At 57.1% G+C, this 70,281-nt stretch overlaps 1 protein-coding gene across 2 annotated transcripts; it reads left to right on the top strand.

Annotated features, from left to right (window-relative positions):
* Positions 1–15,178: 15,178 nt before the first annotated feature.
* CHST3 (carbohydrate sulfotransferase 3) lies at positions 15,179–52,709 on the top strand. 2 transcript variants are annotated; one of them, XM_084904957.1, is made up of 4 exons: positions 15,179–15,672; positions 43,995–44,132; positions 45,506–45,730; positions 46,904–52,709. In XM_084904957.1, exons 3-4 carry the CDS (start codon positions 45,552–45,554, stop codon positions 48,204–48,206), a joined length of 1,482 nt encoding a protein of 493 aa, XP_084761083.1. In that variant the 5' UTR covers positions 15,179–15,672; positions 43,995–44,132; positions 45,506–45,551; the 3' UTR covers positions 48,207–52,709. The 2 variants fall into 2 exon arrangements, with proteins under 2 accessions (XP_084761083.1, XP_084761084.1); XM_084904958.1 differs by lacking the exon at positions 15,179–15,672 and adding an exon at positions 19,390–19,718.
* The last annotated feature ends 17,572 nt before the right edge of the window (positions 52,710–70,281 follow it).

Raw genomic sequence — 70,281 nt, 5'->3', positions numbered from 1 at the left:
ATAAAGAAGAATGAAACACTCATACACACTCTAATGTGATGAACCTCAAAAAACGATGCTAAGTGAAAGAAGTCAGTGCCGGAGGTCACATACTGTATGTCTGCATTAAATGAAATATCCAGGATAGGCAAACCCATAGAAAACAGATCAGTAGTTGTCAGGGGCTGGGAGAGGGAGGCCTTATATAGGTCAGAGATCAAGTCCCCTTCGGGTCCCCACATCCATGAACACTTCCGAGTCCCGATAGTGTTTCTTATCTGAGCTGTGACATCACTTCGTCCCCCCGGTCGTGCCTCTGCTAAAGCACTGAAGCCACCCCCGGTGTGGCCTGAGGACCGGAGAACACCTGCCGCCTCCTCTGTTCTCCTCACACCACACTCCTATGAATGCAACCACACACCCCCTCCCCTGCAAGCCACAGCACGCCGCGACCGATCCGATATGACGCCAGTTCAAACCCTTAACCCTCTTCTTCTCCTGTTCTCAGTCATACCGCGTCTCTCCGTCCTGCAGCTCTGTGCTAACTCTGTGGGGACTGTGGACCAGCGGCAGTCACCTGGCTGGGCCTGGTCCCGTGAGGAGCAGACAGCCTGGCTCTGGACTGGATCTCACCCCCACACGTGTGGTCTTGGGCACATCACGGACCCTCTCCGGGCTGGTCAAACAGCCACCCAGCTAGGGGATCAGGTTAGAATCTGGCTCAGCCTCTCACGTGCTGTGTGACTTTGGGCAAACGACTTTCATCGTTCCGTGCCTCAGTTTCCCCACCTGTAAAACAGATTATCGCAGTGCTCACAAGGAAGTACTGGGTGTAAGCCCAGCACCACAGGGACCTGGGTTCCAGTCCCATCCCTGGCTGAGCGATTTGGAACAACCTTGGGTAAACTGAGTCACCCCTCAGAGACAAATGACCGCCGAGGAGCGTGCATTCATTCAACAAGCTCTTCTTGGGAGCCCCTCTGCCCGGGCCCGAGCGGGTGTGCCCAGGGCCGGCCGGGCCCTGTCTTCAGGTTTCCAGTCAGACAGTGAATCTGGGCGCCTTCACGAGCAGGTGCTCATACTGCCCCCTTGTGGCCCCAGAAGGCTCAGACACCAAACCTGAGGACCCAGCATTAGCAGGGGCTGCCAGGCCCCGCCCCCGGCTGTGACCTGCTCGCTGCTGCGGCTGAGTCCGGGGCAGGTGGACATGTGCAGCCGCCCCGCTGGGGGCTGGGGGGCGGGGGACGACCCATCGCATCCTATGAGCTCAGGAGGGAGACGCTTTCCCAGCCGCGGTCAGGGAAGGCGTGGTTTGGAAGGAGGACCGTTGCTGGCTCTGAAGACGGAGGGAGAGGCGTGAGCCGAGGAACGGGGTGGCCCCTCGAAGCTGGAAGCGGCCTCTCCCCGGGGCCTCGGAGGGAACGCAGCTCTGTGGACACTGGGATCTGGGCCCCGGGCCCGGGCCGTGCCGGACGCCTGGCTTACAGACCTGCAGGCGGACACGGTGCTGGGGGAGGCCGCGGGCGGGTGGTGGCTGGCATGGCAGCGTCAGAACTGAACGCGGGGGAAGGCAGAGCCCCGAGGCCCCCTCCTGGGTGAGGGCCCTTTCCACACGCCGGTCTCCTCACCACACCGAACATGCAGGGCTGCTACTGCGTCTGTGCTGACCCACCCAAAGGCCCTGCTCCCCCTCCAACTGAGTCCTTCACATCCCGCCGCCCCACCCCCACCCCATCCCCCGGCTCTGCTCACACACATGCCCCCGCTCTGCTCACACACATGCCCCGGCTCTGCTCACACACATGCCCCGGCTCTGCTCACACACATGCCCCCGGCTCTGCTCACACACATCCCCCCGCTCTGCTCACACACATCCCCCCGCTCTGCTCACACACATGCCCCCGCTCTGCTCACACACATGCCCCCGCTCTGCTCACACACATCCCCCCGCTCTGCTCACACACATGCCCCGGCTCTGCTCACACACATCCCCTGGCTCTGCTCACACACATCCCCCCGCTCTGCTCACACACATGCCCCGGCTCTGCTCACACACATGCCCCCGCTCTGCTCACACACATCCCCCCGCTCTGCTCACACACATGCCCCGGCTCTGCTCACACACATGCCCCGGCTCTGCTCACACACATGCCCCGGCTCTGCTCACACACATCCCCCGGCTCTGCTCACACACATCCCCCGGCTCTGCTCACACACATCCCCCGGCTCTGCTCACACACATGCCCCGGCTCTGCTCACACACATCCCCCCGCTCTGCTCACACACATGCCCCCGCTCTGCTCACACACATGCCCCGGCTCTGCTCACACACATGCCCCGGCTCTGCTCACACACATCCCCCGGCTCTGCTCACACACATCCCCCGGCTCTGCTCACACACATCCCCCGGCTCTGCTCACACACATGCCCCGGCTCTGCTCACACACATCCCCCCGCTCTGCTCACACACATGCCCCGGCTCTGCTCACACACATGCCCCCGGCTCTGCTCACACACATCCCCCCGCTCTGCTCACACACATGCCCCCGCTCTGCTCACACACATGCCCCCGCTCTGCTCACACACATCCCCCCGCTCTGCTCACACACATGCCCCGGCTCTGCTCACACACATCCCCCGGCTCTGCTCACACACATGCCCCGGCTCTGCTCACACACATCCCCCCGCTCTGCTCACACACATGCCCCGGCTCTGCTCACACACATCCCCCCGCTCTGCTCACACACATGCCCCGGCTCTGCTCACACACATCCCCCCGCTCTGCTCACACACATGCCCCGGCTCTGCTCACACACATGCCCCGGCTCTGCTCACACACATCCCCCGGCTCTGCTCACACACATCCCCCGGTTCTGCTCACACACATGCCCCGGCTCTGCTCACACACATGCCCCCGCTCTGCTCACACACATCCCCTGGCTCTGCTCACACACATCCCCCCGCTCTGCTCACACACATGCCCCCGCTCTGCTCACACACATGCCCCCGCTCTGCTCACACACATGCCCCGGCTCTGCTCACACACATGCCCCGGCTCTGCTCACACACATGCCCCGGCTCTGCTCACACACATGCCCCCGGCTCTGCTCACACACATCCCCCCGCTCTGCTCACACACATGCCTCCACTCCAAGCCACTGAGCGCGACCGACAGGAGGCCCTTCTTCCCACACAGCCCCCTGGCCCACCCGGTCCCCCCGCACACAGCCCCCTGGCCCACACGGTCCCCCCGCACACAGCCCCCTGGCCCACCCGGTCCCCCGCACACAGCCCCCTGGCCCACACGGTCCCCCCACACACAGCCCCCCGGTCCACCCGGTCCCCCGCACACAGCCCCCTGGCCCACACGGTCCCCCACACACAGCCCCCTGGCCCACCCGGTCCCCCGCACACAGCCCCCTGGCCCACACGGTCCCCCCGCACACAGCCCCTGGCCCACCCGGTCCCCCGCACACAGCCCCCTCGTCCACCCGGTTCCCCCACACACAGCCCCCTGGCCCACACGGTCCCCCACACACAGCCCCCTGGTCCACCCGGTCCCCACACACAGCCCCCTGGCCCACACGGTCCCCCCACACACAGCCCCCCGGTCCACCCGGTCCCCCGCACACAGCCCCCTGGCCCACACGGTCCCCCCGCACACAGCTCTCTGACCCACCTGGGTGCCGGGATGGATGGAGGGGCGGTGTGAGCCATCTCTGCTCTGTGGCTCCGGGTCCGCTGGGCAGTGCCGGTGGAGCCAGCATCAGGAGTGAGGCGCGGGCCTCACCGGCCACGGAGGGCCGCTGGGATGGTTCCTCCTCTGCTGACCGGAGCGTGTCCGTGAGGAGGGCGACGAGGCGCACCTGCTGGCTGGTCGCCGGGCCAGGGGGCGCAGCTGGTGCCTCTGTGGCGGGCCTCCCCCAGTTCTGGCTCCTGGTGGCGTCTGCAGGAGACAAGCCCCTGCTGCCCTCGGCAGCGACCTCAGCAATGCGCCTCGGATCGGCGGTCCCTCCTTCCCCATCAGCCTGCTCCCCTTCCGCCAGCAAACTCCCGCACCTGGTGCTCGTCTGGGCCCTGCTCTCAGAGGAGCCCGAACGCCGAGTGGCTCCAGGTGGGAGCGCGAGGAAGGCCCACGAAGGGCGTCGGGACACAGAGCACTGCCGTGCCTGGCAAGGCTGGAGGACTGCCGCGGGCTAAGCCAGACCAGAGAGGCGGGAGGGGCGACTTACAAACAGCACAGACCTCTTCCTCACCGTTTGGAGGCGGGCGGGTCCCAGGTCAGCCCATGGGCAGTTCGGTGTCCGGTGAGAGCCTGATTCCCGGCTCACAGACACCGTTTTCTCACTGTGTCCTCAAACAGTGGGCGGGGCAGAGCAGCTCTCCGGGGTCATTTATATATACACTTATTTTTTAATCGATTCCAGAGGGAAGGAGGGAGAAGGAAAGATAGAAACGTCAATGAGAGAGAGCTATCCGGGCATGTGCCTGACCAGGAATCGAACCAGCGGCAACCTCCTGGTGCTTGGGGCAACCCTCAACCCACAGCCACGCTGGTCAGGCTCCGGGGTCTCTTTTATAAGGACACCAATCCCGTTCACAAGGTCCCCACCCTGGGGACCTGATTACCTCCCAAACGCCTTACCTCTAAGGACCATCGCCTTGGGAATGATTTCAACACTTGAATTTGCGGGGACACAAACATTCAGTCTACTGCCCCTGCTCAGCCCCCAGTTCCTGATGTTCCCTCCACAGAAGCTTAGACAGCCTCGCCTGCCCTCATCCCTTGCAGCTGGGACGCCAGTGACACGGGTATAAACAGTTGTCTGCTGAGAACTCCTGGGACGATCTCCTCTCCTCGTCGTCCACTTTTCTCCTCCTGGAACTCGGACTGCATTGAAATCCGCAGAACACCGTACTCACCAACTATGGAGGACACGCTCCCTCCAAAAACCCCGGGAATGCCGATCCAGCATCGTATGTTAGGCCACAAAACAGGTCTCAACAGATGTAAAAGGACTGAAACACCACGATGCAATGGCATCACTTCAATTCTATTAGAAATCAGTAGCATTAGGACGTCCAAAAAAATGCCTGAATCTCTTAAAATTAAACAACACTTCTAAGTATCCTAGGAGTCGAGGAAGAAATCACCAGGGAAATTAGAAAATATTTTAGGTGAATGATAATGAAAGCACAGCAAACTAAGATGTGTGGGAGACAGGTGGCAACAACGCTATGAATGTCCTTCAGTAAAAACAAACAAACAAACAAACAAACAAACAAATCAGATGTTGTTGTTTTCTGTTCTAGGGTTTCCAAGTGCTTCCTCTTCCTCTCCTCCTCAGAGCGTGGCCCATACACACGCAGGTCAGGAGTCTGAGAGTCTGAAGGGGGGTTCAGGCAGATTTTGGGGCCCCCTTCCGTGGTTCCCACCTTGCTGAGTTCCTCTCTCGATACCTGGCTGCTAGACCAGCCCCGATTCCGACCTCTGACCCTGAAGCCCGAGGCTGCTGCTTTGAGTTTGTCTGGAACACCAGGGCCAGGATGCCCTGGGGGGGTGGGGAGCTGGAGCACCAGGGCCCCACCCAGGAGGACCTTCCCTCCGGAGTCCTCTCCCCTCCGTCTTCCTCCTGCTCCAGGGAGCTCTCCAGCGCCTGCAAACAGCTGTTTTTATGTTTCACCCCGACACGATTGTTCCCGGCAAATGTGTTCACCGAGAACAGTGACTCTGCTGTGCGTGGAGCCTGGCACCGGTCCATGTGACCCGTGTGCCGTGTGCACCCAGTTTCACACCATCCACAGTTTCACATCACACCTTTCCCGTCAGCAGTGACATGAGTGTCTTCCCGTGTTAATGTTGGTAGATCTACACTGTTCTTTCCAAGAGCGATGTAGTTTTCCTCACCACGTTCAGTGCACGAACAGGGCTGTATAAAATCCTGGTGCGGACATCTGTGCGTGTCCCCAGCTCTCTCTCGGGACAGATTCCGAGCAATGGAATTGTTGGGCCCAACACATGCCTCCGTGCCCCTCCCCCCCTTTATGTTTTGCATCTTCTGAGCCTCTCGATGGCGAGCAAAAGCAAAGATAAAAGTCTCCCACCACCTGTGCCCCAGCCACCCCGTTCCCCTTTCTGGAGGCAGCTAGTGGGATCAATGTCTAGGGAATTCTTCTGGGGCAGCCGTGCCTCTGTGCAAAGAGACGGGGCTCCTCGCCCGCCCACCTGTCACCAAACGGTAGCCTCCTGTGCACACTGCTCTGCTAGTCCAGCACATTTCAAAAGCCAGGATCCCTGGCCCAGCTGGTGTGGCTCAGTGGTTGGACGTTGACCTATGAACCAGGAGGTCACAGTTAGATTCTCAGTCAGGGCACATGCCCGGGTTGCGGGCTCGATCCTCAGTAGGGGCCATGCAGGAGGCAGCCAATCAATGGTACTCCCTCATCATTGATGTTTCTCACTCTCCCTCTTCCTTCCTCTCTGAAATCAATAAAAAAATATATATATAAAATATAAAATAAACAAAAGCCAGAGCTCCTAAGAAAAACAAAACAACTCCCTACACGCTCCATACACAGGGCTCAGTCAATTGTCCCAAGGTTTTTTGGTTTATTTTCTAAATCAGTCCCCGAAGATGGGACAACAGTGAAACAGCTAGCCTTGGCATTGAACACCCTCTTCTCGCCGACACTGTCCTGGGCCAGCGGTTCTCCGCCCGCTCGGCAGTAGTGACCGAGGGCCGGCCTCCGGCTGACTCAGGGCGGAGGGTGGCTTCCCGGCAGCTGCTCGTCCGCAGAGCCCTGAGCAGAAGAAAGCTCGGCCCTGCCAAGGCCACGTCGGTAGCCACCCCGGTTTCCCAAGGGAAGGTGCTCTCCTCACCTCCGGGCGTTAGCCATGACTATTTTTATCACCCAGTCACCAGCCAGCCTGGCGGCCCGTAATTTGGGAGGCTGGCCACCGCGGCCTGTCATTCCCGGTAGACAGACCTCGGGTGGCCTCTTCCACTTGCCCTTTGGTGACGCTCTGTGGCCAGAAGTCTCCCCTGCAAATTAGGGCCAGGATGCCGGGCGGTTTGGGGGAGGGGGGCGTCACAGCTGGGGCCTCCTGATTCCCCGTGCCCGGCTCATCTCGGAAGAACACGTTGGGACCGGCCGCCTTGGAAGAACATGTGTCCTCCGAGGAGCCGGGCTGGTGCTGAGCGAGGGGCTGGCCTGCAGGCGAGGCGGGAGGAGCGGCAGCAGGGCGGGTCTCAGGTGCGGGCCTCTGTGGTAAAGCATCTCCTGTCCCCTCGCCTGGCTCGCGGTCCCCTGCAGACGGGCCGGCTTCCTTGGCCATCGGTGACCAGGTTTCGGGCTCTCCTGCCTCCAGGAAGACGCGAGGGCCCCTGTGTGCTGCCACGTCATTTTGCTGGAACCCCGCTTCCATCAGTCATGCCGCTTCTCCAGCGCCCACCAACCGCCCAGCCCCGCACGCTCGGGGAACCGGTGCTTCACTGGAAGCTGACGGAGTGCCCACGCAGGGAAAGGTGTTTGGTTTCGGCAGTTTTTCGGGCGGGTTTCCATGTACTTCGTGAGCATGAACACATCCATTTACCCCGAAACCTTAACAAAAGGAAGAGGAGGAAGCCTTCACGACGTAAGAGCAGAAACTCAGTGCCCTGACACGTCCCTGACGCTGAGTCTAGGCTGAGAAACAGGTCATTTCCCGGCGGCCCTGACTCTGGGTCGTTAGGGTTTGGTGCTGTGACTTGTTCCTCTCAGCGTCCGAGGGAGGGGGGCACGCCGCCCTCCAGGTCGCAGCTGAGGACACTGAGCTCCGAGAGGTGGCCCAGCCCGAAGGCGGCACCCTGGCCTCTGGGCGGCCCTGCCCGCCCTGCGTGTCTCCTCTGGAACACTCATGCTCGCCCGCCTCACCACCGCCCGGCCAGCACCCCCTTCCTCCCCCCCCAGGGGAGGGTGTCAGCTTCCCCCCTCTCCCCAGCACCCAGCTCAGGCTGGACATGCAATGGGGACTTGGCAAATATTTTTCGAATAAGTGAAGGAATGGATCATTGTACGTTGCAAAGCTATTTTCCAGTATACGATTATTATTTTTTCTCTCCCCCTTTTCCCTACCCTCGACTCCTCCCTAATACCTAAGCCTCCCTGGGTGGCTCTGTCCCCCACATCCTGAAAGGCTTTGGTACCCCCACCAAGGATGGAGGTGCCGAGCCACTGCCCCCAGGAGGCAGCTCAGCGTAACCCCAGCACGCAGACCCAGAGGACGTGGGTGGGCGACTCCTGTGTGGTTTTCTCATCTGTAAAGTGGGTATAATGACAGTGGTGGCGACATTAATGACGATCCCGTATCAGACACCCCGTAGACACCTGCCAGATGCCCGTGGCCTGGCTGTTATTCATGCTGCTGTCATTCATGCCGTGGTGGCAGCTCTGCTTGGACCATGCACCTGGCCTCCTGTCCGTGCCGGGTGCCTCTGAGACCGTGGGAGCGCGGGTGCCGCAGGGCCCTGCCTGGTGTCTGTTCCTGCATAGCCAAGAAGTGGGGTGAGGGGCTGTTCAGGCCCCTTGGGTAGACATTGGCCAATGGGAGGCAAGAGCTGAGAGATGAATTATTTCTCCTTTGCCCCCGCCTCCCCTACCCCGACCAACTGTCCTCTATCTCGTACCCCAGGGGACAGAGCAATTCCTTCAGCGGTGCCCAGTGGTGGCCAGTCGGGTCCGTTGTTTTGTCCCGGTGCCTGTCCCGACCAGCTGGGTTTCCACTGTAAGTCCCAGAGCGGGACTCTGTCACGAAAGGGAACTTCAGTCTACGAGTTTCAGGGGTTTATAGCGGAAGCAGAAGTGAGTTTATGGGGCCCAGATGGCTCCGGCACAGCAGCCCCCGTTGCACCGGGGCCCCTGGCACTCCCAGGCAGAACGGTTTTCCCGTCTCAGCCCGCCGTGTGCGTGAGGACTGGATGGTGACCTTGGGGTGACCTGTCTCAGGACATCAGGCGCTCGGTGTCTTCCTTCTGCCTCCTTCCACCCCGTCACTGAGGTCACAGGAGCCTTGTAACCGCCTGTGGTTGGTCCCCACCCCACGGGTTAGCTTGTCACCCAGTTTTGCTGTAGATGTTGTCTGTGGATCTTCTGATTGTCTTATCCTGGTTGCTTTGGAGTGTTTCTGGGGTGTGGGGGTGTGGGGGTGTAAGTCTGGGGGAGGGGTATAAGTCTGGCCGGGCTGTCATGACAAACACCACATTCACTTCCGCAGCGCTGGAGGCTGGAGTCCAGGATCAAGGGGCTGTCAGGGCTGGTTTCTGGTGAGACCTTTCTTTTTTTAATGCTAGTTTTCAATTACAGTTTATATTCAATGCTATCTGTATTGGTTTTAGATGTACAGCATAGCGGGTAGAAAATCATATACTTTATAAAGTGGTCCCCCAATACATCAAGTACCCACCTGGCACCATATGTATTATTACGACGTTATTTACTATATTCCCTAGGCTATGCTTTACGGCCCTGAGAGTACTTTGTAACTGACAACTTGTGCTTCTTAATCCCTTCGCCTTTCCCACCCAGCGCCCCACCTCCCCTCCCCTCTGGTGAGTTCTTTCCTCCTGGTTTGCAGACAACCACCTTCTCACTGCGAGCATGCACACACACACACACACACACAGAGAGGGGGGGAGGTGGAGGAGGAAGTTTCTCTTCCGCTTCTTCTAAAGACACCTGTCTTGCCTGGCTGCGTGGCTCAGTGGCTGAGTGTTGACCTATGAACCAGGCGGATTCTCGGTCAGAGAATCACAGGTCAGAGCACATGCCCAGGTTGTGGGCTTGATTCCCAGTGTGCGGCGTGCAGGAGGCAGCCTATCAGTGACTCTGATTCATCATTGATGTTTCTATTTCTGTCTCTCTCCCTTCCTCTTTAAAATCAATAAAAATATTAAAAATATGTTTATTTTAAAAAATAAAATAAAGACACCTGTCTTGTCAGATGAGGGCCCCACTCTGATGACCACATTTAACCTAAATTACACCCTTAAAGGCTCGATATCCAAATACAGTCACTTTGGGAATTATGGCTTCAACACATGAATTCCGTCCATAATGGGGAGTTTGGGGAGAAGCAAAAGCTACATTCTGCCATCTTCCCAACATGAGACAGGCTTGGGCGTGGTCCACAGGGGCCGGCACCCAAAGCAGGGAGCAGGGTGGGGACAGGTGGGGAGTGCTTGGGGGTGAGAGGCAGATGCTCAGCACGTGACAGAGGCCGGGAGGCTGGGCTTCTGCCCACTTCTCCCCACACCAACGCCTGGCACCTGCTGCCCTCCCGGCACACTCTGGGGCAGCAAACGGTTTCACAGTCCCTGAACACACCACCCTGCTCTGGTCCCCTCGCCCAGACCGCCTGCAATGCCTCGCTTCCCTCCCCTCTTCTCTCCACTTCAACCAAGAGTGCCTATTCGTTCTGTCCTTTGGCATTCACCTCGGCAATCCCCCACTCTAGAAAGGGTAGGTGTCTGCAGGGTCCATCTCCATGCTCCTGCAGTGAGCATGTGCACACACACTCCCATGCCCCACCTCTCTCCTCACTGCACTTACCTCACCACACTCACCTCACCTACACCGCCTCATTGCACTCACCTCACCTACACCTCCTCATTGCATTCACTTCATTACACTCACCTCACTACACCTCCTCACTGCACTCACCTCACCTACACCTCCTCACTGCATTCACTTCATTACACTCACCTCACTACATCTCCTCACTGCACTCACCTCACTGCACTCACCTCACTGCATTCACCCCACTGCACTCACCTCACTGCATTCACCTCACTGCAGTCATCTCACCTACACCTCCTCACTGCACTCACCTCACCTCACTGCATTCACCTCACTGCACTCACCTCATTGCATTCACCTCACTGCACTCACCTCATTGCACTCTCCTCACTGCACTCACATCACCTACACCTCCTCACTGCACTCACCTCACTGCATTGTACTTGTGTTGTTGTCTTTCCCCCCACCACACACACACAGACTGGGTGGTCCCTGCAGGCCAGGCCTGTGCCTCGCCCGTGGCAGATGGGATCTGCTCTCAGCTCTTCATTACGCTGTCACAGAGCCCGTTACCTGTGCCATCACCAGGCACAGTAGACGTGGCATAGACTTCTCGGCCTTACTGACTTCGGGCTTGGGCACGGGATTCGCTTTGGCCAGTGATGTCAGCAGAGGCTGTAAATGCACTTGGCTGGTGTGACTTGCCCCTTGTACTCTCCTGAGAAGACTGTGTCCCGAGGAGCCACTGGTCCAAACAGAACGCGGGGATGTGAAGAGCAGACCTCACCCCAACTCAGAGGCTGGATGCAAATCCAGCGACCCTGAGGCGACACAGCTTCCTGCTGACCTCTGGCATGTGAGTGAGGAGAAGGAACACTGGCTGCTGCGGGGGCGGGGGCGGGGGCGGGGGCGGGGGCGGGGGCTGGGAGGATGTCTGTTTTGCAGCATTGTTGACCAAGACATCATTCATCCTGTGTTCCCAAGCCCAGCACAGTCCTGGGCCAAAAAAGGTTTGTTAAGTAAATAAATGAATAAGTTCCTTGATTCAATACCTTTGTAGTCTGCTCAAGTCGCCATCCCTCCTGAGACTTCTGTTAGCTCCTCTTTCCAAAGGGGACAATCATGGTTTCTTTGGAGGGCTGTCGTGTGAGGATTCAGTGGAAGAAGGTGGGCAAAGCTCCTGGCATTCTGTGCTCAGTGACACTCTCCTTCCTCCCTCTCTTCTCTTCAAGTGAGCTCTTAGGTTAAAGTGCTCAGGAAGCTGAGAGGGGGTGGGCAGTGCGAAGGAGGAGGAGTTTGCTCACTCTCCAGCCTCTGGGCCCTTGAACTCCAACTGAGGGAACCTCTTTCTCATCCTCCTCTTCCCTCATCTTTGCCCCCAGTCACTGCCAAGTAGGTCTTCCTGGACCAGAGAAGAGGACTTGCCCCAGACCCCAAGGATTGCCCAGCAACACCCTGGCCCCCCATGCAGCTGGGCTGCCTGAAACAGGGAGCTCACACTCGCCTTGCGGAGAAGCTGTGTGCGAAGTCTGTCTCCCCTAAACCACCGCGCTGTGAGGAAGCCCAGGCCAGCCACACGGGGAGGCAGGGGACATGCTGAGGAGTGCAGCCCCTTGGACTTCTCAGGCCCATCCCACTGCCAGCGGGCACAGTGGAGTGGCCTCAGCTGATGCCACAAGGAGCCAGGAGCCCTCCAGATCCGCCCCGTCTGATTTATCAGGAGCAATGCGTTTTTGTTGTGCTAAGTCATTACTGTTTTGCTGTAGTTTGTTACGCAGCAGGTAAGTGAAACTCTCCTTCCCTATGATATATACGTCATATGATATGTATGTTAAACACTATTACTATTATTTCTACACCATGTGAGAGGAAGTGACAGAAATCACGGCCCTACACATCTCAGCGTGTCTCTGTCATAAACCAAACATCACCTTACAACACAGTACCGTTATAAAATCCAGGAAATCTAACATGGACACATTATTCATGTGGTTCCTCTTTATGTTTTGTCAATTATCTAAGTAATGTCTTTCAGAGTAATATTTTATTTTTCAGTTCCGGGATCCAGCTCAGAATTATTCATTGCATCTAGTGGTTGTATTCGTTATATGTGGCTGCATAACAAGTCACCCCAGAATGTAGTGGCTTAAAAATCACCTCACAGTTTCTGTGGGTCAGGAGTCCAGCTGTGGCTGAGCTGGCCGTGATTGTTGGCGGGACTCAGGTCACTGCAGACTGTTGGCCGGAAGCCCTCGGTGACTTGCTGGCTGTTGGCCAGAGCTCTCCCTCTCTGTTCCTTGAAACCTGGGCCTTTCCATGGGGCAACTCACAATTTGGCAACTTGCTTCACCCAATCGAGAGAGTCGAGAAGAGCCAGAGAAAGAATCCTAGCTAGTCAGAAGTCGAGTCTTTTATAACCTAAATTAGAGTCTTTCGTCATCTCGGCAGTGATGTCCCATCACCTCTGCTGTATTCTACTCATTGAAAGCAGATGCCGGGGTCCAGGCATTCTCAAGGGCAAGGGATAGCAAGGAGGTAAATGCCAGGAGAGGGGGTGTCACTGGGGACCATCTTAGAATCTGCCACAGCCTTCTTGTCTCTTCCATGTTTTTTTGTTTTTTTCTCATCTGAAACTGTTTCTTAAACCTTTGTCTCTCATGTCTGTGACATTGTCAATATTTCAGGTAAATGTCCCTCCGTTTGGATTTGTCTGATGTTTCCTCATGATTAGATCCAGGTAATGTTTGTTTTTTTTTAAAAGTGTGTTTTTATTGATTTTTAGAGAGAGAGGAAAGGAGAAAGAGATAGAGAGAGAACCATTTCTTTTGCCTTCCACACGCACCCCTCCTGGGGACCGAGCCTGCGGCCTGTGCTGTGTGTCCCGACAGGGAATGGAACCAGCAACCTTTCGGTGCTCAGGATGACGCTCAACCGCCTGGGCCACACCGGCCAGGGCAGGTGAGGTGTTTGGCACAGGAAACACCTCAGGCTCAGCACTGTGCTCTTCTCAGCACGTCACATCAGGAGGCACGTGGTGTCCATGTATCCTATTCTTAGCGGCTTCACTTTGGATTGCTCCCACATTCTTAACCGCTCTGCAATTCTGCCTCTGGTCTGGAAAGTTCTTTTAATTTTTCAAACAGGGTAAAAATAAAACGGAGACCAATTCTCCTTGGCAGAGCAATTTTGCGAAAGAAGTTGAACCTAGAAACTATTTTAGGATGAAAGTTCCCCATGTCTTGGATCAGACCCTTACCCTATACCTCTCATTTGCTCCCAGGAAATCCTGACTGTGGGCCCAAGCCTTGGCTGTGAGGCCGGCCTGCAGCTGGGAGAATGAAAACCCTCTCCCACTCCTGTTTCTTTCCATTACTCATCCCTTCGCCTAGAAAGCCCTGTCCCACCTCTACCTTCTGTTCCCTCTCTACCTGAAGAACTCCGTTCCTTTCGTAAGCTCGGGCCTGGGGCCTGCAGCTCCAGGAATAAGGCTGCAGCTATGCACGGTCCAGGGGCCAGTGGTCCCTGGGGCTGGGCAACATACCTGCTCTGAAATCCGGTCGGAAAGCGTGCAGGCTGACTCCGGGGCGGAGGCCGGCCCCCTTAGACAGGGCCTGAGGGCAGCCGGGAGATCTGGAGAGAGGGGTTCAGGGAGCTTATTTAGGAGGTGAGCTGTGGTCTGAGTTCCCACCACATCTCTGAGCCCCTATAGTGAGTCACGGACCTGTCAGTCACAGCATGGACACGCCCAGCCTGGAGCCTGAGGCCACCTGCTCTCCAGCCCACAGCCTGTGGGCCCAGATAGGGAACAGGGTCCTCTGACTTCAGCCACCACCCCCCCACACACACACACCCCCGTGAGGACCTGCCCCTGCCAAGGCTGGGGTCATGCTCAATTCTATTTGGGTTTCTCATCAATGAAAGTTGAGAATGAGGGGGAGGCAAGTACAGATGTTGAGGTTTCTGCTTTTTTTGGGTGTTCTTATTTCTCCTCTACAGGAAGTGGCTTATTGTGTCTAAATCCAATCAAACGGCAGGATCACTGGCCTTAGTGGGGGCCTGAATTATTGGCTCATGTCCTAAGTGTTGGTAAGACTCAGGAGAAAAGCCTCATCAAAGCCTGGGAGGCACGGGCATCGCCAGGGTTCAGACAAGTAGGCGGGAAGCTAGGTTTGTGTCCCAGTTCCCAGCCCTTTACCACGCTCCTGGGCCCCAGAGCCTGCGTGCCAGCTGAGCACAGGGGCCTCACCCCTCCAGCAGCCCCCAGCGGGAGGCGCCAGCTGCCCCAGGCTCTGAAGATTACTGGATGGGGGCTCCAGCCTGCCCCAAGGGGCCATTTCTCACTTCCCGGGGTCAGAGAGGGGGTGCTATGGTTTTTGGGAGCCTGGGGGGCCGTCATTGGACCCTTCTGCGCAGAGATGGTGGAGAGCCCGCGCAGCCAGAGGGGTCTCTCGGAGGAGGCAAGCCACGAGATCTCCACGCCGCCTCTCCCCCCACTCACCCAGCCACCCACCCAGCCACCCGGGCCCTGAGCTCCTCCCAGCCTCTCCGGGAGGGGGTGGGGATCCAAGCGGCCCCAAGCGAGTCCCCCGGGAGGGGCGGGCCTAGGGGCAGCGCCGCCGGAACAAAGGCCCATAGCGGGGTCCCAGAGAGCCAGGCTCCCCGGGGGCGGGGGCGGACCCCTCCCCACTCAGCTCCGCCCTCTCCCCTCCTCCTTCCACCGAGGCCCGGCCGGCGCGGCCCGCGCTGCGCCAAGTTCGCCAGCGGCTCCCAAGTTTGGGTGGGAGCTGGGTGGGGTGAGGAAGAGGAGGAGGAAGGGGGCTCCTGGGCGCCTTGGACGCGGTTCAGGAATCCGCCGCCGCCAGCCGCTCGCCCGCTCGGGCCGGCGGGGAGGACGGACGCCGGGCAGCCCCGATCCCCGTTCCCTCGGTGGGCAGCACGGCGCCCGCCTGGCGCCTCTTCCCGCCCGGCCGGCCGTGCGAGCGAACCCGCGGGGCCGGGCCGCGCCGCCCCCTCCGCTCCCCGGGGAGCTGGTTCCGCCGGGACCGGGACGAAGTTGCGAGCGGATGCTGCCGGCGGCGCCCGAGCCCAGCCCCAGCCGCGGGGAGCGGGGCCGCCGCCGGAGGAGGCTCAGCGGCCGCGGTGAGTAGGACCCCGCGTCCCGGAGCCGCCTCGGGGCCCGGGGAAGCCGCCGCCGGCCGCGCGGCCCCCCCACCCCCGGCCGGGGCGCGCGCGCCGAACTTGGGAGGAAGGAGGGGGCGCTCCCGGCCCGGGGGGAGCTCCACGCAGGCACCCGCCACCTTCGGGCTCGCTGCACGGGCTCACAGCAGCCGGGGACCCGCCGCCCATCACCCAGCCGCATCCCCGCGCACGGGCTCCGAGCGGCGCCACGCCGGCCGGGCGCGGGGCGAGGACCCTCGGGCACCATCCCGGGAGCGCGCGGCGGCTGGATCCTCGCACCCAGCCTGTCCTCCTCTTCCTGCCCCCCAGTAACGCCGCGGTCTTTGTCTGCAGCCCCCCACTGAGCAGTCCCCCCCAAAGACACGGGCCTGGGGAGGACTGTCTTGTCTTCGGGAAGTCGTGGCCGGGACTCGGAGGCCCAGGAGCGGGAGGGGAAACCAGACATCCCGGGGCGTCCGGGCGTCGGGGCGATGTGTCTGGTGTGCGCGGCCCTCCCGGAGGCGAGGCTGGGGACGGAGCGAGTGATTCACGGCTCGGACCTGGCGGCGGGGTCTGTGCGCCGGGCGGAGAGGCTGCCAGGCCGGTGCTGAGCGGGACGTCCCCGCCGGGCGGCGGCGGCGGCGGTGACAGGCCCTGCGAGGGGAGCTCTGGCCCCTCTTCCCCCCGCGGATGTGCTTCCTCGGAGGGACTTTCCTCCGGGGACGACTGACTGAGGGGATTGCAGGCCTCCGTGCGGCCGTGTAAAACCCAGCGGGGTGATGGAAGGTCCCGAGGTCCAGGAGACGCCAGGCTGATCCTGGAGCCTGCCTTCTTTTCATGGCACCTGGAGCTGTGCTGTCCCGAGGCCCCCGGGTGCTGCCAGGCCTGCCCTGGGCCAGCACGGTGCCGGGCACGTGGTGGGCACTCCAGAAGTGGCTGACAAAGAATGATAGCAGCAGTGTCTCCTGAGGGCGCACCGGGAGCCACGCCTGGGGCCTCCGCGGGCTGGGCTTGGGCTTCCTGCAGAGGAGGGTCCGCAGGGGTCCCGGGAGCCCCCCCTGCTCTGTCTGGGGCAGCGGCTCCAGCAGCTTGTTCCGTGGTGCCCTGGGGGCTGGCATTGGACTTGTTTCACCATTGGCATCTGCTCCCCTGGGGCAGCAGGAATCCTCGTTTCTGCAGCCGGCACTTCCCCCAGGGCTAGGGGGGCTGCTGGAGACGGGCCTTGCGAAGGGTCTCCCCGCAGGGCCGGGCTGCGCGGGGCAGCAGGTGGCGGGGCGGGCTCTGTCCCCACATGGAGCACTCAGAGGGTGCTCTGCCAGCTGGCATCAACGGCCCCGAAGAGCAACAACAACTCATGTTCTTGGAACTGTGATTGCAAGCGGGAATGACTGCAGGAGGGAACGGTTCTCCCTGGCAGGGGACTGGGAGTGTGCAAGGATGGGGGCCGTGTGATTGTCACTCCCCCATCCGCCCCCGTCCCTTTGTGACTGGGTTCAGTGTGCAGTTCAAGCTTCCAAACGGTCTTCGTGCTGAAATGAGCCGAATACGGGGGCAGCACCCAGGACTTTGGCCCCAGGCCAGAGGCGTGACCTGGGCTTGGCCACCCCCAATGCCAGGTGGGACGCTGCAGCCAGACCCTTCCCAGTGTCCCCCTCCCCCCTTCACGGTGTCTTCTGTGAATCAGGGGCTCTCCGTACACTTTCTCACTGCGTGCATCCTGTGAGGTTAGCGTTTATCTATCGCTCCCTTAGAGACTCGGAGGCGGAGGCTCAGGAGAGTTAAAGAGTGTAACTCGTTCAAGGTCACACACCCGGCGAGGGGCAGAGCCAGGACTGAGACACGGCAGTCTGACTCTGTCCCTCCCCCACGCCCGGCCGTTTCTAAGTCCCCACTGGCTCTCCATGGCAGCAGGGAGGCAACGGTGACCGGACCAGCACGGCCTGGGCCTCTGCCTCCGGCCTCTTTTTCCACACGCTCTGCCGGCTGGCTGCACCGCGGGCCCCGGAATCTCAGGCTGGGGCACCGGGCTGCTGGAGTGGCCCCTGTGGATCTGGAGTCAGGAAAAGGGGGGGCTTAGGAGTGATTTCAGGGAGACGCTGCGGCCATTCCAGCAAGAGGTGATCCGAAGCTTCTCTGAGACGTGGGGGCCAAGCTGCCACACGTCCCAAGCTTGGGTTTGGGGAAGCCGCCAGGGGAGCGTGCTCAGACGGATCCTGACATTCCTTTCCCTCGCGAGGACAGAAAGCCGGCCCACAGGGAGACCCGCCCTCCCGGCCACGGCCTGCCGCCACTCCCGCGGTGAATGTAAAGGGACACGTCACTGCTGTCCTTACCCCCACCCAGGGCCCGGAGCGCTGGGCTCCTCTGTGGCGTCTGAGCCGCCGCAGAGCCCGGCAGCGGGGTAGGAGGTGGGGGGTAGGAGGCTCGCCTGGTCCCCAGTTGCTGCTTTCTCACGCAGACCCCTCGCAGGGGTCTTCAAACTACGGCCCGCGGGCCACATGCGGCCCGCAGAGGAGTCTGATCCTGCCCACCAGATTTTTTGGGCAGTGAGCGCAGCCGAGGTGTTACAGTAGGAATTAGTAGTTCATATAGTCCGGCCCTCCAGCTCTCTGAGGGACCGTGATCTGGCCCCCACTTTAAAAAGTTTGAGGACCCCTGCCTCAGAGGGACAGGGGTTCCTGTCTCCACTTAAGAGACGAGGAAACGAGGCAATGGGTGTCCAAGACCCCAGAGCTCAGGAACTGCCAGCCATGCAGCCCGTAGAGGCGGCCGTGTGTTCTGTCTGGTGTATTCTGTACCCGGAGGGCTGAGCAGGATGGCCCTGCTGGGACAGGCTCCTCATTGTTCTGCCCCAAAGCCTCCGGTGCCGGTTTGCACGGTGTGGGAAAAGCTGGCACCGTAAGCCAGGAGCCCTGCCCAGGCCCTGGAAGGCCACCTGGGTGCATCCGGAGAACCTTCCCAGTGCCTGAGCCCCTCTCCCCACGCCCCTGCGGAGGGGACCTCTGTCCAGGATGGGCGCTGGAAGACGGGGTGTGGGAGAAGCTGCCCCACCCGAGGGCCAGGAACCCCGGCTCCGTCCCAGTGCCTGACACATCCAAGTACTTGGGAATGACGCCAGATAATAGGGGAAGGCCAGGGCCAGGCCATGAGCCCTCTGCTGAGGGAAATCTTAGTCAGAGGGAGCATTCAGAGAGGTCTCTGCCCTTCATGAAGTCACACAGGAGGAGCGGAGACAGCTCTCCTTTCAGTCCTTAAATAGAAAGACTTGTCCTGTCTCTTCTACGCCACTCGCCCTGCCCTGAGCGTGCGGGTGCCACAGCCGGGCTTGGGGTGGTCCCTGACTGACTGGACAGTTCTGTGCTTGAAGATGGACCCCTGTCTCCAGGGCCTCAAATCTGGTTGCTCCTGCACCCCTCCAACCCCATCCACCCCCACCCACCCACCCCCACCCCCACCCCCACCCACCCCACCCACCCCCGGTGTGAAGGGAGGGGCGGGCAGGCCAGGGAGCCCTGACCAGCAGTAACTTCATGTCTCCACGCCCCATCCCTTCCTCTCTGTGCCCCCCTCCCTGCCCTTCTCCCCACTAAGCTGGCTTGTGCTGAGGGGCTGTGGGTTTTCTGGGCCCGGGAAATGTACCACCGGGGTTCCCGAGGACTCTCTGAAAGGGATTTGGAGGAAAAGTGTGGAAAATAAACAAGCCAGTGCCCAGCTCAGCCTCTCCTGGCTGCCACGAGTAAACACCGTGGCAGAAGCCAGCCTGCAGGCCGCTTTGGCCTCCCCTGCCCGGCCTACACCTGGCTCCCTGGCCGCCTCCCCAGCTCCCTCCTTCCTGCCCCTCCCCGTCCAGCCCCTCCTCCTGCCTCTGGGAGCCTGAAAAGCCAGGGAGCACACCCACCGCCGGAGTCCGGGTGCTGGGGCGCTGGTGCTCTGTGGGCCCCGGGGCTGCGGGCGCTGGCACGCTGGAGGCCGGCGGAGGAGCCTGCGGAGAGAAGACGGGGAGCTGCGGCTCCCCCTGCTCGGTCTGAGTAAGTCTCCCCGCCGCCCGCTCAGCCAGGCCCAGGGTGCGCTCCGGGTTGGCGAGTTTGACTGTGATGATGGAGAACAGTGCGGGCTTTTTCAAGTTCTGTGAGGAAGCTTTGGGTCTCACACGTCTGTGTAGAGTCACTGGACCCAAGCTGATTCTCCTCGTGGTGTCCCTCCAAGGTGGGGCTTGCGTGTGAAGAAGCCCTCAGAACCCCCACATTGACGTTGTCGGGCTTCCCGGACTCCCTAGGACAGAGGTCCTCAAACTTTTTAAAGTGGGGGCCAGATCACGGTCCCTCAGAGAGCTGGAGGGCCGGACTATATGAACTACTAATTCCTACTGTAACACCTCGGCTGCGCTCACTGCCCAAAAAACCTGGCGGGCCGGATCAGACTCCTCTGCGGGCCGCATGTGGCCCGCGGGCCGTAGTTTGAAGACCCCTGCCCTAGGATGTCAGGGTTCTGTGCTTTTGACCCGAGTCCTAGCAGCTGAGGCCTGCCTGCGGGGGTGGTGGTGGTGTGGCTGTGGAATAGGGAGCAAATGTGTGAGAACTTCACAGTTAATTCAACTGACCCACTCCAGATCCCAGCTCCCAGCGAGCCAGGGCTCTGGGGTGGGGCAGTCCCCTGGCGGGGTGGCCCCTGAGGGCCCCGTCAGACCCAGGGGTTGGCTAGGGGCCTCCCCAGGGGTGTGCTAAGCCGAAACGGCTGGATCTGGGGAGCGGGTGCTGCTGGGAGGTGCTTGGGTGCTGCCTCTGGGTGGGAGTCCCTTTGTGCTGCTGCTGCCAGGCTGCTCAGAGGGAACTTGGGTGGCGGGGAACCCCATAGTTGCAGCCTTGGTGGGAGAGAGGCTGCACACCCACATACTCACAGGCCATCACACACATTGTCATGGGGTGAAATACATACGTTCACACTACCCCCCCCATACATACACACACACACACACACACACACACACCCACACACACACACTATTTTCTATCAACAGCCAGGCACATTACATACTGAAACAGCTTTTGTAGGCACAAGAGTACACACACACACACACACACGGAACCCTCCTAGGGGTGTCGAACTCAATCAGAGAAGGGGCCAAAATCTAAAATCCAGCCTAAATCGTGGGCCGAATGGTTTACTGAACAGTCATAAACTGACAATGTCATAAACTGACAGCGGAGTGCAGTGATGACAGCGCGGTGCGGGCCACATTGCAAGGCCTGGCGGGCTGGATTTGGCCCGCGGGCCTTGTGTTTGACACATGTGCCTCATGCCAAAGCACAAATTATGTAATGACTCGGAGCACATATGCCAAAGCCGGAGTTACATAGCTCCGGCTGCTTCGGAGCTATGTAACTTGGGTAAGTTCCTTAACCTCTCTGGGCCTAAGCTTCCTAATTGGCGGGAGGGGTATGGCAATACGTCATAGGTCCTAGGGCTACAAGTGAATTACTATCTGGGAGGAGCTCAGACCTGCGCCCGCACACAGTGAGAGGCAGGCTTCCGATGAACATTGTTTTCTTTTCTTTTCTTTTTAAATATTTTATACAGAGAGGAAGAGAGAGGGTTAGAGAGTTAGAAACATCGATGAGTGAGAATCATCGATCAGCTGCCTCTTGCACACCCCCTACTGGGGATGTGCCCACAACCAATGTACATGCCCTTGACCAGAATCGAACCCGGGACCTTTCAGTCCCCAAGCCGACACTCTATCCACTGAGCCAAACCGGTTTCGGCTGAACATTGTTTTCTGAGAAGGCTCCCAGCTGAACCGGTTACATCCCCTCCCCCCCCCCCACACACACACACTGCCCTGCGCTCCATGGCCCCGTGTGTGGGCACACCTGTGCACACATGCCCCGCGCAGGCCTGTGCCCGCGAGCCCACATGGCCACCTGAGGCATTTGGCCTGAGCTCCCCTCTTCCCGCCCTCCACGCCCCCTCCTTTCAGCCTCCGCGCCATCTGCAGGGTTCTGGAAAGTGCTAAAGTGTCTGAGCGCTATCTGGGAAATATTTTGAAAACAATATTTCCTCAGATAGCAAGGAATTTCACAACTCCGAGTGGGCAGCAGGCAGGCAGGCGGGGGAGGCAGGGTGTGGGGGGTGAGGGGTGCCCACAGCTGTGAGGGGTGCCAGCTCTCCTCCGGAGAAGCCCCGTGGCTGTGGGCTCAGACAGACACGCCCGCAGAGGCCCGGGATCGGGCCGTGGAGCCTGTGAGTCAGGCACCCCGGCCACCGTGTCAGCACCCGGTCCTGTTTCTATCCTGAGGGATCTGCCTTCCTTTCACTGCCCTCGCCCGTGCCACCTGTGCGGCTGCCTAGGGTAAGGTGACCAGACGCCCCGCTTTTAGCGGGACAGTCCCAATTTTTAACAATTTGTCCCGCGTCCCGGGACTTTTTTGAAACACCGCGGGACAAATTGTTAAAAATCGGGACCGTCCCGCCAAAAGCAGGATGTCTGGTCACCTTAGCCTAGGAGGAGGGTACACAGGAGCTGGGTGACACAGCTCACAGGCCCGGCGCCATGCTGCACCTTTGGCGGCTGTGCTCGCCACGTTCTCCCAGGAAGCTCCTGAGGGGGGCGCCGCTCTTATGGCCACTTACAGCCGGGCACGCAGAGCCACACGGGCAGGGAAAGCCGTCGCCTTCTCACGGCTGGTGAGCGCAAAGCGGGGGACGGGGAGCAGGTCTGAGCCCTGCAGCCTGGCCCCATCAGTGCCCTCCACCTGCCACGGGACCACCTGGGCCTGTCCTGCTGTGGCTGCCGCCCGGGAGGCCAGATGGTACCCAAGAACTGTTTTAGATTTTATTTCGTAGCTGTGGGCAGGGGCGTGCCACTGGTTCAGGCCAGGGCGCTCTGGGGAGGCTGGCTCCAGGGGTCCCCGTGGCCCCTGTGGGCACCACCCTTCCCCAGCTGACCTGGGCAGGGCCTTTCTCATGGCACAGCGGCCCCTGATACAAAGCCAGCTCTCTGCTGATGGCTGCTCCCCGGGGCAATGGTCTGGCCTAGGAAGTGGCATAGACAGACGGCCAACAACAGGGATTCACATGAATAAGCAGCAACCAGCAGGTCGGGGCCGTTGCAGCGAGACCCCGCCTGGAGTTAGCGCCGTGACCATTAGTCCTCAGCCTCTTCCCTCGCCAGCCCTCGCCGTGGACTCGGTATTCCAAGTCCCAGACTTCCCAGCCGCTCGTGTCCGCTCTCTGCAGCCTTCCCAGCTGCTGAGAGCTCTCTCCTTCCCCCTTTCCGCGGCCAGCTCCCTTCAGCCTCAGTCTCAGTGTGGATGTGTCCTGAGCGGGTCCGCAGCCCTCCTTACGGCCGCCTGCTGGGCCCCCTCCTCGCACTACGCTCCTGTGTGGCCGCTGCGGGTTTCCTGGCGGCCTCCCACCGGCCTGAGCTCTGCGCGGCCGGACAGTGTCCGCCTTGTTAACCTGCGGGCCGCGCCGAGCCAGCCTGGGCCCGCAGTGAGCGCGTGTACTGACTGTGGAGCCACGAGTGATGAATGCTCTCTCATCAGTGTTTCTAACTATCTCTCTCCCTCCCTCTCTGTAAAAAAATCAATAAAATATATTTTAAAGTGTTTTAAAGAAAAAAGAAAAGATATTATCCCCTTTTAAAAAATGTAGCTAGGAAAGTAAATTGAGGTCAGATCGTAGAGGTCTCTGAATGTCATACGTTCCATTTGCTAAGCACCTGCTGGCTGCCAAGTACTTGACATTCTCACCGAGCCACACACAACCTAGCAAAGCTATTAGCAATGTCTCCATTTTACAGATGAGGAAACTGAGGCTCAGAGAAGCAGAGTAACCACCCAAGGTCACTCAGCTGAGAGGAACCAGAGGCAGTAATGACACCAGGTCTGTCTGGTCTGCCCTTGGGGTGAAGCTTGGACCTGACGGAGGCCGCATGGGGATGTCCGTAAGCTGGGGTTGCAGCCAGGAGCGGTGCCCACGGGTCCCTGGGGCGGGGAAGGCAGGAGGTAGCCAGAGAGATGCTGGACAAGCCTGGAAGGCCAGGAGACGGGAGGCCCTGCGGCCACAGAACACAGCTCACCATTCAGAGCCCGGGGCAAGCCGCTGAGTCATTCTGGGAAAACATGACGTCACTGAGTCTTGCTGTCTGCTGCCCACCTGCCAGCGTGCCCTCTGTGCTTCTCCTGTGACCTCGTGCCCAAAGTTCTGCAAGGAGACCCTCACACCCCAGGTGGCAGGGCCGGGTCAGCTCCCCGGCTTCCTGTCCTGGGATCTGCTCCCCAACTTTCCCGCCCCTCCTTTCCCTTATGGGGTCCCCACCCCACCCCCACTCCTAAGCCTGGCTGTGGCGGGAGCTCCCGGAAGTTGAAATGGGCATGAAGAGCTTCCAGTAGGGCCTCCATGCCAGGCCCCCAGTGGAATTCTGGGTGCGGCAGGCAGGGCCCGGGAGACCTTGGCTGAGCTGTGGAAGCTGCGTTTCCTTTGGGAATGGTGCCTGCTCTCCTCTCAGTATCCCTTTTTAAAGGGAAAGCCTGGCGGCACTCTGAGCCCAGCGCCAGGTCCCAGTCCTCTGCCTTTCCAGAAGGCACTGCTGAGAATCTGAGAACCCTGATGTACTAAGTAAGCTTCCTCAGGCCAGGTGACTTATCTGCATTCATCCGATGGCATGGGGCAGGCCCATTTTTCAGATGCCAATGCTGAGGTCCAGAGAGGTTAGGCGACTTGTCCAAGGTCACACAGCCAGCATTCAAACCCTCAGCTGCCCAACTCCGGATGTGCCCATGCTCTTAGCCACGTCACCGTGAAGCCACCAGCTCCTCGCAGCAGGTGGAGCTTACCGAACGTGCCTGCTAGACTGTGCCGTGCAGACAGGAAGTGGAGGGCAGCTTCGTCTCCGACTGTGGTCGATAACAGAGCTCCCTGGAGAGCGTGGCTCCCTTCAGGAGGTGGCCGAGTGCTCAGCGTCTTGGCCATGCACGCCCAGCAGACATGGCCTTTTGCCGGGAGACTCTCCCCTCTGGAGGGAGCACAGGGCTCAGGGGGTGCCCTCCTGTTTTGGGCGGGTCAGACCTGAAAAAGGAGCATGAGTCAAGCAAGGGATGTGGGCTGCCACAGCTGCCGCTACAATTCCCCGCCCTCCTGCGGCCGCCCCCAGGAGGGTGTGGCCAGCTCTGCTCTGAGGGAAGGGACAGAGAGGGAGCGAGGGTTACCCCATTTTCCAGGTGAGGACTCCGAGGCTTAGAGAGGTTTTCCAGCTTGCCTGAGCTCCCTGGGCCTGAAGCGGGAGGAACTGAGACTCGAGTCTTTCTGCAGAGAGAGAGAGACAGGGGGGAGGAGTGAGCCTGCCCTCTGACCTTGAGCAGTGCAGGCTGGCTGTTCCCAGGCTTGCATTTCTGATTCATTCTGCAGTGGCCCAGTCGCTGTGTTGAAAAGCAAATGACCCTCTGGGGTGAGGGAAAAGGTCTGATTTCAGTTGGGCCGTGAATCACCATTTTTCCAAAAACACTTTTGAAGCCATAGGGGCGGGCCCTTCCTAGGCTTCCAGTGTGGGTTGGGGGGCAGGTTTCTCCTCCCTCCTCTCTTCCTCTCCCCCAGTGCCAACCCCACCCTGGTCCTGGCAGTGCCTGCCCTGGAAGGGCCTGGAAGCAGAGGCCTGCATGCTCACCCCCATGTGAAGGCTGCCTTGCTCTCAGTGGACAGGTGCCAGATGCCCAGGGCTCAGAGGGCCTGCAGCCTTCAGGCCCTCATCCCCTTTAATGCCCAGGTCCCCCGTGGTTGGCACAACTTCAGAGGCCCTCCCCAAGGCTACCTGGGAACCTCCCAGGACACCAGTCTACGGGGTGGCTCCTCTGGACACGCCCCCTCAGCCCCAGGTGCCCTCAGGGCTTCGGGGTGGCCACTCCTCGCTCTCAGGAGGGAGGGGACCCGAACCAGTGACTCCCTCCCCCTCGGACCCAGGCTGCCACCACCATGGTGGCGTCTGGAGAGTGCTGCTCCTCTCACAGAGAACGTGGGCTGGCGGCTGCAGGGGCAGTTCTGTGTCTCCCTGCCCCAAGCGCTCCTTCCTGGCCTGGCCTCTGCTCACACTCAGGTGCCCGGTCCAGTGACCTGTCCCAGATGAGAGTCTCATCTCAAAGGAACTCTGCCCCTGCTTCCACAGGGAGCAAACTGGCACTGGCTTTTGTTTTTTCAGTTTGACTCAGTTTTGTAAGATAATACATGCCCACGGAACAAAACTGGAAAGGTACACAAAGACCTATGGTGGAGTCTCTCCCCCCCAGGCCTGTCCCAGACACCCAGGTCTCACCACCAGGGCAGCCAGCATCGTCAGCTTCCTGTGTGCCCGCTGCCTCCAAACCGTGCAGGTGTGAACGGTGAAAACCACACCCATGGGCTTCCTGTCCCACCTGCAGCACAGCCGCAGGGTCCGCTCCGCGCAGGGCTTGGTGTGGCCACTGCCCGCGATCACCGCTGAGCAGATGCTGCCTCCCAGGCGGTGCCCTCGTCCCGCCCCCACCCTCAGCAGTCACCTCGGACTCCACCCCATGACAGAGAGGAGAGGACCCAGGCCCTCCCATCCCTCATGCCCTGCCATCCCAGCAGGCCCAGCAGCTTCTGAGGGTGGCATTCCCTAGGCTTCCGGTTAACTCGGCGTTCCTGGCTGCTCCTCCTTCATTCCCCTCTGGCCTGGCTGGGCAGGGGCCTGGCCACGCTGACCTGACCAGGCCATGCTGCCTCTTGGCCAGACTGCATGTCCCAGGTCCCTCCGTGCTCACACAGAGGGTCCACCTTCACTCCCATCCTGAGCAAGGAGGCCTCCCTTGCTCCTCTCTCCCTTTTCCTCCCTTTCCCCCCTCCCCTCCTCCCCTCACCACCTTGACTAGAATCCTTTTGCATCCTTCTCTCCTTCCTTCCACCTCTCCTTCCCTAGTTATTTGGTGCTACATAAAGTAAAGTGGAAAGTGATAAGAATGGCCCAAGGTAGAGAAGTAAAAAACTCGGGGAGAGCAGTGCTTGAGATTTGACGTCAGCAGACCCTGCCCTTCACGTTCCTGCTTGCCTCTGGGTTCCTGTGGGCAACCTCAGGCAGGTGGCTGAGCTTTCGGGAACCCCCCTTTCTCCTCTGAATCACCTCAGAGAGGGCGGTGGTGAGGATGCAGGTGTGAGAACTGAGGGGCTGCAAAAGGGTTCTAGGAGGAGGTGTCAGATGTGGGGGGAATGTGGGGGCCGTGTTCCCCTGGGGAATGGATCATGGCCCAGGAGGCTGAGCCAAGGAGGGCTCTGGGCACGGGTGGGTGTGCCCTCAGCCTTGGGTAGAAGGTGGCCAGGCCTGGGTGGGGGAAAGGTGGCCCTGGGACTTCCTTCCCTCTTCTGTGTCTCCACACAACGATGGGCCCTCAGTTTTGTTTTGTTTTTCAGTAATGACTGTTGTTTGTATAACAACGATAGATGCTTAGTGTGTAAAACTCAAGCAAAAGGGATAAATGCAGAGAAGAAAGCAACAAGTCACCCTTCAATCTACCACCCCGTTGTAGCAGGTGCGTCACTCGGCCCACACCCCTCTCCAGGTACAGACGCGGAGAGGAGGAGCGGTGGAGGGACAGTTTTATAAACACAGGGGTGTACGATTTCACCTGCATGCAGGCCCGCTGCAGAGGCCGCGGCAGAGGCCTGGCCTGAGGGCAGCCCCTCTCACCTGTTGCTGCCTACATGAGCACGTCTGTGGGCAGGGAACTCACCCCACGGTCTTTCCAACCTCCCGATCCAGGCACATTTAAAGGGGAGCTGGTTGACATTAGTTCTCTCCGGCTGGAGAACAGTGGCTTTCAGTGTTTTTATGTTGTTCATTCAAAACCTCAGACAGAGACACATAACTGAGACAAGTCTTATGAAATCCATATGTCCTCATTATACATGATGCACTGATAGTTTCTGTTCTAGACAGTGGTGTTCTATTCTGTTCTATTCCATTCCATTCTATTCTATTCTATTCTAAAAACAAAGCTTGTCCAACCTACCAACTTGACAACTTGATGGCTCAAACCAAAGCTTGGGAATGTCGCTGTGGAACAATGATTTGCAAGCTGCAGCTTGCATCACGCTCACTGGCCACGCTGCTGGACAGCCTCCTGCGCCCACACCCAGAGATTCTGACAGGAGGGCTGGGAGGGCCCAGGAATGTGCATTCCACAGGCTGCTGGCCCAGGACCCCACTTTGAGAGCCCCCCTCCTAGGACATTTTCGAGGCGATGTTCTCCTTTGTCAGAGACTACCAAAGGATCGCCTATTCAACAGATGAGGATTGCTAGCACGAAAGCGTGAGTCTCTGGCTTTTTGGGGCTACGGGTCAGTCAGGCTCGGTCTTTGGACCCTTAAACCCCACCCTCCTGAAACCCTGAAACCCAGCTCCCACTACGAATATCACGTGTTGCAGGTAGAAAAGGTCTGCTAAGCAAAGGGACGCTTGTGCCCAGTCCTGGTTGAATTACCTGCCTCTTAAATCCCGAGTCCACAGAACGTAAAACCTCCCGGTCCTTTTGAAACACTGTTTTTCTATAGGCAATGAAAGGTGCCATTTACCGTGCAGATCTCACCTTTCTGTGCTGTTTTTTTTTAAGGGAAGAAAGTGGGTCAAGCATGACCACCCGGTGGGGAAACATACCCCCACCACCACCGGGCTCCGTGGGGTCTCGGGGGGGGGGGGGGGGGGTTGCACGAGCTGTTTCTGGATCCCCTGCTTTCACTGAGCCTCTTCCTGGCATTGTAGCCAGGGGCCCACATCAGCACCTCGCTTTCCAGCCCACTGGCTTCGGAGACCGGCCTGTGCTCTGCGCTGCCTCTGTGCTCCAACAGCCCCCACCCCTCATCCTCCCGCTCGCTGGTAGCCTGGGGCCCCCACAGCCCCCTCCCCAGCCTGGCCTCCCCCAGAAGCCAGGCCTCAGCTGGGAGCTGCCTCAGGAGGGAGGGAGGGAGGGAGGAAAGTGCTAAGTGGGCACAGAGCCCCTCTGTTCTGTTAACAATGGCCCGTTGATGACTGGATCCTGCCCAGTCGGCCCCCTTCGCTGGACTTTGGGGAGGAAGAGGACGCCAGCCCCCCAGGCAGCCATCTCTGGGTGTGAGGTTGATTCAGAGGCTCCGATGCAGCAGTGAGCAACCCTCTCACCCCTTCCGCCCCATCCCAGGGCAGTGTGGGGCCCCGGGAGTGATTCAGTTCAGTCTAACCCAACAACCCCCTATTGACGAGCTCCTGGGGCTGAGGTTCGGTGTGAAGGAGTGTGGGGAATGAGGAGAGCTGCTGACATGAATTCAGTTCTTATAGTCAGCCCACCCCTGATGCCCATCGGAGTCCCCCGGGAGCCTATAAAAATCCCAGAGCGCAGACACTCACCGCCCGGCCTCAGGCGTGAGCCCGGGCACCGGTGTTCTGTGAAAGCTCTCAGAGCGGCTCTCCTGCCCCACTGGAGTGAAGCATCATGGGCCTCCGGTCGGTGAGGCAGTGCCAAGCACTTACCCTGCAGTGTCCCACTTCAGGAGGGGGTGCCTGTGAGGGGCTGAGTAGTGGCCCCCAAGATGTCCATATATGAATCCCTGCACCTGCAGATACAGGTCCTCCCATGGTAGAAAGGACTTTTCAGTACGATTAGGCTTTTGGGATAGGAATATGACGTTGGACTTCCCAGCAGCCCAATACAATCCGAAGGAAATTTACTACAGGAGAGGAGGTCAGAGTAATGCATCAAGACGAAGACTCACCCACGCCAGTTTGGCTCCGTGAATAGAGCATCACCCTGTGCACAGAAAGGTCCCGGGTTTGGTTTCAGTCAAGGGCCTGTACCTTGGTTGCAAGCTCTATTCCTGGCCCTGGTTGGGGTGTGTGCAGGAGGTAACCAATCTCTCCCCCTCCCTTCTACTATCTCTTAAAAAAAAAAAAAAATCAATGGAAAAATAACCTCGGGTGAGGATTAACAACAACAACAAAAAAACAAAGACTCCACCAGCCACTGCAGGCTTCAAACATGGAGGGAGGGGCCCCGAGCCTGGGAGAGCAGGCAGCCCCCAGAAGCTGGAAAAGGCAGGGAAGCCTAGCGCCTCTGGGAAGTCGGCTCGCTGACACCTGGACGTCAGGCCAGAGAGACTGATCTTGGACTTGGACTTCTGTGTGACAACAGCCGTAGGAGGCCAATCCTAACCCTGATTAGAAGAACTCGGGTGTGTCTGGCCCCTTAATCAGTGACCTCTGCACCTCACCACACCTTTGCAGCCAGCCAGACATGGGTTCAAATCCCAGCCCTGCCACATTCTATCCTGTGTTTTTTTGCTAATGGTGGGGTGCATTTGGTCTGAGGGAAGCTGTAGGATGTATGGGGGGCGGGGTGTGTGAGAGGTATAGAGACCAATTGGAAAGCTAGGGTAGGCCAGGGTGTCCCCAGGTAGAATGCCAGCTGGAAAAGTTTGAACTTGATTCTGTAGGAATGGAGATGGAGCCCACGGGATGCTCAGTCTCTGGGTCTCCCCTTCGTGTAGCTGCCACGTAGAACCCCAGGTTTGGGGCCAGGAGCAGCATCTACTCATTGCTCCCCGCCGCCAGCAGCTGCTCTTATCTGGAATGGCCAATGGCCTCCCATTTCCTGGGAGATGAGATATGGTGCCTTGTGCCTCCAAAGTGTGTTCCTTTCAAGACTACCCCAGAACCTTGTATCTGGAGGAATGGGGACAAAGAGGTCCAGAGAGCTGTCCAAAGTTGCACAGCAAGCTGGTGGCAGGTCCTGGCAGACCAGCTCCTGGCCAGGATGCTGAGCTGCCCCCTACTGTCCAGTTCCCATTTGTGGCTTAACTGCCTGCTCAGTGATACAGCACAGGGGCTGAATTCATGGCCTCTGAGCCAGGCTGCCTGCGTTCAAGTCCCGGCTCCACCCTGCAACCGAGGACAAGTAGTTTGGCCTCTGCGTGCCTAGATGGAGGTGGTGGCTATTGTCTGTTGGTATCTAAGACAGCGGTCACCAATCTCTCGGACCTCTCGGATCTCACTTCCTAGACCGCTGATCTAGGAAGGTCCTGCTGTGCCTTCCTCACAGGGTTGTTCGAGGACTGGACACGTGTGTGTGTGTGTGTGTGTGTGTGTGTGTGTGTGTGAAGAGTTTGGAACAGTGCCTGGTTCGTTAGGTGTAACTTCTGTTTTTCTCCAGCTCCCCAGGGGCCGAGGCCGTCTTTCCCTCAATCCGCAGGGCCTCCTCCCGTGCCTGACCCAGAGCAAGGACTCGGCAAATGAATTTCCGTGTTGAATGGGAGCTTTTCTCATCCCTGAGTCCCTAGATACTTTCCCAAGTGCTTTCACTTCCTAAAAGTTCCACCTGAGTTCTTCAAACCCTCCTCCTCCTCCTCCTTGTCTGGGAGCTGCAGAATTCCCATAAAGCAGCCTCACACTTGCTTTGCCCCTTGATAAGTCCCACAAGCAGTTCAAAGAGAACCCAGATGCCCCCAGGTCTCCCACCCCCCGTGCCAGTGTGGCCCAGTCCGCGCGGCCAGGTCACCTCCACGCACCGCTGTGCTCCCAGGCTCCCGGGCAGCACCGTGTGGTCTCCCCTGGACTCCAGCTCCTCCCTGACTGCCCAGGTGTCAGCTGTCACATCGTCCCCTCCAGGGCCCTGTCCCCTCTTTTTCTTACCCCTCTACTGCAGGGGCAGGGAACCTCCGGCCCACGGGCTGGAGAAGGCCTGCAAAACCATTTGGTCCGGCCCTGCCAAGGCACGAGGGGTGAGTTCATTAAGCGCCTGACCAAATATAGCAGGCTAATGTTTAAGTTGATAATTTGTATGGCCTGGGAATGGTGTTAACATTCAAATGGCCATTGGCAGAAAGAAGGTTCCCCACCCCTGCCCTGCTCTGAGGATGAGACTTCCTCCTCGTTCAGGCCTCCCCCTCAAAAAGCCCTCAATGCCGAAACTGGTTTGGCTCAGTGGCTAGAGCATCGGTCTGTGGACTGAAGGGTCCCGGGTTCGATTCCGGTCAAGGGCATGTACCTTGGTTGCGGGCACATCTCCGGTGGGGGGTGTGCGGGAGGCAGCTGGTTGATGTTTCTCTCTCATCGACATTTCTAGCTCTCTATCCCTCTCTCTTCCTCCCTGTGGAAAATCAATAAAAAAATAAACAAATAAAATTTAAAAAGACCTCAAGCTCGTCCTGGCATGTGAATGGACCCAGGAGGGTCTCCAGTCCATAATTCCACAAACCACCAAACTCAGGGTTCCAGTTTGGACTTAGCCAGTTCACTCTTCTGCCCCAAGAAGGCCATTCCGCTCAGTCTTATTCCCCACCTCCGGCTCCACTTTCCAAAGATCTCTGTAAACCCTGCCTACCATGGTGGGAGCTAGTCTTCTTTTCTTCTTAATTATATGTTTTCAGTTTTGAGATCACTGTGGATAGAAATAATACAGAGCGGTCCCAGGAACTCATTACCTACCCATCTTCTCCCGATGGTCACATCGAACAAAACTCTCCTTCAATCTCACAACCAGGACATTGACGCTGATACAGTCAGATGCAGACCGTTCCCATCACCACAAGGCCCCTCATGCTGCCCTGTTGTAGCTACACCCACTTCCCTCCCATTCCCACCCCTTCCTTCACTCCTGGCCTTACTAATCTGTTCTTCTCTACGCAGTGTAAGAATCGTCAAATTGCAGGCCACCCCACAGTTTGTCAGAGCCTTGCTTGTTGTGGGGGAAAACCCCACCCATTGGGTGAGCACAAATAGTGTTCTAGACAAAAGTAAAGGATAAGGTGACCAGACGTCCCGCTTTTGGCAGGACAGTCCCGATTTTTAACAATTTGTCCCGTGTCCCACAGCAATCGGGACTTTTTTTTTTTTTTTTTTTTTTAATATATTTTATTTTTTTTTACAGAGAGGAAGGGAGAAAGATAAGAGAGCCAGAAACGTCGATGAGAGAGAAACATCGACCAGCTGCCTCTTGCACACCCCCTACCGGGGATGTGCCCACAACCAATGCAGATGCCCCTGACCGGAATCGAACCCGGGAACTTTCAGTCCGCAGACCGACACTCTACCACTGAGCCAAACCGGTTTCGGCTAATCGGGGCTTTTTAAAAAAAAAAAAAAAAACACCGTGGGACGCGAGACAAACTGTTAAAAATCAGGACAAATTGTTCAAAAGTGGACATCTGGTCACCTTCAAGAAAGACACGGGGTGGGAACGTGGTGGGGGAGAACGGGGTTAAAGCCATGGCACAGGGGAGCAGGTTTGAAACGGACCCCGCAAACACAGGCCCAGAGGCTCCCCGAGCACTTACATCCCGAGTAAAACCAGGAGCACAGGCCTGTTCGTTGGCACCGTCCCTGGTCAGCCTGGTCAGCGGGAGACGGCAGCCCCGCCAGGAGCGGGAGAGGCCCCAGGAAGCCGGTGCTCTAAGGTCCGAACCTCAGTCTTTGCCGATTCCAGGTTAGAATCACCTGGGAAGCTTTAAGTGCTCTTGCCCAAGCCGTACCCAGACCAGTTCAGTCACAACCTCTCCGGGTGGGAGCCAGGCCTCAGTGATGCTGGAAACTCCCTGGCGATTCTGATTCTCGATTCTCGATTCTCGCCTGCAAATGCACCCCAGTCCTGCTGCCCTCCAGCCCCCAGACATCGCCAGCCGATCCCGCACTCTTCCTCTAACTGTCCACCCGCCTTTTCAGGAACAGCTCTCCAGGCAGCTGCTTCCAATTGATCAGCCTTGGCCCGGGGACGGGGTGGGGGGTGGGAGGGAAAGGGGTTGGAATTGATTCACCTCCTAAGTGGGAAGCCTGAAACTGTTTGGCCATGGCCATGGCCAGGTGTTTCCAAGCCACGGAGAATAAGCGTGACCTCGGAGCATTCTGTGTTGCAGTGGCACTTGTCCAAAACTGGTACCTCCCTGTGGCCGGGGAACGTTAAATGTACCAGTGAAAAGAGCTTTTCCCCTTCAAGGGGAAGAAAAAAATCACCCCTTAAAACCCAGCAGATCTGGCTGTGAGGTCTTTCCTCCTGTCCCATCTCTTCAGGCTTATTTTTTGCAATGCTCCGAGAACCTGAACCTTTAAACTCCGCGGGTCTGAAATTTACTGTTGGCCATTGTCGGGTCTGTCTGATGTTTAAGGGGATATTGGGTGCTGCAAATCGGAACTGAAGGGGTAAACTTATTAAAACCATTAAACCTGAAAAAAAAAAAAAAAAAAAAAAAATAAGCGTGACCTCAGGCTTCTTCTCATCACAGCGCTCCAGGCAGCCAATACCCATCTCCTGGCTTGGGCTCCTGGGATGGCGATGAGTTGCTGTCCTCGGCTCAGCAGCATTTTCGTTCGAGATGCTGTCAACCTGGAGCGCTCACCATCTTGCCACGCTTCCTCTTGCTTGTTCATCACGTTTCTTAGACGACTTGTCATTAAAGTGCATCTTAAACGTTGAGTACAGGAAGTCCGCACTCAATGTGTCAGCAGGTTTTTGGAAGCTGCAACTTTAGGCAGAGCGACATATATTGAAACCAATTTCACCCAAACTGATTCTAAACGAGAGTCAAGTTCCCACAGCATATTTATGGCCACAAAAACATCACCAAACTTCTAAATAAAGACCCAAAACACTTCTAATGTTAAACTTTGAAAGAAATGAGAGCTCTACATACATTTAAGAAAGATTCATGAAAATAAATAAGATGGTTATTTTTGGACCCGCTTATTCCAGTTCAGGACACAAGTCCGGCCCCTACCTTGAACAGGACCAGGCATGTACACAAACACACACACACACACACACACACACACACACTTGGGAATTGAGACACGCCACTCACCCCATATGCACATATTTGGGATGTGGAAGGAAACTGGAGGATCCAGAGAAACTCCATGAGGACGTAGGGAGAACCGGCAAACTCCAGCTGGGAATAAAAAAATTATTTTTTCTTACCATTATCATGAAATGATGTTGAATGAAATGACATCATTCAAGGGCCTGGTGTATATATAAGGCAATGGTTTGGAACACAACTCCATATACTCTTTTTATTCAGTTTGTTTTCTAACCAATTCCTTTTATTTGGAAAAGATAATAAAAATGGGAACAAATTGAAATATGTGAAATGGTAACAAATTCAAGTAAGAGGGGAGAAGTGAAAAGTGGGTCCCCATTCCCACCCCTATTTCTCAGTTCCCTCAAACCACCCTGCCAAGTTCCTGCTTCTCTCTCTAGAGATACCTGAAGCATGTCCCAGCAGTCAGGGGTACCCACCCCATAGCTCCTCGCTTGTGTCACCCATCTGTGTGTGTGTGTGTGGGGGGGGGGGGGGGGGACCATCTTGAACAGCATTTCATCCGCCCATACTGAGCTACCTCTTTTTTATATAATCATTACAGAGTATTGCACCCGTAAATGTACCGTCCTTTATCTAACTGGTGTGTGTTTTTGCCTATTCACAGATATTACGGTCACCTTCAGCCTTTTGCAGTTATAAACAGTGTGTTGTTGTGTGTGTTCTTATAACCGTGCAAGTGCATCCATGAGATTAATTCCTAGAAGTGTAGTTCTAGGATCTCCACAGGGTCGCAGCGTGGGCATATTTAAGATTCTGATGGTTTTGCCAGGATGTCCATCAACCTTCTGAGAGAATCCTGTGTTCGGATAGAATCCTGTGTCAGGCTGGCTCAGCACCTTGAAGGCTTGGTTTTCACTTGCATCACACCTGATGCAGGTTGGCTGGCTCTCCCAGCAGAAGCCAGGACCTGGGCTGCTTCCAACTTGTACTAAACCAGTTGGCCATGTGGCCTCCAGTGTAGCCACAGCAGGAGAAGGGCGGGCCGGGGGATGTGTGGGTCAGTGTGAGGACCGGGACTTGAGGTGGCTGACATCACCTTAACCTGCATCTGACGAACCAGAACCTGCTCCTATGGCCTCCGCCTACTGCAGGCTGGGGAGGGGGAGGCACGTGGCCCTTGACGAGCATCAAGTAGTTCCCCCGAACTTCACCCACATGGCGAATACCGTCCAAGTGGACATGTGGGCACTGCATATCATTCCAATTGGTCCTTCTGAGCATCTTCAGGCAGCGGGCCTCGCCCGCCCCTTTTCCGTCCTGATACCCAGAGCAGTGTGTGTTCACACTCAAGACACACTCCAGTGGACTTGCCCACATTTTCCAAAAACCCAAGAACACATTTTGTGGGGAAGCCCAGAGACTTTCTCCTTTTGGCTCTGACTCATAAAAAACATATAAGGCATGTGAGTAATAATATAAAATTAGCCACGGGACGGCCCGTGCCAGGGGTGGTGAGGAATGGATTGGCAGCGGTTCTGTGCAATTTCCTAGGCTCTTGGCGGCCCCACCCCCGCTCTCATTCACGAAGCACAAGCACGGCGCTGGGAAAGGGGGGATTATAAGAACCTGCATCCATGGCAGCTCTTTTCAAAAAGCACGAAGTTTCTAGCAAGTTTTGATGCGTTAACCATTCTTAGTAGCATCCCCATTAATTGTACTCTGTGGCATTCTGTTCAGTGAACGGCTTTACCGGCTCAGTGGAAGGCTTGGAGGAGGGGTGTGCTTGAATGGAGGGTTTGGGTGGGATGAGACTTGGGATCTGGGCTGGCGTTGCTGGGTGATGCCAGTTGGTAGAATGCCAGACGAAGGGACGCTGAGGGATTTTGTTTGGTAGCCACGAAGGTGGGAGGTCGACTCGGTTTTATCTCACATGCCAACTCGAATGGACGGGCACTGCATGGAGAAGGCCTCTGAGCTCCATGCAGCCTCAGCTGAAGGTGCTGACTGCTGAGTGGTGTCTGCTCCAGGCACGGGGCTGCCTCGGGGTGGAATGAGCGCCATGCCTTCACCACCTGGGGCGGAAGGTTCTGGAGTGGCCGCGGCTATGAGAGTCCGGGTGATAAAGTTGGGCTGGGAGACAGCAGAGCTTCTAGTAGTTCGAGTTTTGTCACCACCCAGAGGTATGCCATGGCCACGCGTGTCCCTCAGAGCCTGAATGTCTGTAGATAAGAAATGGGGAAGAGTGGATACGGACATTCCCAAGGGCTTCCCAGTCCGGGCATTCTGCCGTTTTAGAGGAAGAGCTGTGGTTTTCATGATCGGTGGGGTGGTAACAGGACAGACTCGTCCAGTGGAAGGCAAGCACAGGTAACGTGGGGAAGCCAGCTTGCTCTGTGTCAGGGTGCTGGTGGGAGCCGTGGCTGACGTCATTCTGTCCTGGGGGCAAAAACTCACTGGCTTTGAGCTTGTCCTCAGCCTGATGGCTCTGAGGCCTGAAGCCCCGTGCAATCCCTTGGCAACAGAGTAGAGAAGGCTGCCCTGGAAGGGCCCATGTCCCACCCTCCCCCATGACTCCTGTCGCTCCCCATGGCCACACTCTGGTCAGCATGCTCAGCCCTTCGTGGCGATGCGGGGCCGTGTGGCCGTGTGAGCAGCTCTGGCCTCGAGGGTTCTGCGATGGTGTTCCTGTCGCTGCCTCGGGCTCCAGGTGGCTGCAGGGCCTGGGACTCGCTGAGTTTATCTCCAGGTGAGGCCCAGGGTCCAGGATGAGGTGCCCGGAGCCAAATGCCATCCATGCATGAGTGGGCAGTGGCAGGAGGGACATTTCCAGCTGGTGGTCAGGTCAGGTTATCTTCACTTTGGTATCTTTAGGGGACTGAGACACCCCAAACCCACCACCCCCATTCCAACAGCTGTCGCCAGTGCGCAAGCCACGGAGCCTGCAGAGCCATGCTGGGACCAGCGGTTCCTCACAGTGCCCCTCGCCACGGCTTCAGCGCGGGCTGAGCATTTCAGTAGCATTTCTCACTGAATTCCTTGTGACCACTGAGGTTACAGTAGACGCTGTGTATGTCCCCATTTGCAGATAAAGAAACCACTCAGGTTGCAGTTACCTTCCAAGGTCACAGGGCTTCGTAGACAAGAAGTAAAAGCAAGGAGGTCAAGGGTCCCCACAGCCATAGAGAATCACTGTGAGCTTGTTTAAACTTTTCCAGGTGTCCGTCTATCTATACATGTTGTATGTACACACACACACACACACACACACACTTTTTTACAAAACGGAGCCCTCCTCTAGCTACTGGCGTATCTTTTTTGGTGCAGCATCCTGATGTGAGCACCTTTCTGTGCCATAAGAGAACTTTATGCCAACACCTGTTATCAGAGGCGTCTTCTGTGTGTGCAGGATATAGTGCTGGGGAGGAGAAGACCAACCTTCAGGACCCCACAGCTAACTCTGCAAGACACTCTATGAGCCCATTCATTCACTTCGCAAATATCACCGTCACGTGCCAGGCGCTCTGACAGCCGCGGTGCCGGGCGCTGTGGTTGTGGCGGGGAGTCTGTCCACTGTCCGAGGAAGAGCCAGGGACCCTCCTCGACGCCTCTGTTCCCCTGCTTCCTGCCGCCCACAGGCACCACCGCTCACTCATTTACTCCCTTCCACTGTGGAAAAGCACACACATCAGATCGGCCACGTTAACACGTACAGCTCAGTAGCATGAAGTACATTCACATGGTTGTGCAGCCAGCACCACCATCCATCTCCAGAACTCTTTCATCTTCCCAGACCGACACTCTGTCCCCGTGAAACGCTAACTCTCCCATCCCGCCCCTCATCCCAGGCCACCAACCTCTACTTTCTGTCTATTTGTGTTTCCCAAAGTGTGGTACTGTACCCCCAGGGGTACGGGAAGAGTTTGGTGGGGGTACACGCTGCACCGGAGTTTGGTGGGGATATGCACTGCACCGTGCTCAGCTGCGCCTAATTCTACGTTCTCATGAGTACGGGGGGTACTCAGCGTTACGAAAATTATAGAAGGGGTGCACATATGTCAAACGTTTGGGAAACACTGGATGAGTTTGACTCCTCTGGGGCCTCCTGAGAGTGGAACCAAACAGTGTTTGTCCTTTGTGTCTTGGTTATTTCCCGGAGGGCAGTGCCCTCAGGGCTCAGGCGTGTTGTGCACGTCCTAGGCATCCCGTCAGCTTCCTTACAGTCTCGTGTCTGTCCGCCCTCTGCCACCGCGTGCGCGGGATGCCACCTCTCTCTGGGGCCATTGTAGAAAGAACCAACTGGTCCCCAGCCTCAAGTCCTTGCCCAGGGCATGTCCACACCGCTTCCCAAGTGATTTTACCATTCTCCTTTTTAAGTTCCAGGTTAGATTTTAAGACGTATTAAAGTGATACATGTGCCTGGTCACCAAAAATTCACCCAATATATGAGAGCATGAAATGAAAAGACGCATCCCTTCCGATTCCATTGCTGCGGCTGGGCAGCATTTTTAACCCCTGCCTGGCTGGCACCCATGTGTGCATGCACTGCAGTTGGTCAGCAAGCCCCGTTTGGCGGGGACACCCAAGCTGCTTCTGACATGTTCGTGTTAAGGGCCAGGTGCATCCTTGGCCATGAGTCTTGGCCCACGTCCAGGTCCGTTCCCAATGGGCCAGCAGACGCCTCACCAGGCTCCCCGGCCGCGCAGTTATGGGTATCTGGGACTCCAGCCTCGGCTGCAGCTCCTGATCAGCCAGATGCACAAAGCCCAGAGCAGCCAGTCACTTCCAAACTGGCCCGGGGCCTGGGGCTCGGCGTCAGAGGCACAGGGCGCGCCTTTGCTGCCTGGGAGGCCCAGATTGTTCTCTGGGGCCCAGTATGTCGGGCAGCTGTCAGCTCTGGGATTTGCCCAGGATATGCCGCTCACACAGCTGAGCTGGCCCTGATGAAGTGGCCCTGTCACATGGGGGTAAAGAGTGTGCTCCCCGTATCCCCACACAGCAATACAGACTGAGGGGCAGCCGGGCCCTTGCCCAACCGGGCAGGGTCCACCTGGGCCTGACTCACAGCTTCTCACAAGGTCTCAGGGGTCCACGGCCACTCAGGTGACACGTACCTTCACCTCTGGCTGCTTGATCTGTCTGGCTGAGGGCGGACAGTGCCCATAGACGGTCATCGCTGGGTTTGTTCTGGGAGAGGTGCTTGGGGAGGATGGTAGCCCTGAGCGGCACAGGGAGCACCTGCCGGGCATTCATTCACTTCCTCGTTCTTCCATTCCTTCTCTTCTTCCTTCACTCATGGCCATCCTATGCCTCTGGGCATTTACTCAGCCGTCAGACACTAAGTTCGATATTGGGGGGGGGGGGGGGGGCGGTAATCCCTCCCAAGCCATCTCTGGGCGTCGCTCTGTGAAACAGAACCCAGCCCGCCAGGCCACGGGATGGGCTTCTGTATTCCCCAAGCAGCGATCGTCCACACCAGAGGCAAGCCCACGCCGGAGCTCCCTGTCCTGCCTCTGTCTCCACTCCCCTGGGCCTCCGGACACAGCTCACAGGACCCTCCCGGCTCCCCTCCCAGGTGCTCGACAATGTGGCATGGGGGGCAGCCTCCCGGCCCCCAGGACTGCAGCCCCTGGGCTGCTTCTGAGTTTTCCCACCAGAGGCTTCCCTGTGCCATGCCTGCCCGCAGAGCTCCCCTCTCAGTCCTGCCCTCCCTCAGCCCTCTCCCCCAGGCAGCTCCTCCTCCCGCCCGGTGGGAAGGCTGTGTGAGCAGGGCCTGCAACAGCTGGGCCTAAGCCTGCTGTGCTCTTGGCCTGAGTACAAGCCTGATGCAAGGCCTGGTCAGGCCTGTCCCTTCTCAGAGCTCCGTTCACACAGACTGGGACCCACCTTCCCCAGGAGGAGCCAGGGGTGGGCTGCAGGCCCTCTGGGGCCTCGGTGGAAGGCCTGGGGAAGCCAGGGGCCTGGCTGGGGGCCATCTGAGTGGAAGACTGTTGTCAGGTGAGGCCCTTGCCCGGCCATGAGGCAGACCCGAGCAGAAAGGCCCCCTGAGGGGAGCGCAGGTCGGGGTGCTCGTGCTTAGAGCTGAGGATCTCTGCTTCCGGCCCACTTTCCTGCTAGGGCTCCCTCACTCAGAGGGGCCTGGGTGCCTTCCGCTGGGTTCTGTTCGCCCCGTCGTTAGCACACAGCGGCAGGGGCTTAAACTGAGAGCCCTAAAGTCTAGTTTCTTCAGCCTCAAAACGGCATCCACATGGAGAAGGGAATCCAAGAGACATGTCTGTGAGGCTCGAAGCCTGCAGTTCGCCTGTAGTACACATCCCCATAGTGAACGCCGATAGAACATGCTCAGCACACACCCGTAGTGAACGTCTATAGAGCATGTTCAGCACACACCCGTAGTGAACGCCCATAGAACACACTCTGCACACACCCGTAGTGAACGCCCATAGAACACACTCAGCACACACCCGTAGTGAACGCCAATAGAGCATGCTCAGCACACACCCGTAGTGAACGCCCATAGAACACACTCAGCACACACCCGTAGTGAACGCCAATAGAACACACTCAGCACACACCTGTAGTGAACGCCGATAGAACACACTCAGCACACACCCGTAGTGAACGCCAATAGAGCATGCTCAGCACACACCCGTAGTGAACGCCCATAGAACACACTCAGCACACACCCGTAGTGAGCGCCGATAGAACACACTCTGCACACACCCATAGTGAACGCCGATAGAACACACTCAGCACACACCCGTAGTGAACACCAATAGAGCATGCTCAGCACACACCCATAGTGAGTGCCTATAGAGCACACTCAGCATATGCGTGTAGTGCACACTGAGACAATCACAGCACATGCCCGTGGCTCACACACAGGCTTATGCTCACAGCACACACCGCGCACACACGGCTCCCTCGTGTAGGGAACACCTGCTTTTTTTCTTCATATCTCCCATGAATTCAGAACGGTCAGGCATCTCGCACAGGCTGAATGCTTTGGGAAAGACATGCTTCCGTTCACCCACACTCCTGTGGCACCCTGGCTCTCTGCCCGGCACACAGAGGGCACTGGATGCTGGGCGTGGACTACCAAGGCAGAGCCGAGCTGCCCCTGCCGTCTCCCCGGACATTCAGGCGGCCAAGATGGGCAGTGAGCAAGCACAGTGCGTCAAGAAGGCACTAAGGCTGGAGGCTGAGCGGGAAGTGAGGGGGCAGGGGACTGGTCAGCGGTAGGCTGGTGGTCAGGGAAGGATCGGGGGCGGGGACATTTGAGTTGAGCACTGGGTGTAAATGGGCTGAGGGTGGCTGTCTCAGCACCTCCCTGCATCCAGGCAGAGCTGGGCTGGCCCTTGCCCCCGACCTCCTCGCCATTGGAAATGTGGCCTCTGCTGGCCTCCCGGCCAGGGGGCGCCCATTTCCTTTGGCAGCGACACCACCGGTTTGGGGAGGGAGGGAGCGTGAAGGTTTGTCCTGTGTCACCAACGTCGCAGAGGGCCTCCTGCAGGGGGGGTTCTGCCTGGAACTTGGCCAGCTGACCCTGTCCTCCTCGCTCATGGCTCATGACCTCCTGACAGCCATGACCCTCTCCTACCTCCTGGATCTGGGGCTCCCGCCTCCTCCCTGGGCCTCTGCATCTCCCTCCCTGGCTGCCCATCACCCCACCCACATGCCCTGTGGGCCAACAGCCTTCCTGGAATTTCACGCTGGTTCTTGCCCTGGCTTGTCCTTTTAGGGCAATGCCTGAGTTCTCAGGAACCTCACTTATTCGGGGGGTGAGGCTGGGATGGCAACTCAAATAGGAACAGTGCCCGGAAGGGGGGGAGGAGGGATTCAGCTTTGTCTTCAAGGCCTCCCAACTCCTAAATCCTATCCAAGATGTCAGACTCAGGGGGGAGAAGACAGAGAAGCAACTCCCCATCCCCCGTGCCCCCCTTTGCGTCCCTCTAGTATTGACTGAGCGCCTACCATGCACCAGATACCGTTCCTCACAGCAACCCGATGCTGCAGGGGAAGACACTGAGGCCCAGAGAGGTTAAGTCACTCCTACAGGGTCACACAGCATGGCAGACACCCAGGGAGGACTGGAACCCAGGACTTCTGGTTTTAGTTACTTCTGCTTCCCCATCAGACCCAGGCAACGCTCAGCCAAGAGCTAAGAGGGCAGAAAGTCAGGATTTCAACCCCTGCGTCCTGCAGACTCCGTGTTGGGCCTCCCCCTCTCAGTAGGACAGGCAGCCTCGCACCCACAGCCGGCTAAACAGGGTGCCTGGGAACGCGGTCCTGCCAGGCATTCTGCAAAGATGCCAACAGCCAGCCAGGCACTGAGCCAGGCACCGAGCCAGGCACCAGCTTTGACAGGTTCACTCACCACGGGTTTGTTGGGCAGCTGGTATGTGCCAGGTGCCATCCTAGATGCTAATTCTGACTTCAGGGAGCTTGTAGTCTGGGAAAGACAGTCAGACAGACAGACAGACATGCATGCCATCAGCTAGAAAGCCCTCCCATAGGTGCTTGTGTGTGTGTGGCGGGGGTGAAGGGGGGGAGAGGGGGAGGACACTGGGAGCATTAAGAGGCTTGAATGACCTGCATCTGGCCCGAGTGATCAGGCCACATGGAGGAGCCTTGGGCCAGTTATTTAACTTCTCTCAACCTCTGTTTCCTCGTCTGTAATATGACTTTTGTGAGGATTTCATGCAGAAATGCAAAGAAATTGCTTAGCATGGTACCTGACACAGACTAGCAAGCATTCAATAGACTCGAGCTACCCACCGCACTCCAGTTCGCCCTCCCAACCAGAGTACAAGCCCATGAGGGCACAGGCCGCGCCTGCCTGCTCACCGCTGTATCCCAGTGCAGAGACCAGAGGCTGGCACCCAGTAGGTGCTCAGGAAATTCCTTTTTAATGAGGGCATGGGGAGTGCCCTGGGCTGTCCCTGCAGCCCTCTTCCCACCTGGGCCCTCTCCACCTACCCACACTCAGGAAGCACCCCGAGTCCCTTAGGGAGAGCTGCCTGCCGCCCCACAACCGCGCTGCCGGCACCGCTGGGGACTCCCATTCTGCTGCCAGGGTGCACATCACACCTGCAGAACCCCGCCTCACGGCTCCCCCCAAAGCCAGATTTCCTGACTCTGCTTCCTACAGGGCAGCCCTGGGGCTCACTTCCCTGCTCCCCCACGCCCCATGTCAATCCCAGCTGCCTCTCTGGGGGAAACCAGTCTTTTTCAGGTGGAGGGACGGTCCCGGGTGCCCCGCACAGAGTCACAGTAAGATTTTTCCAAACGTGGAGCAGACTGTCTCCTGTGGAGGAGGGTCCTTATGGAGAAAGGGATGGGCTTTCAGAAGGGGGTGTTGTGCTGGAATCTGGGGCTCATGGTGCAAGGCAGGTGGGTGACAGGAAAAATGAGACACGGTGATTCAGGCTCCGTTGGCAACGCTGCGTTTGCTCCAGCTTTTAAAAAGATGCATGCCTCCCGCTGAAGGTCATTGATTCCTTTATCCCTCTGTCGTTTAGCAACCGTGCACCAGTGTCTCCCGTGTTCCGGGCCCAGTGCTGAGGGGAAATGAAAGACAGACTTCCCGTCCTCCGTGAAGGGGTGGTCCGCATTGAACAAGCTGTGACAAGGGAGGCTGCTTTATGACAGAGTCTCAGGTACTGCTGGGGGTCTCTGTACAGTGGCGGGCCGGGGAGCCCCAACCTGTCCCAAGGGAGGCTGCCCCAGGAAGATGAGACCTGAAGGCCAAGGCCATGAAAGGTGCTTTGTTAGAATTCATGTGTTGTGATTCATCTTCAATAATTAACACATTGTAGCCCTGGCCGGGTGGCTTGGTTGGAGTGTCATTTTATACATGGGGGAAAAAAAAAAAAAAAAAAAAAAAAGCAGGTTCAATTCCCAGGCAGAGCACATACCCAGGTTACAGGTTCGATTCCCCAGTCAGCATATGAGCAGCAACTGATCCACGTTTTTCTCTTTCTCCCTTCCTCTAAAAAAGAAAAGAAAGAAAGAAACCAATAAAAACTCATATCCTTGAGTGAAGATTTAAAAAAAAAATAAATAAACACACTTTAAATTTTCTAACTGTGCAGTGCTATACCACAAACTTAAGACTCACCTACCCTTCTCTGCTGACCTCCCCAGCTCTTTGTGACGAGGCCTTGTGTACCCCTGTCATCGAAGTCTATTTGTATTCAGCATCTATATTTTCCTCTCACTGAAAAGTATTTTTTTCAAATGGGATTATACTACATCAGAGGATCTCAACCTGGGACAGCTGGCAAAGTCTGGAGACATTTTTGATTGTCACATCAGAGCAGAGAAGATGCTACTGGCATCTAATGAGTAGAGGCCAAGGCTGCTGTTAAACATCTTACAATACACACGACAGCTCCCACAATGGAGAATCATATGGTCCAAAATATCAATAGTGCTGAGGTTGAGAGACCCTGTTCTGTACACTGAGTGGCCAGATTATTATGACCTCTGAATGCATAATCTGGTCTCTCAGTGTATATCCTGTATAATAAAGGGTAATATGGAAATTGTCCCTCTACCAGGAGTTCGACCAGTAGGCAGGCAGGCCAACCACCCATGTCCCCTTCCTCTGCGTGTAGACATCATAATAATCTGGCCACTCAGTGTATAAGCACATTGTGTCTGCAGCTTGTCATACACATTAAATTACAATAGGTAGATGGGTAGATGGTAGATTATTCGCCTCAGCACTTATAAATCCTCCCCCATGATTTTTAGTTAGGTGTTTGCAGTCTTCTGCTATTGCAAACATTTGTACTATATGGATCATTCTTTTCCACATACTTGCCCTTGAGTCACGTGCGAGGTCAAAGGATAAATTGATGGAGGTGGCGTGGATGGATCAGAGGGTTCATTAGCATTTAAGTGACTTGATATCAAGTCTCTTTGGGGAAGAGTCCATTAGGACAGGGCTTCCTCCAAAGCCTGGTGGGAAAGCTCTCTTCCTTCTCATCTACCGACCAGGGAGTCCTGACAGCCTGTCTCTCCGCAGGACGAGGGTGTCCGCCACCTGAGGACAAGGAGCCAGGCCCCGCGCGATGGCCCGGAGCCGCGTGCCCTCGGCCCCGCCCTTCCCCGTGGAGAAAGGACTTGCTTCGCCCCAGGACTGCCGGGACTTCCTGCACAGCCTGAGGATGAGGAGCAAATATGCCCTCTTCCTGGCTTTCGTGGTGGTGGTTTTTCTCTTCATCGAAAAGGAAAATAAAATCATATCGAGGTGAGGCATGCAAGCACACGTCTTCTTATCAAGGCGGGTCAGGGAGAGGCTGCAGGAGGCACTCTGGGCCTGCGAAGGCAGTCCTTCCGCCCGTGACCATCAGACCTCCCTCCTGTGCCCAGGCCGTGGGCCATGCACAGGTCCTCCGTGGCTCTGGGCTCTGGACAGACGCAACCTGGCTTGGAACTCTCATTCCGGCCCTTTCTAGCTGGGACACTTGGGCACACGATTTCACTTTTCTGTCTTTAGGCGGAGGTGGCATGGATGGATCAGAGGTTTCTCTGAAACAGGGCTAATGGTGGGGCCTACCTTATGGTAAAGATTAAATGAAAACAATGTAAACGTTGTTAGCCTAGTGCCTGGTACTGGTGTCCAGCACCTGCTGGCTGTGGTTTAATATTATTAACTAACTTCCTGGCCTGGGATGATGCCTCCAATTAGCAGCCCATCCCCTTTACCAATCCAATGTCATGGGTGAGGGTGAGTCCCGGAGAGGCAGGGCCCTGAAACGGATACTCTGGTGAGCAGGGGTGCACCGAGCTGCCCAGGTTGCACATTGCTCAGCTGCAGGACCCTCCACTCACATAGGCTACACTGGGAATGCTGCCCCCTAGAGTTCTCCGTGTGTGGCTGCATGCAGTCCCTGCCATAGATTGCATCTAAAGTTTAGATGCTCTCCCAGGCACAACCCCTGCAAGAAAACATCCACCAAGATGGGTAGGCATTGGGCTGAGTCAGTGCGTGGCATGGACCGTTCCAGTTCGTGCCTCCAGGGCCTGCTGCCGCTCTTGCCCGGGGGCTTCTCTGCCCACCTGCACACTGGCAAGGCACAGCACCGGCCAGGAAGCTTCATCCCTTGGGAGAGAGAATCCGAGGGGTGTTCCTTGTCTCCCAGGGCCCCCCAGCCAGAGTGATTTGCCCACAGGAGTAGCCTGCACATCTTTTATGGACTTACTTTCCTTATGTTCACTTCCCTACCTCTCTACCAGTCTGTCCCGTAACCGTGTCCCAAACCAACTACTTACCCTCAAGTCCTTGCCTCGAAGTCAGCTTCGGGGGGGAAAAACCCAGCTGAGAGAGGCTGGGTGATGAGCCTGGGAGGCAGCACAGGGGAGAGAGACCCCCACACCCCCTCTCGTTACTGAGCTGTGTGGTCTCCCTCTGTCCGCACAGGGTCTCGGACAAGCTGAAGCAGATCCCCCAGTCCCTGGCAGACGCCAACAGCACGGACCCAGGCCTGGTCTTGGCCGAGAACGCATCCCTCTTGTCCCTGAGCGAGCTGGATTCCGCCTTCACGCAGCTGCAGAGCCGCCTGCGAAACTTCAGCCTGCAGCTGGGCCTGCAGCCAGCGGAGGAGGAGGAGCAGGAGGAGGCCAAGGGAGAGGAGGAGGAGGAGGGGGAGCAGCCACCAGGCCCCGCCGAGGCCGGCCGCCGGCGCCACGTGCTCCTCATGGCCACCACCCGCACGGGCTCGTCCTTCGTGGGCGAGTTCTTCAACCAGCAGGGCAACATCTTCTACCTCTTCGAGCCGCTGTGGCACATCGAGCGCACCGTGAGCTTCGAGCCGGGCGGCGCGAGCGCGGCGGGCTCGGCGCTGGTGTACCGGGACGTGCTCCAGCAGCTGTTCCTGTGCGACCTGTACGTGCTGGAGCACTTCATCAGCCCGCTGCCCGAGGACCACCTGACGCCCGGCATGTTCCGCCGCGGCTCCAGCCGCTCGCTGTGCGAGGAGCCGGTGTGCACGCCCTTCGTCAAGAAGGTCTTCGAGAAGTACCGCTGCAAGAACCGCCGCTGCGGGCCGCTCAACGTGACGCTGGCGGCCGAGGCCTGCCGCCGCAAGGAGCACATGGCGCTCAAGGCGGTGCGCATCCGCCAGCTGGAGTTCCTGCGGCCTCTGGCCGAGGACCCGCGCCTGGACCTGCGCGTCATCCAGCTGGTGCGCGACCCCCGCGCCGTGCTGGCCTCGCGCATGGTGGCCTTCGCGGGCAAGTACGAGCCGTGGAAGAGGTGGCTGGCCGAGGGGCAGGACAAGCTGCGCGAGGAGGAGGTGCAGCGGCTGCGGGGCCACTGCGAGAGCCTCCGCGCGTCGGCGGAGCTGGGCCTGCGGCAGCCCGCCTGGCTGCGCGGCCGCTACCTGCTGGTGCGCTACGAGGACGTGGCGCGCCGGCCGCTGCAGAAGGCGCGCGACATGTACCGCTTCGCCGGCATCCCGCTGACGCCGCAGGTGGAGGACTGGATCCGGAGGAACACGCAGGCGCCCCGCGACGCCAGCGGCATCTACTCCACGCAGAAGAACTCGTCGGAGCAGTTCGAGAAGTGGCGCTTCGGCATGCCCTTCAAGCTGGCGCAGGTGGTGCAGGACGCCTGCGGGCCCGCCATGCGCCTCTTCGGCTACAAGCTGGCGCGGGACGCCGCCGCGCTCACCAACCGCTCCGTCAGCCTGCTGGAGGAGCGCGGCTCCTTCTGGGTCACGTAGGGGGCGGCCTGGGGCCACCGCGCCCTGCCCTCCTCCTCGTAAAAGTCCCGCCCTGCTTCCTCCGCCCAGGTCAGCCCGGGGCCGAGGGCGCGCACGCGCTCGCAGAGGCCACGGGAAGCCGCGCAGGGAGCATCCCTCAGCCACCAGCTTCCCCAGCGGCTGTGGGCTGGGCTGTTGCTGAGAACAGGACGGTGCCCTGTGCGGGCATCAGCCCAGACCTAAGGGGCAGGCTCTCGCCTATTGACAGTCTCTCTCTCTCTCTCTCTCTCTCTCTCTCTCTCTCTCTCTCTCTCTCATATACATACAGACACACAAATACACACAGAAACATACATGAAGCACACATAAGTGCCTGTACACCTTATGGGCCAGACCACAGTCCCACAGTCTGGATTTCTACAATCCAGTGTGGATTCTGGGTGGTCCCCAGGGCGGGGCGGGGACAGCCCAGGGTGACAGAGGATGGCAGCTGAGGCCTCCCAATCCAGTGTTTCCCCAAATGGGCCCCTGTGCCGGTGAATGACGGAGTCAGCTCTGTGAGGAGCCGCAGCACGCTCTTACAAACACCTGCAGGCACAGCACACAGCACACACCGCTGTGGGAAACATAGAAGCACAATTCTGCGTACACACGTGAACATAAGCGGACAAGCTCTCCCATTGCTCTGTGCCCACAGGCTTTGTAGGATCCATGTGTATCACACGCCTGCCCGGGAGCTGGGGAAGGAAACGTGGTCGTGGCGTGTTCACGGCCGTGGCCTTGTTTCCCGACTGGGTTTGGGATGGACGGTGGACAACAGAGTGCCGAGTCTGCGGCCCCCGCTCACCTTGGAGACTGGGGCTACCGCTTCTGGCCCGTTCCCGTCCTTGCTGCTGGCTGGCAGGACGTTTCGAGATGGCGTGGTCAACCCTCATGGGACTGTGGCCTGAAGGTCCCATCCCCGCTCTGCTGACGTCCCGGAGCGTGTCTGTGTTTGAAGCAAAAGGAACTCACGGGTCCTGCCCTTTCAGCCAGGCCTCGGGGGCAGGGCCCGGGGACAGTGCAGAGTGCACGTGGAGGAGAAGTCACATCAGGATAGCCCCTCCCTGCGAAGACGGGGGACAGCGGTCAGCCCCCTGCTGGCTGCCACGGTGGCGTGGTTAGTCTGAAATTCCTCCCTCCTTCAGGGTTCTGGGAAGAATGTTGCTTAAGGGGATGGACCGGGTGTTTGTTTTCTGTTCTGTGTGTGTGTGTGTGTGTGTGTGTGTCTAAGATATTTATGGTTTGGTGTCTTGTTTTGCGGCTGTGTTTTTGTTCCTGCAGAAGTGCCTCTTGGAAGCAGTCTGTGCTTGAGGGGCCGAGGGGGCTCTGGGAGGACCAGGGGGAGCACTCTGGTGCTTGCTGGAGGGAGAGGAGGAGGAGGAGGAAGAGCCTCCTCCCAGGGCCAGAGCTTCGGTGGCCACGGGACAACCCACAGTGCCTTTCGGGCTTTTCTGCTTGAACTCGTGTGAAACAAGTCTCAGAAACCACCAGCCTTCTTCGCTGCATGTCCAGAAGCAGCATAAGTTAGCAGCCCTCAGGCCAGGCCCAGCCACATTCCCGGGGGCAGGGGGGAGCGGAGGCCCTATGACCAACCCGGGAGCCCAGCTCAGGGCCATCTAAGAACTCACAGGACTCTGTCACTTCACTAAGGGCTGTTCCTGATTTCAGACCCATCCCATGGTCCAGCCCAGAGGGCTGAGTTTTCGTTGCGAATATGGACATGAGGGAAAGACAGGATCTGAGTCCAGCTGGGGCTGCTGGGGGGGAAGGAAGGGGTTGTCCTGGCTGGAAACTGCCATTTGAAAAGGCGAGGATGGTAGCCATCTTACGGGTCCCTTATAACCTCCGGATCTGAGCTGCGGGCATCACCACGGACCTCAGCCGCTCAAGGAGGTCTCCGCTCCAGGTTTTCCAGTCTGAGAATAAGTTGTGCAGGGATCTGGCTCTCATTTGGGGTCCAAAGGGACTCCAGCTCTGAACACTTGGCCCTGGGACAGAGTGGGGCCAGGATTTTTCTGGCAGGCCCAGAGTGCTGGTGGGTCTTCCCCAGTCCCTGCCCTGCCCCGCTACACTGTCCCCCTCCGGGTCCTCCCTCCAGGGTCCTTCCTGGGTCCTCCTACTGTGGGCAGCAGACTTCTTCCTTCTGATGTCCGGGGCCAAGGTGCCGGGAGTGGACCTTGGGGACTTCTCAGGACATTGACGATTTGTACACAGCAAGGTGACTTAACTTATTTATTTTGTGAAAAAGAAGTGACAGAAAATGTCTTATTGTGTGCAGGAACTCAAAGCTGCCTTATAATAAGAATTATTCACTCATCCACACACAAGGACAATCCAAGACCATTCAGAATGCAAGAGGCAACGAAACCGAGACCGCAGGAGCCGGGGCAGCCCAGGCTCTTGTTTAAGGAGACCCCTGGGTTTCCTCTTGCAGATCGGAGGATGCGAAAGTCAGGCCCTTTCTGCTGTATGGCCTTTGCCCCGGTGTCTGAAACAGGACACAGCTCCAGTCAGTGTTGCCTCAGGCTCTGGGAAGCCTGGGGGTTTGGGGAAGGCCGGGGTGGGGTGACCGTTGCCTTTTCATCCATGGGACCTGGTTGGGGTCACGTCTCTGGGGTTTTCAGCACGCACCTAGCTAGGGACGTGCCCTCTTGTCCTGGTTTCTCTGCTCCTGCCGCTCCGCCAGGAGCCTTCCCTTCACGCCCCCCCCCCCCCCCCCCCCCGCCTCCCCTCCAGCCTCCTGGAGACAGAGGGAGCATTTGAGGCCTCACCTCGCCGCTACCAGCTTCCTCAGAACAAGGGCCCATTCAGCAGCGGGCATTTACTCACTTTTTCTTCCTGAAGAAGATCTCTTTAGCCTGGCCCGTATAAATAGTTCAAAACATTCCAGGCTCTGGTGAGACAGGGCCGTGTCTAACACCCGCAAGCCATCACCACCACGACCCGTTCCTGGCTTCTCTGTGCCTGTTTGTAAGCCTTGGCGTGGGGGCAGGCCCGGGGAGCAGCCGGTGGGGCCGGAGTCCTGAGTCCCCAGGGAGAGGGCGAAGGGAGCGGGGTGCGGCGCGGTCACCCCCCCTGCAGGTCATTCCCGAGCGAAGGTTGAGAGAGGCGACTAAATTCCACCCTTTGTCACTTTATGTGATGCACACGCTAGATCATGAGTAACTAAATATTAAAATATTTAAGGAAGAGTTTACTCCATATCTGCCAGTGCCCTTGGCCAGAGGCTGGCCTAATGGGGCAGCTCCTGACTAAATGCCTGAGAACAGAAGACACCCACTCCGCCCTCACAGGGGCATCTTTCTCTGCCACCTCTGCCATCTGTCCAACCATGGAACCAGCTCCAGCAGAAGGTCAGGGGGTCCCTGGCCCAGAGGATGCCTGGGTGGCCTAGACAGCAGACAGGAGATGCAAGCATCGGTGGTCCTGACCCTGAAGGTCTCATCGGCCCCGGGTGACCCTCTCCCACACACGGGCCTGTTGTACTGAGCCATCAGGCCTGTCCCTGGATAGGCCCCGGATGATGAAGGACGGGAGCAGAAGACTGGGTGGCTGTGCCCCCAGGGCCGTCCCCTCCCCCTCCTGTCCCCAAGGCTGGAGGAAGGATGGGAGCCTGGTCAGAGAGAGCTGAGGGGAGAGCATGGGAGGAGATGGGTTCTTGCAGATCTGCACGAACAGAGAGAAGGGGCATCCATAGCGGTCCAGGGCTCAGGTGGCTGAGTTGCTTGTGGAGATTCCCGGGACGTGGTCCCGCTGGACAGGAGGGAGGAGGCCACGGTGCCCTGAGGGCAGCCACAGGGCCTCTCAGCTGTCGTGGTTTCAGAATAGTCAGAACTGCTCTTTCCCTCCAAAGGGCGACGCAGAATTGCCAACTTTTAGAAATCTTAAACACTTCGAGGTCCTTTGTCCTTCCACAACTGTGCCCAGGGGACTAATCCATTACCTGTTTCCAAGGATACAGACACAGAGCCATCCATCCCCCTGAGTTTCGCTGGTATTGTAGATGGGGTGTTTTGCCTGGGAAGTGAGATGACCCCTGTACCCTGCGTCCTCTCCCTCTGGGCATGGCCTGGGCACCCCCTGAAGTCTCCGTCTCAGCGGTTAATTCTAGGCCGAGTCCGCACGGCTTCCCTGCTCCCTCCTGGACCCCGCTCACGCTGCCTTTTTGCCAAGACCTCTCCCTGGGTCATGTTTTGAGGCCACGTGGTACAGGACGCTCCCCTCACGGCCATGTGTGGCCATGGTGTGTGTACATAGGTGTCCACATGTTTGTGTGTGTGTAACATGCAGCTCCTTCTGCTCGGCCACATGGCTCCCGGCCCCCTCGCCGTCAGTCCCAGATGTCCTCACCGAGGCCACATACGACAGAGAGCTGGCAGCCAGCACTGGTCGGGGTCTGCTTTGCGGAAGAGAATGTGAACCCATCGCCTGATGGCTTACTTGATTTATTTAATTAAAAGTGAAAACATGCAATGAGTAAAACTCGAAGTGTCTCTGCCTTTCTTTTGCATTTGTTCTCAGCGGCAATCATACACATTAACGGGGAAAATGAGCAGCTGTAGGAACGGGGTGACTTCCGGCATGAAGCAGGGCAGAGGAAGCCCCACCCCCTCCTGAGGAGTGACGGGCAGGAAGTGTGGCTGAGGGCAGGGGGCATGAGGCACCAGGACGGCAGAGCCAGGGTGGCTGTGTTGGCAGCTGGCTGCAGGCGTGAGGTCTGAGAGGTCAGTTCCCAGGCATCCTGGGGCAGGGCACTGGCCAGAGGTCGAGGGACTTGGAGGCACGGCCCAGCTTTGCCACTATCTGGCCCCGTGCCCTTTGGGCAAGTAACGTTCCTTATCTGAGCCCCAGTTTCCGTTAGAATGAGGGTGCAATCTGTGGTTTACAATCTTTGTTCCAAAAAGCCCATTAGAGATTGAAAAATCAGCCCTCGTGCCCAGAACAACCGAGTCAATTGGCTGGCACCTGAGATTTCATTTGGCCTTAAGGAAGTCTTAAAATCCCACAAGGAGATTTCTCAGGCTCTTTCTCACTAAGAAAATGTAACGGAACCCTTTCAGATTGCAATCACGTTGCTCTCGCAGTCATAGCAATTTTAGTGTGGATTAGATCCCCACCCTTTTGTCCCCTCACAGCCGCCTGGAGGGGACGGGCTCTCGCAGGGAGAAGGTTCATTCTGGAACACGGAAGGCGGAGCTGGGGGGCCCTTGTGGGTTGGGGGACCTGGGCCAGCAGGGCAGCAACAACACGAAGGGACAGAAGAGCTGAGCCTGGGGACGGTGCCTAGAGGAGGGGTGATGACAGGGGAAGGCACAATGTAAGGGAATGGGACCCCTTTCCCAAACCTCGAGCCTGTGTCTGTGCCGTTTCACCCGGGCCCGGCCTCGAAAACTCACACCATCTTTCTCTCAACCTCAACATACAGGAGTCAGAGCAATGACGTCCGACCTGGTAAAATCTCCACCCTTGGCCCCCAGCCCCCAGCCCCCAGCCAGGTGGCACTGCTGTCTCCTCTCTTCAGGGCACTGGGTATATTTAGCTTCTTTTCTGGGTTGTGTTTCCTACCACAAATGGCCGCTGGAGACACAAATGGCCCTAATCACAGACAGAGCAGCCCAGACACCTCCCCACCCACTCAGCCACCAACCCAGACCAAAAGCCATCTTCCCGCCCCCCCTCACCCCTGCCCCATCCCAAATCTTCCTCCTCTGCACCCAAGTTACCCTGGGAAGGAGCTGAACACCCCACAGGGTCTCCCGGGAGTGACAGTCAGCTGGACCCAACGCAGGAAGCAGTTTGATCACCAGCAGGGACCTGGGACGCGTACCGCTTGGCCCTGGAGCCCTGCCAGGCAGGCCCAGCCCTGGAGTCTGCAGCACGGAATCTCTGAGAGTGCTTGGCAGACCTGAGGTCACCTGACCGCTGTGTACACATTGGCATAGTCAAGGCTCGAGGGTTCACCAGAATCATTGTTATGGGTAGGATTCTTTTATCATAAAAACTTTTCTTTTTGCCAAACAACATTTTCAAGACTCTGGAATCCTACAGAATAATTTGGAGCAGCCAGAAACCTGCATGTACAGTATAAGCTTATACCACTGAAAGCCAGAATACACAGACAAGATGGTGGAGGGTGAAGAGGCTGGGGAGAACAAGCGTAGGGTCAGGTTTCAGAGCCCCATCCCACCTCACGCCATTCTCACCGAGCTGCAGGCAGGAGCAGGAGGTGGCCTATGGCCGTGGTCGGCAAACTGCGGCTCGCAAGCCACATGCGGCTCTTTGGCCCCTTGAGTGTGGCTCTTCCACAAAATACCACGGCCGGGGTGAGTCTGTTTTGAAGAAGTGGTGTTAGAAGAAGTTTACGTTTAAAAAATTTTGGCTCTCCAAAGAAATTTCAATCGTTGTACTGCAGACATTTGGCTCTGTTGACTAATGAGTTTGCCGACCGCTGGCCTATGGGATTGTAGCAGACTCAGGGTCACTGTGGGGAGAGTTCACAGCCCAAGGCATCCATCTGCTGTCATAAAATGCCTGAAACCCTCGGCCCATTCTCAACTCACCCCATACCAGCAGGGCCTGTGACATCCCCTCAGAGAGGGAGGGCCCTGGGGGACCCGGGCCAGGCACAGACAGCACATTGACCTGAGAAACTGGAGCTCGGGGACTTCTTAGAGGAGGCGTTTCTCAAACAGCTGGACAAGGGTTCCCCACCGTCAACAGGTTCCCTGGAGATACTACCCTCTAGTCCAGGGGTCCTCAAACTTTTTAAAGTGGGGGCCAGATCACGGTCCCTCAGAGAGCTGGAGGGCCGGACTATATGAACTACTAATTCCTACTGTAACACCTTGGCTGCGCTCACTGCCCAAAAAACCTGGCGGGCAGGATCAGACTCCCCTGGGGGCTGCATGTGGCCCGCGGGCCGTAGTTTGAAGACCCCTGCTCTAGTCGCTAGTAAACCCTTGCTAAATGCTGCTGGCACTTCATTGGAAGCACAGGCAGCCAGGCAAGGCTCCGCGGGCAAGGCTTGCCCAGGGAATCAGGACGAGAGAAGGAAGGAAGGGAGAGAGGGAGGCAGGGAGGCAGGGAGAGTGACAGGAGGGGACATTCTCGTGGAGGCGGTGGAGGAAGACAGCCAGTCTGCTGAGAGCACCCACTGACCACAGCCCAGCGTCCCAGCTCGGGGACGTGCGGGGCCAGGCCTGGCCCCCGTGCACACGCCGCCCAGATGTGCCCAGTGGGTGTGCGGCCCACGCAGGGTCTGGTTTTGTTTTCAACAATTGGCATTGGAGGCCAACACTTAAAAATTAAGGGGTTTTCTATAACAAACAGATTTCTGCTTCCTCCTGAAAACCGGGGATCTTGGTTTGAGTTACGCCAGAAGCTGATGCTGAGGCCGGGGTGAGAGCAGACGGTTTATTTCAGAGCTGCAGACAGCCTGAGGGGCTGGAAAGGGGGCGACTGGAGCAGAACCCCTCCCTGAAGGTACAAAGTCCCGCCTTGCAGCTACCCAGGGTGAGGCCAGGGACCGAGTGCGGCCACGCCAGCCCCATCAGCCTTTGGCTGAAGGTGCTCTCAGGGAGGTGGTTCCTCAGCACGTCCCGTTAGCACAGCAGCATTCCAGAATTCGGAAAATGGTGCTGGGCCTCAGGATGAAATTACAGGCCGCTGGAAGTTTCCAGAGCACCATGTGAGTGTCCAGAAGAAGGTGTGAGGGATGGGAAGGGGTCAGACAGCGGGTCCCTGGAAACAAGAGGTGATAGGTCCCACAGGCACAATGGGCTGCAGCTGGGAGCAGGGCAGGCCACCACGTGCCCTCTGCTCTGTCCCGGACTGAGGCAGCATTTGGCACAGCACTTGTTGGACTGAGCGGCTCCCTCTAAGAGCCATCTGCTCTGTGAATCCTTGTCCGTCCAAAGTGAGAAACCCACAGGCCAAGAGGCCCACAGCTGCGACTCCATTCGTTATAACAGCGCCCCAGCCAGGCTCTGTCAGTGGTTGAGGTTTCCAGCTCCACACTCCCACTCTACCACCCCATGGCTGTCTCTGGCTGCCCCCATCTGGGTCTCTCCTGCCACCCCTACCCCGGGGGCAGCTGCTGAATAAGCGGTGAGGAAGAGGACAGTGGTCGTGTCCACCAGGACAGCGGGCGGCAGGTCTGCATCCGGTCCATGCCAGAGCTGCCCGCCCTGGGGAGTTTCCAGCTCTGTTCTGCTCTGATGCACACAGTGGGGGGTGCTCACCTGGGGCACACAGGTCCCTTGAGCATCCTCTTGATCAGCGTGGCAGCCCCCAGAGCCTGAGGTCCAATGCTACCCTGGTCTCGCCCACCCAGGAGAGTGACCGAGGAGACATCGCGAGCGAAGGCCTGGAGGATGAGGGGACTTGGAGGGTTTGGGGACGGAGGAACGATTCGCTCTGGCTGAGATGGAGATGAGACACGGGTCTGGGGAGGAGAGCTAGGCCTGCACGTGCAGGAGCCGCTAAGACACCAGGCAGAGATTGGACTTGACCCTAGAGCTCTAGGGCGCCGCTGGAAGGCAGAGAGAAGCAGGGCAGCCTCGTCTGATCACCGCTGTCCCACCTGACAGAGGAGGAGAGTGGGATGAGGAGAGCTGGTGTGACCAGCAGTGTTAGGTGAAGCCACATCCTTCAACCTTACAGACCTTCCGTCCCATCCTTAGCTCAAATCTCCAACCTGGATCAGTTGAGACCCCACAGGCCATGTAAATGCAATGGAGGCACAAGCCCAGAACCAAAGGCTTCCCTTTGGGGGTCACACACAGCCCCTCCCCTACATGCCAGCTTTTCCAGGCGTGAATGGCAGCGATGTGTCCTAGCTGTGTGACCTTGCACCAGTGAACTGCTCTCTCTGAGCCTTGGGTTACTCATCTGTAGATGGGGGATAACAACCATGTGGAGGATGGACATGCATGCAGTGGGCCTGTCTCCTGGGGAGATCTGAATAAGCAGTGGCTGCTCTTGAAGTCAGAGGTCCTTGCCCCTGTGTTTGCCCCCTTCTGGGAGCCTCGGGATCAATCAGCGAATCAACAACTATTTTGAAGACTTGAGCAGAGGCCCACATGGAGCTTATAATAGAACCCAGGGCCACATAGAGGCATCCTTCAGCACCTGGGGCAGTCAGGATGGTGTCAGGCCAGGTGCAGAGGGGCAGCACTCGGTCCCATGCCACACGGGCCAGCTCTGTTCCCTGCAGGACGAATCCTGAAAGCCAGGACTGAGCACTAGAGACAGCGCCGAGATGCCCTCAGAACAGCTCTCCGAGTTTGAGGGACTGAGTGGGAGGCCAAGTTTCGTTTTCCTTTGGGAAGTTTTCATGAATCCCACGTCTGCTTTACCATTCTTTCCTCCGACTTGGTGTTGGTTTCTTGAAGCGGTTTCCCTTCCAGGAGAACGTGCCCTGGGACTCCTGTCTGAGTGCATGGAGAGGCTGACACTTGAGAACCAAGAAGACTGGGGTTTAAATCAATTCATTCAAAACATGGCCCGATGGGCAGGCCTTCCCTTCTCCCCGCCCTGGCCCAGGAGGGGTCTTGCTGGCCCAAAATAGAGAGGCGTGTCCACACTTGGCCTGGAGCCCACGACTTCCTGACTCAAGTCTCACTTGGCTGCAGAGCAGAGGAACATGCGTCCAGACTGGCCCATGGAAGGAGGACCCCCGGAGCGCACTGCAGGGAAGTGCTCCTGACCGCCACCTCTATACCTGCCAGTCGCGTTGTCTGTCACGGGTGAGAGTCCTCTGTGTTCACGTTGTCCCGCACTGTGCCTGACACTGCATGTGCATCCGGTTGAATGAATGAATGAATGGGGATTACGGTTATGAAGCACAGGGTTCAGAAAACAACTTCTAGACCATGTGGAGTCCGGCAACAGAGAGGAATTGACAGGACTACTCCAGCCACAAAGACAGAAGAGAAGCAGTCCAGAGATGGAAGATGCTGACGACACCTTGCCATACTAGCAGTCAGCAGCTATCAGTCACTGCAGGTTGCCCAGGACCAAACCAGAGAGGGTCGGACCTGCATTACCACCATTTGTCCACCATCCAGAAGTGAAATATCATTGCTGACATGTACACATAAGGAACTGTTTGACATTGAAATGGGGTCTCAGAAGAACTGTTAGCCCAGAAAGAAACTCACTACAGACTGATTCATTTGCCATTCAGCATAACCATTATTGCTTGTCTCATTTTCGGTTCTTATAAGTGTATTTCTAGTAGGACATGATTTCACTCATCTATGGGAAATGATGAACAACATAGACTGATGAACAAGGACAGACCCAGAGACAAGGAGGCATGGATCAGACTGTCAGGCCTCAGAGGGAGTGTAGGGGATGGTGGGGATAAAGGGGAGAGATCAACCAAAGGACTTGTGTGCATACATATGAGCCTAACCAGTGGTCAAGGACAACAGGGGGGTGGGGGCATGTATGGGGAGGGGTGGGGGATGGAAGTGGGGGGATGTGGACAAATATGTGATACCTTAATCAATAAAGAAATTAAAAAAAAAAGCACTGGGAATAAGCACTTTTAGTGCGGTAAAATACACATGATAGAAAATTCACCGTGTGCAACCACAGCGTCACTATCTGGCTCCAGGAATGTTCACAATCCCAAAGGACACCCGCGTGTCCCCTGGCAACCAGCCCTCTGCGGTACGTCCCCATGGAGACGCCTATTCTGAATATCTCAATGGAGTCAGACATGTAAATGGAACCTGCATTATTGGTTCTTCTCTCGGCAGCATGTTTTCAACGTTCATCCATGTTTCGGGATGTATCGGAATTTCGTTCTTTTTAAATACTGAATAATTTTTCATTCAGAAGGCAGGGCTCTTTGTTATCCACTCAACAGTGAATAGACAAGGGTTTGTCTTTTCTTTTCATCTTTAGCCTTCACTTCCATTTAATAAACATTTCTTGAGGCCCTACTGTGTCCCAGGTGCTATGCTGGACACTTGCTCATTGTCTGTTTTTAAAAGTATATTTTTATTGATTTCAGGGAGAAAGGAAGAAGGAGAGAGAGAGAGATTTTAGGGAGAGAGAGGAAAAGGGAGAGAGAGAGAGAGAAAGAAACACCCATGATGATAGAGAATCATGGATCAGCTGCCTCCTGCAAGTCCCACACCAGGGATCGAGCCCACAACCCAGACAAGTGTCCTGACCGGGAATCGAACGGTGACCTCTTAGTTCCTAAGTCGACACTCAACCATTGAGCCACACTAGTCAGGCTCATTACCTTTTATTGAACTTTCAAAGCTGCTCTCAACTGGCTAGAAATTATTTCTGCATTTCACAGATCAAGACACTGGGAACTGAGCTCAGCAGGGTCTGAGGAACTCACCAAGGTGAAAAGTAGCAGAGCCTGGCCAGCGTGGCTCCATGACTGAGTGCCGACCGATGAACCAGGTCAGGGCACATGCCCGGGTTGCAGGCCTTAATGGGGGGCCTGCGGGAGGCAGCCAATGAATGTTCTCTCTCATCACTGATGTTTCTCTCTCTCTCTGCCTCTCCCTTCCTCTCTGAAATCAATAAAAATATTTTTAATGTATTTTTTAAAAAGTTCAGCCCAACAAATGTTGGCTGTGTGCCTGCAGGATGCGATGCCAGACCCCACTCCAGGCCGCAGGGTACAGAGGTGGAAAGCACAGTCCCCATTTACAGAGTAACAGACATGCCACTACTTACTTTTATAATTACCAAATACATAAATGCATCCATGATTACATGGTGGCTTGATCTGTGATCATCTGTCCCGATTAATTCCCAATCAGGGAAAAAGAAAAACCCACCTCAGAGCCCACGTCTGTGTCAGTCCCTCCCTGCTTATGACTGATGGGATTGCCCGATTTGAAATGTTTGGGGCCTCACGGGTTCAAGTGTAACTCACCAGCTCCTTCCAGCCCTTGGCTGCAAAGTCACTCCGTCCGTGTCTGCAGCAACAGCTCCCGGAAGGAGCTCTGTCAGGCCCCTTAGAGGCCTGGGACCTGCACTGTGCCCGCTTTATCTTGGACCGAGAAGCAAGGTGACCGGACCCCTGTCCTGCAGAGTTCTCACCCCTGACTCCGGAGGGCCCTGTGGCCACGTGGCTCCCCTGAGGACATGAGCAGGAGGGGGCTCGCTGTAGGGCCACCTCATTTTACTGGTAAACAAGGGTGTGTTTGTAATCTTGTTTCTCACTCAAAATGCTTGTCTAGCTGTAGGGCCTGTACAAACTTCTGGTCAACCCACTCCCCTGGGGGGGGGGGGGGGGCAGAGAGGCACAGCGTGGCAGGACCTGGGTGGCTCAGAGTCCACACCTGGGCATCGTTTCTCAGAGCTGCAGGAGGACCGGTGCCTGCCCGGGGGGGCTGATGGCAGAGCCCTGGCAGTGCCATGCGGCCTCTTAGAAGATAAACCGAAGTGGAATTTAAGTGAGATTGGGCATCTTTTCCTACGTACACAGAGATGCTGCCCTCCTCGCAAATGTCAGCCTCTGTGCATCAGGAAGGAGGCGAGCGTGGAACCCGGAGCCAGTCTGCCTGTTCTCCAGTCCTGGCTCTGCCCACTTCCTCTCTGTGTGACCTTGAACGAAGGACTTCGCCTGTCTGTACCGCAGTTGCCTCATCTGCAATACGGTGATTTTTAAAAAAAAGGTGATACAAACGGTATCTACCTCGTGGAGCTGTTGTAAGGGTAAGTAAATCAGGATGTGTAAGGAGGAAGGTTTGGTAGTTATGTGCAAATCCTTTAAATCCAATAAATTCAGTACGGGAATTTATCCTAAGGAAACAGCTGTGGTTGAATGCTAAGGTTTAATGTTTTTAAACATTAAACGTTGTTTGTAATAGTGAAAAATTGGAAAACCACATAAGTGTTGACTAATAAGGGACTGCTCAAATAAATTACAGTTGCACATATGATAACATACTCTACAGCCATTAAAGTGATTACGCCGAGGAATTCTATGGTAGTTAACAATGTTTAAGATACATTCAGTGACACAAGTAGCCTATAGAACGTAAGTACCCTTTGACTCCATTTATATCAAATAAAGTATTCTCCATAATGTGGATATATTTCCACAGAGATACGGTTTGAAAAACATAAACTAAACTGCTGACAGTGAATCACTTATCTGAATATTATTATAGACAGTTTCTTTAGCAAATGTGCCCCCTGCATTCGTCAAATAGCATTGAGGAGTGCAGCCTCTGGGGCCAGGTCCGAATCCCAGTTCCATCCTCATTCATGGAAGCCCCCCTTGAGGTTCAGGCTTCACGGACAAACGGGGACACCAGCTCCACGGCCCTGCTCACGGGTGCTGGGATAAGTGTGAATTCCCAGAGCCTCGTCTCACCGTGATGTATCACCATCACTGCCATGAGTCCTATAACTAGCCCTTATGCTGTTGGTATGACTCATAGGAAGGAGAAAGCCTGGTGCCTGCCTCCTCCCTCTGCCCGCAGGACTCGCTCACATGGCCAGGACGCTGGTGTCCAGTCTTCCTCGCCTCCGTCCACACCGAGGACTTGGCCTGAGCCGGCCAGCCACCACGGGTCTGCTGGCCCCGGAGCGAGACGAGGAAGTTTACAAAAATGCACAAGCAAATGTTTGGTTTGGGAGAAGAGGCGGACAGGAGGCTTTCAGGGAGGCCCAGGAGCGCCGTCCTGCACCGCTGGGTCTCCTTGTGTCGCCTGTTTGTTCTTCTCTTCGCCCCGACCACCTCGCTGGCTGTGCAGCATCTGGCTGCACCACGGGGCTGATTTTAATAAATCTGAGACGTTTCCCTCAGTGCAGCGGATTTGGAAGAGCCAAGGAGAAAACCCGCGGTGTTGCCGGCAGGAGCCCTGAGAGGCGGAGACGGACAGGAAAGAGGACCAGGAAGCGTGTTGGGGTGAGGCTCGGACACATGACTGGCGTGTTCAGAAACTGAGAGAGATGGGCCGACAGCCAGCATCCACCTGCCGGGTTCCCATCCTCCCCTGTGGCCCCTCACCGGGCAGGAGTTGGCTCCTTCGCGTCAAGGACTTGTCCGGACGTGGGGGGGGGGGGGGGGTAATGGGCCTGAAGGACATGTTATAGCTGCTTCCCTGCACAGATGTCCATGCTCCTGGGAGCCCGGGAGTGAGTGGTGTCCAGTGTCCGGCCTCAGCAGCCCTGCTCAGCGCCTGTGGACTCACACCTGTGGCTTCTCTCATGCCATCAGTCTCCTGTTTGACCTTCCTCGCTGCCCCCTCCCCCTTAAATTTCCCCAGAATCTTTGTCTTTTTCCAAGAGCCCTGCCTTCTCAGGATGTGCCCAAAGCATGTGTCCAAAGCAGGGTGGCTTCAGTTTGGTCATGTTCAGCAAGTGTTTTAGGCTGAATTTGCTCTCCGGCCCGCGTGGCTGCCCAGGGTGTCACCGAGCTCTCCTCCAGCACCACAGTCCCCGCACAGACAGATACAAAGCCACAAACAGGTCCATCCCCCCTCCCCCGGACCCCTCTACCACACACACCTTCTCCAGAGGGATGGCTGTGGAGTCCCAGCCAGCCTCCCTCCCCCGGGGGCTTTAACCCCGAAGGATGCTGCCATCTCTGCTTGAAAAAACCAAGCAGGTGTGACATTCCAGCGACAGAAAGCCAAGCAGAGGAGGTGTCGCTGGCAGAGCGTCAGGAAGGGCAGACAGGATTAGACCAGAAACGAGAGAGTGAAACGAAGGGGAAAACCAGCGGGGATTCCTAGAAACGCCCACCCACCCCCTTCCAACCGTGCCCCCATTCCTGCCAGGAAACTACCTGATTCTCCGGGGCTGGGATTGTGAGGAGCATCCAGAGCCCAAGGAAAAGGCTGAATGTTTGCAGGGCGTGAACCTGGCTTCCTGGGACTCCCTGGGACACGCTAGGGGAGCCGGGGCTGGGTGCTGTGCATTTCAGCCGAGGCTGAAGACTCGGGGTGCCTGCAGGCCTCGGGGGGGCCCCCTCTGTTACTGTGTTGGTAAGAGGACAGAGCGGGCGGGGATGGTCACTGTGACCTGCTCTTAGGGCCCTCACTTACATGGAGAAACTGTTCCAAGAATGGGGAGGTCACTGCCCCCTCCCCCCTGCAGGAGCAGACCCAGCTGCCCTCACCCGGGCCCCTCAGGAGGACGTCGGAAAGCAGACCTCCGAGCCCCTCCCCGGAGCTCCCGGTCCAGCATCGAGGTGGCCTGAGGATCTGCATCTGACAAAGTGCCTGGTGCTCCGGTCCCTGGGGCCCACTTGGAGGGCCTCTGCCCTCCTGCCGAACTCAGGGCCCCATCCAGCCGTGGGGCCTGCGGTGGGGTCTGGACAGCGTTACTTAAAGTGCCCGCGGTGCTGGGAGAACCGCCTAACACTTAGGGCCCATTAAGGTGAGAGCTACTTCAAGAGCACGTTCTACAGCTAAGTACAAACATCCCGCTGCCCGTCACTCACTGCAGCGCAGCTGTTCCCAGTCAGCGCCTTATCTCCCTCCCGCGCCTTGTTTACATCAAAGCGAGATCTGGACGTCTTTCCCGACGGCCCGCCTGCAGGCTCACAGACTGTTCCCGCGTGTCCCTGCGCGGCTCCCGGCTCAGGCTGGGCTCTGGCTCTTCGCTCTCAAGGTGAAGGTTCAGGGTGTCTTAACACTGCCCATCTCCCCTTTGTTTTGCGGGGAATGTCCCCTCTCCTTGCAGAGATCCTCTGACGGCCGAACACAAAGGCCTTGATCCGTGCAGAAGCCGAGGGCTGAGAGCCACGTCGGCTGCAGGGCAGGCGGCTCTGGGCGAGGGGTCCGCCTCGCGAGGCCGGGCAGAGGGGGAGCTCTGGGCCTCCAGCCCCTCCGTGGGAAGCCTTACAAAACGAAGAGCAGATGCTTCGGAACAATGACTTCACCGCAGAATGGGGCCCAGCACAGCCACATCAGAAAGGCAAGGGTCAGTGGACACCAGCCAAGTCCTGCTCAGAGCCTCAGAGAGAGGCAGGCCGGCAAGCACACTGACCCGCAGTGAGGAGGAGCAGAGGGAGGAGAATAAACACACTCTGCCTGCCCTCACCCAAAGGGAGCACTTTCTTATTTAAGCCCCACGACAGCTCCACACTAGGTGTTGTCATTGGTCCTACTTTGAAAACGGGGAACTAGAGGCTCAGAGATGCCAAGCATCCTGCCTACAGCCACATAACTGGTTTGATAGCCAACTTACCTACTACATAGTACTTACCTGCTAAACTTACTTACTCACTGAGTCCTTGCTGTATGCCAGGCACTGCTCTAGCTGCTTTGCACATATTGACCCATGTAAGCCCCACGGAAATCCTAGCAGTAATGTGTTAGTCAGCATAAGGTAGACTGTGCTGTGGTAACAAACAATCCCCAAAGTCTCAGGGCCTAACATGGCAAAGGTTTATTTCCCACTTGTACAAAGTCTGCTGTAGGTCCATGAGACACTCCAGGGCCACTGTCGGTCACGTGGTAACCCAGCAAGCCAGGCAGTCTTGATCCTATGATTCGGCCAACTGAACAGGAGGTCACGGTGATGCTGAGGCAGAGGAAAAGACAGCTGGGTGGGGGAGGGGGGGAGGTCATGTGCTGGACCTCTGATACATTGCACAAGAAGTGACTCATGTAACTTTAGGCCACAGGCCACAGGCCACTGACCAGCACTACCCAACTGCAGTGGGCGGGGCAGAAACGCAGAGCAACAAGTAGACTGTTGCCCACCACGGATAGGTGCTGCTATTTATTCCCATTTTACAGGCAGGAAACCTAAGAGGTGGAGTAACTAAGTCTGCTGTCACAAAGGACCTCAAACTGTGTAGCTCAAGGCCGAAGCCCCCATGGCTGGTGAGATGCTGCAGGTGAGGGCACAGGAAGCACCAGGCCCCAGGCCCCCTCTCTGGGTCTGTTTACCCCAGATTGAGCACGGAGCAGGATGCCACATGCAGCCCGGATCGAGGGCTCAGACAGCAAAGCCCGGGGCAGACACGGTGAGCAGGAGGGAGAGAAAAAGAAAACAAAACATAAATCAACCTCCTACTCGCAACTGGCCCAGACACTAACATTCCAGATCAAATGAGGAAATCCAATGCTAAGAAAACGGACAAACTCAACCATCAGACGTGAACTCACTATGGATAAACCTGAAATAATCCTCTAAAGAAGGATGTTTAGGCTCCTCAGAGATCAATGCAGAAACCAGTTTTTTTTAAAAAGAATAAACATTTTGAAACTAATATAAAGTAATATTGAATGTCAACTGTCATTGAAAAATAAAATTAACAAAAAGGGAAAGAATAAATATTTATGAGGCCTTAGGAGGAAGAGATGAAATAAGAACAGTGAAAAATGTAAAAATATTTTTTATATCTGTAAAGTGAAAACCATGCCCTTGAACTTAATAGGCTGGGTAAACCTCCTACGGCACACAGCTGTTTAGCCCCAGAGAATTCACTCTGTGAAGCGAAAGAGGTGGGTGATATAACAACACCTTAATAGTTGCATAATATTCCATCATATGTGAGTTCAAGTTTCCAGGATAAAAGACCAACCCACAAAAAGCGATTGCATGTCTATATACTAACAAGGAACAGGAAGAAACTAAACCAAAAATGTAATACCATTTCCACTAGCTTCAAGAAATCAAATGCTCAGGTATTCACAATATATATTGAAAAATTACAAAATAAAAGGAAATCTAAATAAGTGGAGAAACATACCATGTTTTTGGATTGAAAGACTCAGCTTAGTAGAGACGTCAATTCTCCCCGAATTGACCTATAGGTTTACAATTCCTATCAAAATCCCAAAACTAAAAGCACTGGTGTCATGCTTAAAACCTGTCCTTGGATCAGTTTTCAATAACAATAGTACCAACAAGAGCTATCACTGGTGTGCTTTGCTGGAAAGACATCAACTACATTCAATGCTCACAATAACCTCAGGGGTAGGGATTACTATCCCCAAATCACAGATAGGGAAACTGAGTCACAGAGACGTTTAGCCACTTGCCCAAGGTACACAGATCAGAGCGAGGATTGGATAAGTGCCCCTCCTGACTGCTGAGGCTCCCTGGGCAGGGATGTATCTGGCCATCTCAGTGTCCACCCCTGGCCTAGGAGTCCCCGCTGTCAGGGCTGGGCACAGGGAGCCCTCCAGCTGGGCACAGGGAGCCCTCCAGCTGGGCACAGGAGGCAGTGTTCTGAGCAAAGTGCCAATCCTCCCTTAGACAGCCCTGCTGGAGACCGCGAGCTGAGCATCCGCTGCTGGTCGCCTTCCTGTGTTTACCGAGGCCACCATGACGGACAGAGGCTCCTTGTCCGGTCCCCAGGTGGCAGGATTTTAAGGACATGGGCTTGCTACCAGAGCTGTTTATTGCCAGGACTGGATTTCCTCTCTCTGAGGTGAGACAGTTGCTGTCGCAGACTGTGAGAAGATCAATGCCGTCCTCACCACTTCTTCCTCTGCCCACTGGCCCGGCTCCCTGCCTGGGCACATGGTCCCACCTACAACTTGCCACAGGCAAACACAGACACACACCTGTAAGCACACACGTGCATCCAAACGCCACCTTCCAGGGAAGCTGGGGGAAAAAACAAGTCTTTCTTGAGTCTTTGAATGGACTCATAGGATTTCAGAACTTCTAATGTCACCTGCGAAGTTGTGGTGTATGTGCACGCGCACATGCACCGCATGCATGTATGTGCTTCTGTGTGTATGTGTGTGTGCTTGTTTATGTGCTTGTGTGTGTAAAGTGTAGCCCTAGACAGGACATCACGTGCAGTGCCCAGTGCAAATTGAACATGTGGGCCCCTTGTTCTGAGAGTGTTAATAATTCCATGATGACAACAAAAGCACACGGACTAAGCACAGGTCCCACCTGAGCCCCGGCCCCAGGAGACCGAACCGCTGGCCTGAGCTCGGGGTGGGCTGAGCGTTTACCCTGCAGACCCTTTTCTGATTAGAAGCCTCGGGGCCTTCTGTTAGGGTCTCGATGGGGTCCTAGCTGGTTGGATTCTGGTCAAGGGCATGCACCTTGGTTGCAGGCTTGATCCCTGGCCTTGGTGGGGACACATGCAGGAGGCAACCAACCAAAATGTCTCTCTCACATCAGTGTTTCTCTCTCTCCCATCCCTTCCACTCTCTCTAAAAATCAATGGGAAAAATAGCATTGGGTGATGATTAACAGCAAAAGAATCTCGACGGGGCCCAGGACTCTTTTTTTTTTAATATATATATTTTTTATTGATTTTTTACAGAGAGGAAGAGAGAGGGATAGAGAGCTAGAAACATCGATGAGAGAGAAACATCGATCAGCCGCCTCCTGCACACCCCCCACCGAGGATGTGCCCGCAACCAAGGCACATGCCCTTGACCGGAATTGAACCTGGGACCCTTCAGTCCACAGACCGACACTCTACCCACTGAGCCAAACCGGTTTCGGCGGGGCTCAGGACTCTTTAACGGTTAAGAACTATTAACCGTTAGAGGGCCAGGAACAGACAGGCCTGGGTGTGAGTCCCAGATTCACCGTTTAGGAGTATGGGGCCTAGACCAGGTTCCTGACCGCCCTGAGACTGTTCCTTCCTGTAATTGGGGGTTGTAGTAGCTGCCTTGCAGGGTTATTGTAAGGATGGAGAGCAGGACAAAGAGCCAGCACAGAGCCTGGCACATTAGCACCCAGGAAGTGAGAGTAATTAGCTATTAGCTCATTCTGACTTGCTTGTTATATTTGATGTCACATCCTTCTGCCAGCCTGACCTCAGCACGCTGTGTCTCCCACAGAGGCCCCCCCCACCCCCCCACCCCACCCCCGCTCCCCAGCAGACCCAGGGCCCAGCCCACAGGGGCCCTTGGGGACATGAGCTGGCATTCTGTCCAAGGCCTCATGTCCTGGCCTTACCCCAGCTCTTGCCCATTGGCTGACCGGGCTGGTTGGTCTGCCATGGCTGGGCTACGAGACTATGTGACAGGCAACCCAGGGGGCCTTAGGCTGGTGGACAGACGTTAGGTTGAGCTTGAGGGGATGGGGCCCCCCAAGGGTGAACCCAGGGTCACCCTTGACAGAGCCTCTTTCCAGAGTGAGGCACCCAGGAGAGGGTTCCTAGGAACCCCTTGGTGCCCATCTCTCCCTCTAGCACCACATGGTGGCTCCTCAGGGGCCTCTGCTGCCTGCCGTCTCCACAGCCTGCCAGCATCTCCAGGAGAAGGGCCCTGCAACCCAGTCGCCTCTACTGCACCCCCCCTCTCTCAGGGTGTGACCCCTAATGGAGGGGAGGAGGGGACGCACCAGGGACCGAGCATCATGCCATCCCCAGTGTGATCTCAGGTCTCCGTTTCCATGTTGTAATATGCCCTGGGGCAGCCCTCACCCACACTCCCAGGAGGCTGCTCCAGGCGGCCCAGGTGCATCGTGTCCAGGAAAAGTGGGCGCGGCCGGATGTCTGTCTGGAGGGCGGTGCTCAGTCAGTGGTGGCTAGTCACATCCTGAATGCCGTCCAGCAGTTCTTAAAGGCTACGTGGTTTGACCCTGAAAGGTGTCTGCGATGTAGCTTTTGGTGAAAATGAGCACTGCAAAGTCATGCAGTGCAATTAATTCGTGTAAAAGTAAACTGCACGTTCTCTGTACATATTGAGGTGCAGTGCGAGGCCGGGAAAGGCTTTACCCTGATCGTCCAGACTGCCTCTGAGGAGGGTGTCAAGGGCTTCCACCGCACCCTCGGGAGCCCTGGCCCAGGTCCTGCTAGCCTGTCCCAGCTCCCGAGAGGGTGGAAGGCCTAACCTCAGGGCCAAGGGCACGCCGCACTGCTGGCGTCCTGGGTGGGAATTCCGAGTGCTGCGAATAACCAGCTTCCTGGCCACGGAGAGCAAAGTGTTCCACCCGCCGTTTAGGGACCCTCCCCGCAGGCCCGGCACAACCTGGCACCTCCCCCTCCCAGCCTCTGGGTGGGTTAGAGCCGTGGGTGGGGGTGAGGGGTGGAGGTTGGGGGAGTCTGAGCTTCTACTCCACCGGGAAGCTGGCAGCCAGCTCGCCAGGCCCATCGGTGCTGGCAGAAGACATGAGGCTTCTGGGACGAAAACAAAGGACTTACTGCTCCAGGCAAAGTGGCGGCGTGAGCTCCCTGTGCGTGCTGCCTCCCTCGGCCCCTTGTCTCACAGGCCAACGGGAGGCACCCCCAGGAGGGTGCTGTGCCCACAGGGGGCCGTGCCAGAGCTGAGGAACCCTGAGGTTGGGAAGCCGCCCATCTCAGAAGGGGGCTGTGAGCAGGCCTGCCTGGCCTTTGTCCCTGAGAGAGACACTGTTCTTATTACCCTGGAAAGGAGGCGAGCCTGCCCGCTGTTCTAGAGGGGGGAATATTTCTCTAAACCCAACGCCTTGAAAAGATAATCGGGCCCTGGCTGGTGTGTTCAGTGGTTAGAGCCTCGGGCACCCACCAAAGGGTTACAGGTTCAATTCCTGGTCAAGGGCACGTACCTGGGCTGCAGGTTGGATCCCTAGTCAGGGCGTGTGCAGGAGGCAACCAATCAATGTGTCTCTCTCTCATTGATGCTTCTCTCTCTCCCTCCCTCTCCCCTTCCCTGTCTCCCTCCCTCTCTCTCTAAAAACATCCTCTGGTGAGGATAAAAACGAGGGAAGAAAGTTGAGAAGAAATGCCGTCGCAGACTCGCAGAAGTGCCAGAGAACCCGGAAGCACGTCTTCCGACACTGACAGGCTGGGAGGTGAGGTGCTAGGAGTTGAGTCACAAGGTCACAGCCAGACAGAGCAGCGCTGGGTCTGCACCAGGTCACCTGACTCCGAAGCCCTAGCTTCTTTCTCCCTGCCTCCAAGACCGGAGAGCCGCAGGACCACAGACAACACCGCTTCAGCCGGGAAGCCCGCCCTGGGTTCCCCAGAAAGGTCTCTGTGAGAGCTGGGGGGACAGGGCCGGACTGGGGCGTGGGAACCACGTGCTGCCCACCGGTGCCCGGCCTGACCCCGCCCGCCCCCGCCCCCAGGAGGAGAAGAGGACATGTCTCCCGCGTCCCTGAGCGATGTCAGAGAGGAGCTGAAAACCAGGAACCGGCTCCTGAGGAC

Source organism: Pipistrellus hanaki (assembly GCF_964339955.1).
Source record: "Pipistrellus hanaki genome assembly, chromosome: 14".
Taxonomy (NCBI): domain Eukaryota; kingdom Metazoa; phylum Chordata; class Mammalia; order Chiroptera; family Vespertilionidae; genus Pipistrellus; species Pipistrellus hanaki.
The sequence above is the reverse complement of the archived record's forward strand: the minus strand, read 5'-3'. Positions and strand labels throughout refer to the sequence as shown.

What these genes read in the sequence shown, in the direction of transcription:
- CHST3 (XM_084904957.1), top strand. Translation starts at nt 45,552, where the DNA reads ATGGCCCGGAGCCGCGTGCCCTCGGCCCCGCCCTTCCCCGTGGAGAAA. An exon ending in GAAAATAAAATCATATCGAG is followed by an intron (nt 45,731 to 46,903) that starts GTGAGGCATGCA and finishes CTGTCCGCACAG; the next exon opens with GGTCTCGGACAAGCTGAAGC.